The sequence below is a fragment of the Lotus japonicus genome, chromosome 2, assembly GCF_012489685.1.
Source record: "Lotus japonicus ecotype B-129 chromosome 2, LjGifu_v1.2".
Taxonomy (NCBI): domain Eukaryota; kingdom Viridiplantae; phylum Streptophyta; class Magnoliopsida; order Fabales; family Fabaceae; genus Lotus; species Lotus japonicus.
The window spans coordinates 51,100,154-51,172,242 of record NC_080042.1 but is presented as its reverse complement, the minus strand read 5'-3'; the positions used below and the strand labels follow the sequence as shown (position 1 = coordinate 51,172,242).

Sequence of the window (72,089 nt, the reverse complement as noted above, 5' to 3'; positions counted from 1 at the left end):
CTACCAGAAAACAGTCATTTAGCGACGGACCAAATCGGTCGCTAAATGGGCTAAATCGGTCGCTAAAACCGTTAGCGACTGATTTTTGCTGGTTGGTATTTCACTCGTCGCTAAATGTTGCGACCGATATAGCGACGGACTTGTAGCAACCAATGTAGCGACGGAATTTAGCGACTGAATTAGCGACAGAATTTAGCGACTGCATTAGCGACGGAATTTAGCGACTGCATTAGTGACGGAATTTAGCGACTGCATTAGCGACGGAATTTAGCGACGGAATATAGCGACGGAATTAGCGACGGTTTCAGCTATAATATAGCGACGGAATTAGCGACATATTTAAAAAGTTAGCGATGAGTTCAGTGACGGTAATAAATATAAAATTAACAAAAATAATCAGTTTTGTGACAGATTTTTTTAGTGTTAAAAATATGAATATAACCATAATCATCATTGAATCATCACAAAACACACAATCTTAACATATCCACCTAAATTCATCACTGAATCATCACAAAAAGTATACCATGAACTACTTAAACTAGTCTAGTAGATTACTATTACATTAAACATAGTCTATTACATTAAATATAGAAACAAAGCTTGACAAAGTTTTCATGGAAAAGCACCAAGATCCTCCTCATTCTCTGACTCATCAGTTTCTAACTCCTCTTGATTTGGGGTTGGCATTGGTGGTTGTTGCATCCTTTCTTCCATCATTTGTTTTACCATTCTTTGAGTCTCCTCCATAATAGTGTTTCTCAATTGATCAAATTCTGATCTTCTTACCCATTCAGATGATGAAGAACATGAGCCATGATATTGTTTATTGATAACAGTGGACTCCAATCCCAACCCATATGAAGTATTTGACTTAAGAGCATCAACATGTGACCATTTGCGGGAGAAATTTAAAAACCATGTAAAAGAGTTTGCAACTCATTCATACTCTCATCCACCAAAAAACCTGTAAACACAAGCATTGTTTAGAGGAAAGAGAACTTATCCCATCATTGAAGACTATATGCATGGTTCCCTATTTTTCCTTTTAACCAAACTCACTAAGTTAGTGCTTATTAAAATATTTACTTTATGTATTAGAACCAATGAGAATCTGAGATATTACAAACTTACAAAAAAGCAAGAAAATGAAATAACATGAATGTTCAATCCAAGTCCCCAACTAACTGCAAGTTTTATTTGACAAGCAAAGATGATATAACACATTATCACCTTCCCAAAAACCAGATTAGTTTTTTTTATAAGCCCCAAAAACCAGATTAGTGAAAAAGAAAGAAAACTAGGTCGATGGCACACTACAATCAGAACAGGAAGAGAACTGGGGCGATGGCACACTACACCCAAAGCAAGAAAAAGAAAGAAAAACTCTAGAAAATCCATTTGCATATAGTATTATCATAGAATCAGGAGAAGCAAGTTCATTCATATATGTTGTACATCATACATTCACTCTTACACTTGGCTAAAGAAAATTCAAGACAAATACTTGAAGAGAAAAAATGCTTTCATTTCCTCTCTAGCTCTTTATTGTTAGTTTTATGCTGCTATTATGAATTAACTTCAATTTCTATTTTTCTATAGCAGCTATCAGTCCTGGACTTTTAGAAGCCATCTTGCACATAAACCAGAACAAGCTACCAAACAGTCTAACATGGATGTTCCATGTAAATGTTTGTAGTTTGTAGTTTAATACTAAATATGATCGATTAATATATGAATTATACTTGTCAATTGTCATATATATGTAAAAATAAACATAACTATTGTACCTTTATATCACTTGCCCTCTCTCTATCTTTCCTTCTTATATTACTTGCCGACAACAGATTCTATTTCTTTCCTCCATTCACCTTTGGGAAGTTACTTGGAGTCAATTTCAGCAGTGAATTAATGAATATCCAGCACCTAGACATCCATCCAAAATTGTAAAGTTAAGAAACCAATATTAGCTTCCGGAAAAACTTCCCCATTTTCAGAAAAACTTTCACACTTGACTACATCAATTTAAGCAAGTAGCAAACCTTTGTCAATAGTTGAGAAAAAGGAAACAGTGAGAATTTATTGTTATATAATCATACACATCATAATGTTTATAAGAAACTAATTGAAGCATGTACTTGTTGGGTGTGACATCAACATCACGTTCCATCTTTTTTCAGGGTCAATGCTTTCTTTAATGAACATATTCAATCTAGAAGCAAACACATCAACCTAACCATAACACCAATTGTGTAACTGCTAGAAAGCCAACACCCTTACCTTATATGAAAGACAATCCCATGGTCATTATGCCTCTGCTTCCAAAGGGAAGTGTCCCCGTACTGCATTAACCCAATAGGAATCAAACCCAATACTGTCAGTTTGAAGCTAAAAAACCAAAAACAAAACAAAAAATAGATTAGTTAATCTAGCACCAAACTGTCTATTTGAAGTTAAATCTAAAAGAAATTATGGTAAAATCCAATAAAACTTATGGCCTTACAAACTTTGGAACACCCATAAAAACGTGACCAAACCATCCTGTAACAACACCAGCAATGGAACAAAACCAGAATTCCTCCTCCACATACCATTCATAAAAAGAGAAAATTGCAGTTTTCAGAAAAAATCAGAGGCTTCCATAGCAATTAAAAGAAAAAACATAGCACAGAAGATGGAAAATTGCAGGAAAAATATCGGTTACAAACCAAACCTTGATAATGACAGCGGAAGGTGCGGCGCGCCGTGGGATGCAGTCGCGCTGGAGCGGACGGGCTCGGTGAAGAAGAAGCAGAACCCACACGAGCTTGAGTGATGGAAGCGATGGTGAAGACGAAGCAGCAGAAGGAAGGTGTGGTTTGATTGATTGAAGCACGGTGAGGTGAAAACGAAGCAGAGCAGAAGGAAGGTGTGGTTTGATGATGGAAGCACGGTGGAGAGGAACCCTAACAATGGAGGTATGAGCGATGAAGAGGAACCCTAACGATGGAGGTGCGCGCCGTCGAGAAGAGAGTGAGCGAGAGAGAGTAGAGAAGTAGAGGGTATGATTTGGTAGATTGACACTTAGTTTTGATAACATTAGGGTTACGTTTTATTAATTAATATATATATTAAACGCAAACAAAACTTAGGAAGTTAAATAGCTCAACTGGCAAGTCAGTAACTATGATTGCTGTGGATCCTGGGTTCGAATCCAAGGTATAACATTTTTTCAAAAGGATACTTTGTGAATTATATTTATTATACTTTTTAGCGACGGAAAATCCGGTCGCTAATTCGACCGTCGCTAAATCAGTCGCTACTAGCGACCGATATATCGGTCGCTAAATTAGCCGTCGCTAAATCAGTCGCTAAATAATCAGTTGCTAATACCGTCGCTACTTTATTTATTATTTTTGCTATACTTTTTAGCGACGGTAAAGTCGGTCGCTAATACAACTGTCGCTAAATCGGTCGCTAATAGCGACGGATAGTTCGGTCGCTAACACAATCTGTCGCTAGTTCAGTCGCAACATCGCTTTATTATTTTTATTCTACAAATTTAGCGACAGAAATGCCGGTCTCTAAATATTCCGTCGCTAATTCAGTCGCTAATAAGTCAAACTTGAATTTTGACCAAAATATCATGGATTCCGTCGCAAACTCGGTCGCTATTTGTGACTGAAATATTTCGGTCGCTAAATCCGTCGCTAAACAGCGATTTTCTGGTAGTGCGTTTCTTCAGCATCCATCATCTTTGTTCCTGCTCCATTTTCTTGTCTCCTCTGTTGTTGCCATGCATGTCCTCCATTAATCTACTGATAATGGATGTATGTTTTTTAAACTTTGACCAGAAATTAATAATCCTCAATTAGCAAAAAGAACCTTAATATGAAACCATGAAACGAACAACATGTAAGACTTAATTTGAAATTTCTTGCGTGCTGGAATTGAAAGGAAGAGGGAAGAAGAGAGAAGTTATAATGTTGCAGAGGTTTTTTTTTATAAAAAAAAATTGCAGAGATAAAAAAGAAGCAACTTTTAATTTGAAATTAATGAGAAAGATTAATGAGGAGAGAGAAATTATTAATTTTAAAATTTAAATAAAATTGAATTACATGAATAGCCCTGAAGTTAGTTATTTTTAAGAATAAATTTGTGGAGTTTTTTGTCCAACAAAAAATGTGTTGGATGTTAACTTACTCTTTCTAAAAAACAAGTGGGAGTAAGTTAACAAACTCAATATATATATATATATATATATATATATATATATATATATATATATATATATATATATCAAAACATATGAGAAACATGAACAGATGAAGATGATATGTATATATATATATAATACAATAATATATTATTAACACTTTGTTTCTTGATCACTTAAATTTGCTCAAAGTGATCTAAATTCATATTCTATTATATTTTAGAGTCTCTCATAATTTTTAGGATAATGATTCATTTTCTTAATATTTTTCCTATAACTCTATGAGTTAATATCCTACACTACCAAAATCAATTTTTACTTAAACTCCTATTTCAATATATATCTTTCTACTCCTATGATATCAGTGAGATTTAAAAGAACGAAATAAACACTAAATTGAAGACTGGGCATGTAAAGAATATGAATTAAATCAAAGAAAACAATACCACTTACCGTAACAGTGGCGGTGGAAACACAGAGGGTGGGGAGTGTCATGTGCGTAAGAGAAATCATGTTTCTTCAAGCTTCCACGTCCCTTTTGCTGCATGCTTAACACCTTACTGGTTGCTTCTTCCACCACCAGCTTTTTTTTAACCATGATCAAGCAAGCCTATCTTCCTAGCATTCCAGCTCCTGCTTGCCTTGTGTTGGACGTGTCACTTGCTTATTGCATGTAATAAATAGTTTGTTTTCAAGGCCACACATCCTGCTATTTGCATGCAACACACGTCCTGCTATTGGTTGGTTGCTTCGCCTATAAGCATTGGAAATATGCCTATATATATTGCAGCCAAGACAAGGCTTCCAATGCATCACACATAGAAGTAATATACACGAGAGACTACCAAAGAAACATTTGCCTACACAATCGTTTTGAGTGAGTTAGTTTTTAGTAAAAATTCTTGAGGTTTTGGTTTGAGTGTGAGAAGAATATTCTTGAGTTTTGGGAGCGGAAGCTAGGATCTTGAAGCTTAGCATTTACGAAAGCAATTAATTTTTTAAGGTAAGGGCACTTCGGTCTTGGCCTAGATATTATTTGTGATTGTGTATGCCTTGCTATGGAATGTTATAATGAAGATGATAGTAGGATTATCAATGATTGTATATGCTAAAGATGATATATGATTGTTGATGCTAGTTGTTGTTATTATGAACATGCCTATGTGATTAGCATGCTAGCTTTATTTATTGATATGCATGCAAATTATATTTCTATATGAGATAATATTCATGGGATGAACATGAAAGGCTTAGGGCCTGGAGATGATAACTGTCTTGCATAGCATGAGTCTGTGACCAAGTGACCGAGATCGGGCTTGAGGGCCATGACTGGTAACCTGGATTGGACTAGTCTACGACGAAGTTCAGGGGATGTGTAACACCCCGATTTCGGTGGCGTCACTTTAGTAACCAAAATAAACTTAATGCGGAAAAACGTGAATATTTTTTTTTCGATAATAATAACTAAGACAAGACGGAATTAAATAAAACCCAACAATAGCAAAAACAGAACTATTATACAATATATAAACAGCCCCCGCTGTAAGTAACAACCTCGTCACGAGTGACCTCCAGTGACGGAAAGAAAAGTGTAGCGCCCGAAGGCAAAGTGTACAAACCAAATCTAAAGGTAAGTGTCCGCAACACTATCCCTCAAAACTGAGAATAAGCTGGCCCATCGGCCTGAAACAAGACCTCCTAAGTCCAACCAACTCTCTGTGATTCTCGTAAAGAACCACACAAAAAGCTACAGGTGGGAAACTACCCTGTCTCCAAGAAAACAAATGATGTTCAGAGCTAAGACTCTACTCCTACACTAATCCCATCTCGAGGAGCTCACACCAGCACTAAAACCTACATGCAAGCATGATCGTCGTCCGAATCTGAATCCAGAACGACCTAGTCTATGTACACCATCCGTCCTCCTCTCGCTACCGCGACGCGCTCCTGTTCCAGCATCCCAACCTAGTTTCCCCCGAAGGGTGAACCATCACGAACTAGCCCGCCAAAGACATCTGACAATGGGCGTTTGTCTGCCAAAACACACACAGAAGACGCGAGGGTCAACTCCAACGAATTATGTAAATACTAGCACCAATAGGTACAAATAATAGATAGCCACTTAGGCTTATAACTAGAGATATCATTCCTAGGGTTGCATGTTCCACAAAATCGTAACGACAATAATAACAATTAGCATGTTCCAAGTAAGTTTATCAAATAGCAACCACACTCATCAACTAAGTCAGTATGCATGTTGCGTGATATGTATGCAGGTTAACCCAGTCAACCAATATGCAATCCGGAACGGATGGGCATCATCGGATCAGCCCTTCACCAGCCACGGTGGTGCCATTTCGGCCCGTGATGCCTCTTACTCCAACAGGGGTAGTCAGATCAGCAGTAAACCCGTAGGTCTGCCATTTCGGTCTGCTACAAGAGACGTCTACAAACGCTCTTTCACGGCATTCCGGGTCTTATGACCATTTTGGAAACCGACGAGGTCCAGAGTACGTCCTGTGTTAATACCTCATTAATGTTGCATGTATGCAAAATGATTAGTCAAACAACGTCTCCGTCCTCACTCGACACGTCGCCACGTGTTCTAGGGAAGTTAAAGTCTCTAAAAGCTTACCCTAAGGTAAAGTCGATTCTGCGACCAAAAGACAACACTTCACGACAACACATAGCTGCTCCAACAGCACAAGAGTATCACATACTCGGGAACTATCAATTCCCCGGACTTATCCCCAGGATAGCCCAACAACATAGCTGCTCCAACAGCACAACAACCAACGCTGCTCCAACAGCACGACATCAAACGCTGCTCCAACAGCACAACAACGACATACTCAACACTTGGATCCGACGACACTCCTCGTTTTCCAGAATTAAGATTTCACTTCCAATGCCTTCCTTCGAGGTTATTATCATTACTTAAAGATTTAGAGGTTATTTAAGGTCTTATGAATTTTCTTTATAAAATAGATTCCATTTTGTCTTATCGCAACTCTTATACATTTGCAGGATCTCCCAATCCCAAGTCGCTTCCAGAGGATGTCTCGATCCACTAAACAAAATTAAGGCCCGAACCTCGTTCGTCCTATCAAACTTTCTCAAAACTCTCAAAATAAAATCGGCATGACCTGCCCGCTATTCTCACCATTCAGAATCTCAGATTTCCAATGTAAAGCATATTTAAATCATCACAATCAACAACATGTCATATATCAAGAAATCTCAACATTAACACTTAGCACTTAGCATATAAAGCATGCACCACACATCCTAGATTACCCACATAGCACATAGCATGTAAGTCAATCTTCAAAAACATTCAGTAGATGAATCATCTACATTGTCAGCCGAAGCCTCAGAAAACATTTTCAATCACACACAATCTCAGTGCATAAACAGTAAACAATGTCGAAACATCGACCCTAAGCATTAACTAGAGATTCAGTGAGAAGCCCTCACCTGAAAGTTCTCCAGAATGATCAACTAGTGCTTCCTCGCACTCAAAGTGTTGGTCCTCAGAGAAATCCTCAAAAGCACCTTTACAACAAAATCACAGAATACTATAAGAATCTATCGAAAACTAAGCTATCGATACTTACTAAGGTTACTCGAAGTAATCTATACTCTAAGGTACGATAATCTAGCGCGAAAGACAAGTTTTCGGAAAAAAGGAAATTTCTTCCTCCCCCTTAATAGGGCTCGGCCACTTTGGCTAATTATGGGGCTCGATTTTTCTTCGATCAAACTTGGTTCCTATGCTTTCATAAGCCGTAACTAAGGGTATTCTGAACTCGGAAAAATTATCGGATCAAAAACTGTCGCAGGGGTATTTTGGTCATGATTTTTAACTTAGGATTTTCAAAACTGAAATCCCAAAAATAAAATTTTGCAGGGACGTCACCAACGACGTTTATGACAACTAATCTTACTAGCACTAAGCTAAGGCGATAGTTTTCAGCCTAAAGGTTGAAGCTTTACTCCAAAAACTCCAAAATGGGTATTTTAGGCTAAAATTGATTCCGACGGAATTCCGGCGACATAACGGAAAATCTAATCCGGCAGAAGTGATCTTGTGCACATATAGAAGAGGTTTAGAATCAGAAATGAAAGATTCAGGATAGTTTTGCAAAAACCCATAAACTATCCACTCAGAAAACCCTACAGAAAAGCTATGGAAAAAGCGATCAGAGGTACGGATTAGCGACTATACCTCGAAACCTTGAAGTAGCAACTGATTGATCGACGATCAAGCAAGTAATGAAGAAAAGCTCTTCTTCCTCTTCCTTCTATGGAGCTCGCGGCCTTGGAGAGAAAATGGAGGAGTTCTTGTAATTTTTCTCACCTTTCTTGCTATATATAGAAAATGGTAATTCGCGGGAAAATGAAAGTTTCGCGAATCTGATTTTTCCGGCATCATTCTCCATGAATTCTAAGATAGGTTTTGGCAAAGGAATTCCTAAGCTAAGAAGATGTCTCCTAGTATTTTTGGCAACTAATGCAAAGTCGGTGCAAAGTCGGTGTAAAACTATTTTACCCGATAAGTTGCTTTTTGCATCGAATGTCGGAATGGAAAACTTTCTTCTGAAGAAAGATTGAAATCATCAAGAGAAATAGGTGTACGCGTGTAGAATATTCATCTGAAGCTCTAAATAGATAAAGTCTTCATTGTCGAGAAATTCTAGGGTTTTGAAATACCAGGGATTCGGTTTCGGCAAACTTCCGATGATTGGAATCGGACGTTCGTAGATCCTAGAGTTTCGCCTCGAAACGACTGTGATATATGGAAAAAGAGAAGTTCTAACATTTCTCTGAAGATTTTTGGAATTAACTTCCGTCGTGCCTAAAAGTGAAAATTAGCTATATACTTGGGTTTCTGACCTAGTTTTAAGCGTAAAACCTTCGTGCTATAACTTTTATCGATCATACTGCAATCCTTGAACTTTTCCTGAACTTTCTCCTTCATAAATATATTTCATTTAATAAACTTTCGTTCAGGTTTCCCTTCACATTACATCAACCCTAATCGTGAATAGGAAGTTTATTCACTTAGCATAAGCTTAAAAACTTGGGCCTTACAGGATGGACCTGAACGAGGACAAACGTGAAACGACAGTGCGTTAGCGAGGGCTAACCCCGATCGTGGAGCTGTGGGACAGCGGTGCGTTGGCTGAGAGTCGACCCCGATCGTGGAGTCGTATTTGTCCTGCCTTTCCATGAGGGATCGGCTGAATGGATATCCAAAACGTTTGTATGCATACGAGCATGGACTAACTATAACTTGGAGCTATGAGTTAGTTCCCCATACTTGTGAATCTAGAGCTGAATACAGTTCCCTTACTTGTGAATGTTAGTTTAGTGAAGAACTTGTGATTGCTAGGGTAGTATACCCTACTTATGATATGTGTGTTAGAAGTTGACCCTTGCTTGTTTGTTGTTTGTTGTTTGTTATTTGGGGCGCTTAATGCCTAGACAACGAGCATGCGTGTGATCAGTCAAGATGCGGCCCTATACCTGCTTGACGTGGACGACGACAAGGCTTGGGACATCGACGCGTGACTGATGGTTCACCTATGGAATCAGCGAGAGCAAAAGATGTGAGATGATGTGATGCGAGCGTGGGATGAGGCCTTGGGGACACGTGGATTATGAGTCGGGTATTGGGTGTGATAATTGAGTCTGTTCTTGGGAGTGAGCCAAGACCTAACCTAGAGACCTTCTTGTGGTGCTGGATCAGGGGCGGTTGAACACTAGTTTAATAATTATGTTTTAATTCGAAAGAACCATTGTACACTTCCGAAACTTTTATTAATAAAATGAAATTATTCAGTCCCTTTGCTCATGTTACTACTTCTTTTTGTTAAGCTATGTTCCAAAAAGGTTTTTATTACGGCTAAAACTCACTCACATTTTTGAAAAGGTTACTAAAGTGACCCTCGAGAAATCATGGCGTTACATTTTGAGATACTGTGCGACGCCGTCGGCCTCGAGTTGAGGGTTTCCCACTTCTTCTACTTCTACGCCGTGGAGCCAAAGTCCCTGAAGGCTCAGGGCTGGGTCTCTCTAAAATCCCGCACAGGTCGACAGCGCCTTCGCCCATACAAAAGCAATGTCAAGATGTTGCCCCGGACGTCGGTACTTTCCTGTGGTTGTGCATCACACATACCCTGAAGTTTTCACTCTACGGGATGGGACTGCCCAGTTTCCCTTTTACTGGACTAAAGCCCCCCGCGTCGTTCCGCCGCCCTCGGACACGTCGCTGAGCGATGAAGACAAAATCATCCTCAGCTTCTTTGCCAAGCTTCCCATTCTCGAGTGCTCGCAACTGCTGGAGGCCGCTCGCGAAAACACCCTTGGTCCACTCCTAGGTTGAATCCCCGCCTACCCCCTCTTTACATCGCACCGTCATGTTTTTTCTACTGTATCTCTTGCTAACACTTGTTGTGCATATCTCCTTTTGTTCTTAGAGGAAATGAAGTTCACCAAGGCTGAACTGAAAAATGCCCTTGCCGCCAAGGTGATTAAATTTCCTCTCGTTTTCAACACCGATGGGGGGAAGAGAAAACGCGCCGCCGCTTCGGACGCTGACGACGGGGCCGTCGCCCCCTCACCAAAAAAGAAAACCAAGGAATCCAAAGAGACTTTATCTGGTGGGCCAGCGCCGGGCACTGCTGGCGAGACTGTGAGCCAGCGTCGAGCACCGCCGGCGAGACTGTCCTCCTTCCACCGAAGAAGAAACCCCGAAAATCCAAAAAAGTTGAATCTGGCGAACCAGCATTGGATGGAGAAGACAGGACCGTCGCCCCCTTGGCGAAAAAGAAAACAAAAAAATCCAAAAAGCCCAAATCTGGCGAGACCATCGTTTCCCGCCAAGACCCCGGTTGCTGGGAGCTCCTCGAGTCCTGAAGGCGGGGCGAATGCACCTTCTGCCCCTGAGGAGACCAACGCCAGCCAACCTGCACCCGAGGGCACCACTACCGTCGCCCCTCAACCAGTCCCTATATCTGAACATTCGACTCAACAAGTTGGGGTGAGCTCATCTCGGGCCTCCCCCGCTCGTTCAATGAGCTGTCATGATGAGGATCAGGTTCCTGTCATTCTGCCGTCACCCCCGCCTTCCCCTTGTCACTCTTTCCCCGCCCCCGAACACTTGGACGCCGAGGAAAAAGAAGGTCCCACGGTGGATCGCCAACTTACCCTTGTCGACTTTATGTTGACCGATCCTTTCTTTGGGAATTCGAAGAAGGCAGAAGATCCTGATCTTGATGGCGTGGCTCAAGAAGCCGTCTTGAGCCTTCTTCGCGCTGGCTGCCTGTTCGCTAAGTTCTCCAAAGATTTGACTACCGCCGCTGAGGTTGAAGAGCTTTGCCAAAAAGCGGAGGGAAACCGCACTGCCACGCTCGAAGCGTATGGCGAGCGTGACAGACTGTTAGCCCAGGTGGCGGACAAGGTGATCAAGCTGAACAAATTGGGAATCGAAATGTGTGAACGCGAGTCTGACTTGTCCACCTGCGAGGGGAGAGTTGAAGAATTGGAAGATGAACTTGACGATATACAGAAGGAGTTGGACGCTCGGGCCCAAGCGATCGATCCGGGTAGGGAAGCTTGCATCGCCAAGGATAAAGAGCTTGCGTTCCTGCGCGGCGAACTAGTGTCGTCGAGCGAGGCCCTCGACACAACGAGAGCCCAGATAGAGGCTAAAAACAAAGCTATCGCGGAGGTGGAGGCCCAGGTATCCTCCGATGTCAAAGCCCTTGAAACGAGGCTGAAGATTGAAGCTATTGCTAAAGCCGTGGAAGATCGTGGTCGTGGCTTCTTTCTTGCGAAGGCCCAAGTCTTGCACCTCTACAAATAGTTGGACCTTAGCGAGATGGGGGCCTTCAAGAGAGTCACTCGCGGGGGTCAGGTTGGCCCAAATGACCCCCTAGGCTTTAACGCGAAGTACTTCCTGGCTGCTGAAAATGAAAGAGAAAAAGAAGATATCAATTCAGTCTGACTACTTGTATTTATTTTCCCTTATCGCTTGTTGTAATTATGACCGCCCGGCGAGGCTGGCTGCTAACGAAAATTTGTTGCGACTCATTTTGTCTTCTTTTTCTTATCGTCTTGCCATGTTCAATTCTGCATTTGTTTTCAATTTAAGTCTGGATTACGTTCAACGACTTTGAGGGTGTGCCGGTTTAACTAGGACTTTTGCCCAGTTTTGAATCGAGGCTTTGTTCACACGCTTTTCCCGTAAGATCAGGTGTGGCCTTGCCAGTTTTGCTTGGCAAGGGCTTATGGTGGCTTGGGTCCCAATGGCCATGTGGGTTGCCCAAGGCTTAGCCTAGTTAGAAATGCTCGCCTATATTTCGGGGAGGCTTTTGGGATAAGAATCTTATCCGCACACGTCGTCGACGGGTAGCAACGGTTGCGCCGGACTTTCCAGAGCGATCCCCAGACATCAAGGTCGTGTTGGGATCGCCACCATCAGGGAATTTTTCCCACCGAGCAACTGTTACAATTCAGTTGTGAGTTAGGAGTATTGCTGAGAATATCATTTTATATTTGATCGTAAAAAGAGTTTTTACATTTATTGAGGGATGCCTCATTAACAAACTCTCGCGATGGAGAAAAAGAGTACATCTTTATTTTTTGTCCTAATTTTTTGCTCCTTCCCGCCATGCCATTGCTCCTGCTCTGCGCTTGCTCTGCCTTTCCTGTAGTCGTCCCTTCTGATTAGAGTACCACACCAAGCACCTCGTCTTTCAGCCCCGACGTGCTCGCCACCCATTCTTCACTTCTGCGAGGCCGATCGCCCCGCTCGGCCACTCTGTGGTAGAATGGGCCCTTGCCTAGCTTGTTCCCTCGCTTGACGTACCGGGCCTCCTTTGAAGGTTTGAAATTTGCGGTCCCCACTGGTTTCCAACACTCCACCTTCTCTTTTCCTTTGTTCTTGCGGCGACGCGCTTGGCATCGTTCCTCTTCAGTCTTCGGCTCGCCTTGGGATTGATCAACTTTTCCCAATTTTCTTTACTCGCCACGGCTTCGCTGTAGCTTCAACTGAACCGCACACTGTAGCACTGCCCACTTCTCTCCACCTCCTTCCTGACGCATGCCCAAAAGGGGTGGCCTTTTGAACCTGGGAAACCTCCAGAATACTGCGTCCTTTTCACTCCAATTGAAGAGGTCAAAATTGGCTTCTACCAACTTCTCCAAGCGCCTTTCCTGATCAACTGTGAGCTTGGGCTCAATCGCCAGTACTCCCCTACTGAATTTATACATTTCCAGGTTCCCAATCAAGTTTGCCCATCGCTCCTCAGCATGAGAATCAGTAAATTGCCCATCTTTCCTTGACCTGCCATCTAGCCTTTCCTGATTTGTTCCTTCTTGGTCCCCCACACCTTTCACTGATCCACCGTCCCTGTCTTCTCGCGCCGCTCTGACCCTGGCCCTGGACGCTCCGTTGATCCTGATCGCCTTCCAAAATCTCAATCTCGTGACCTCTATGACTGGCGCCAGCTCCCTTCTTCCGATATAAGCTCCTGCAGTTGTTGTAACATTCCTTCGCCCGCCGTTGATCTACCGCGATCTTTCCTACCTTCCCGCAGGTCAGCGGGTATTTCACCGCCAGGTGGGCTGTTGATATCACTACGCAGAGGAGGTTCAGCGTGTTCCGATCAATGAAGACATTGTACGACGCCACTACCTGCAAAACCAAATACCTTACGCGCAAGAGCTTTGCGTCCTCATCAACGCCAAAAAATGTGTCCAAATCCAAGTAGCCGCGCACCCAGACCTGTTCCCCCGAAAAGCCTACCAAAGTCCCGGAATATGGCATCAGGTCTTGATCTGTTAACCCCAATTTATCAAATGCGTCTCCATAGATGATATCCGCAGAACTACTCCGATCTAAAAGCACTCTTCACACATTGTAATTGTTGATCCTTACCATTACCACCACGGGATCGTCCTTAAGTATCTTAATTCCTTCAAAGTCCGCCGATGATATCACTATGTCCAGGTGTTGAAAGCCAAATGGAATTGAAATCTCTTGTACTGAACTCACCGCCCTAACATGCCTGTGTCTCGCGGCTTGTGTGTTGCTGCCTCCACCGAAGCCCCTTGCAATTGTATTGATCGTCCCAACCGGCAGTTCGAGATACTTGTTGAAGGTTTCTTCGGCTCCTTTCTTCCTTGTCGCCAATGTCTCATTCTTGTCCGCTGTTGGTGTCTGGCGACGGTCATCCCGCCTGCGATCATCCTGCTGGCTGTTGCCCTTGTAGTGATTCCCCTGTTGGCGCTCGCCCTGCCAGCGATCGCTGCGATCATTCATTTGCGAGCGTCCCGCCCTGATCAGCCTCTCAATCTCACTTTTCAACGTAAAGCAGTCACCGATGTCGTGGCCCGCCGAGCGATGATACTCACACCACTTGGTTTTGTCTACTGCCACCCGCAATGGATTAACTTCCCTCTCACCCTCTTCGACGGTGAAGAGAGAATGAACATATCTCGATTCATACAATTGTGTTTCGCACTCAAGGGTGTGAAACACAATTTAGTTTCACACTCAAGAGTGTGAATGGACCAACGGTTGAAATTTTTATTTTCAATTTTAAATATTTTATTTTTTAAAATTTTCATTTCAGACTTAAGAGTGTGAAACACAATTAAATTTCACACTCAAGAGTGTGGAATTGATGCCTAGTTGCTTTGATGTCCAAGAAACTAGATCTTGACCTTTTGTAAATCACTTGTAATGCATATTCAAGAGTGTGAGACACAATTTAATTTCACACTCAAGGGTGTGAAACTGTTCCGGTTCTGTGTCTAGGAAACTTGAGCTTGACCTTCTGTAAAACACTTGTGATTCACACTCAAGAGTGTGAAACACGATTTAATTTCACACTCAAGAGTGTGAATGAACCAACTGTTGAGAATTTTATTTTCAATTTTTAATATTTTATTTTTAAAATTTTCATTTCACACTCAAGAATGTGAAATACAAAACGAAAGGAAGAAGATGAAGAGAGAATGGACATACCTCAGCTCACACTTACAAAATGTGAAATGTTTTCACACATATTAAGTGTGAAACGTAGCAGCGAAAAAAATCATAAGATGAGTGTGAAGGTGAAGGGTGATGCGACAAACAAAGATGATGATGGTGATAAGCTAGGAAAAGAGATATGTTTGAAATAAAATTAAATTGTAAGGGTAGTTGAGTCATTTTAGTGCAAAAAGGAGGGTGTGAGATTAATAGAGGAGCTGTTAAAACTCTTGCAACTTTGGTCCCCGACGTTTACCAATGCCACGATTTTGGTCCCCCACCTAGTTTAATTACATGGATGGTCCCCGACGTTGTAGGTCGTGTGCAACGTTAGTCCTACCGTTTATTTCTTAATGGAGGAGGTTTACGTGGACGTCCAGTTAGAGAGAGAAATGAGGTATGAGGAGAGAGGGAAGCACGTGAGTATCACGTGACCCTTATCTGAACCCATTATACCCAAACCCCTGACCTCCCTGGAACGAAGAAGGTAACGCGATTTAGATCCCTAGGGTTTCAGATTTAGGTATAATGAGTTCATATAAGGTTCACGTGAGTTCACGTGATACTCATGTGCTTCCCTCTCTTCTCAGATCTCTTTTTTCTCTCCAACTAGACGTCCACGTAAGCCTCCTCCATTAAGAAATAAACGGTAGGACTAACGTTGCACACGACCTACAACGCCGGGGACCATCCATGTAATTAAATTAGGTGGGGGACCAAAATCGTGGCATTGGTAAACATCGGGGACCAAAGTTGTAATTAAGCCTATTTTAATTTGGAGAAGATAGCGTGTCTTAGAAGGGTTTTATAAAACAAAATTTCCATTTCAAACAAAGAAAAATAATAATAACAAATAAGGAGCGTTAGCGGAAAGGTTTTGAAATATCGCGTCGTGTTCTAACGGCTAGGAGATATTCATCATCTGGCCATTCTGCTTTTCCTTTTTCTTCTTCACTTCACTTCTCTCTCTTGATTCTTCTTCGCCTTCGTCGTTCTCTCGTATTTCGAATTTCCAGATCGAAACTGAAGGCTTCACCTCAATGGCTTCGACCCAATTCGATCATCGGAAGGTTCGTGTCGTCGCCAAAATTCGGGGTTTTTCGAGTCCTGATGCGAATTCCGGAGCAGTGGATTGGGTATCCGTGAACCGGGAATCGTCGGAGGATGTCACCATCTCCTTCGGAAAACAGTCTTCTAGGTACGGTCCGTTTCTTTGAGGTTCTTAATTTTGGGTTTTGTGTAAACGGAATTTGAATTTTCACGAGCCATAGCTCAATTGTAATGCTAATTCATCTCAGTAGCGAAGAATTAAGTTATATACTGTTGTTGTAGTGGAAATTTCATATGAATGCAGCCCTAGTTCTTAGGAAGGAAAAATCTGTTATCAAAACCTAATGGAGGATTAAATTAGGGATTTAGGGTGTTCTGTACATCTTGAAATTTCACATTTTTGGGGGTTTGGAAAGGTTGGATTTTATTTACTCCTTTGTTTTAATAAATCATCATGGATAATTCTGCTGTAGGTCTATATTTGATGATAACTTGTTGCTAGGTAGTAAGCTAGCTACTAAGCCATGGATTTTTTTGCCCGGATTCTTGTTATACATATTGTTTTAGCGGGGTGATGGTTATTAGTCTACTTAATTTTCATTGTGCAGTCGATATTCGGTGGATTATTGCTATAAGGAACATGAAGATAATGAAATGATATATACAAGGGAGGTGAAGCCTCTTGTTTCAGCAGTTTTTGAAGGTCATAGCAGTACTGTTATTGCTCATGGAGCTAGAGGGAGTGGAAAGACCCACCTAATTCAGGTTTGACTCAACTAAATGCTTGAAATTCTGTTGGGAGGGAAGAGATAGTTTGTGAACTATGTTGATTGTTTTGTATGAAATCATGTTTTTATGCTGATTATTATCCTTTTATTTTTGAAGGGCTCTACTGAAACTCCGGGTCTGGCTGTGTTGGCTATGGTTGAGTTTCTTTCAATCGCTGAGAAAAATGGGAAATCTATAGCTGTTTCTTTCTATGAGGTTGATCATCAGGATCATGCTATTGATTTAATAAACCCAGAACAACCACCAATTTCGATATTTGAAGGTCGTGGAAGAATTCAGTTTAAAGGACTTACTCAGGTAAAAAACTATTTGTCATTCTCAGTTTATGAAACTAAAAAACATGAAATTTTCATAGATAGAGGGATGGACACTAGACAAGTAATATGGGACTTTGTGATGCACTTTTGTTTGCAGAATCCTGTAAAATCAATTGCAGAGTTTCAGAATTTGTATTGCACTGTATGCTCTGCACTGAAGGCTGCCCCCAAGAAAGGGTATGAGTATGCTCGTAGAAGCCACATGGGATTAATTGTGTATGTCTTTTCCCAGAATGAAAGCATAGAAGGTCTTGTGAGCAAAATGAATTTTGTGGATATGGCAGGTCAAGTAAAAGATGTCCAGTTATATTTTTTTTGTTTTGGCTGGCTCGTCGTGAAATATTTTAAATTTAGACTAACGGTTTCATACTTTTGTTACCAGGTTATGAAGATGCTAGAAAGAAAAGTAGTGACATCTCTGGGTTGGCTGAGACTAACAATATTAACAAGTCAATTTATGCTGTTATGAATGTTTGTCATGCTTTGAGCACAAATGAAAGTCGTGTTCCCTATCGAGAAAGCAAACTGACACGCATGTTGCAGGATTGTTTGAGGGGGACGGGCAAAATTCTGTTGGTTTCCTGCTTGGTAAATGACTGCTTTAAGTTCAAATATTCCTTTCACATTCTTTGCATTAGTAATTTAATTTTGACTTGGTTCTTTTCTAAAATTTTAGAGCCCATCATTCTGCCAAGACTCTATTTACATGATAAGCTTAGCATCACGGTCATGTCAATGGATCCAACAGACACCCTTAGGTTCCACAATGAAAACTGAAACTTCAACAAAGCAAGTGGTGACTACTCATAAGAACCAGACACCCTTAGGTTCCACAATGAAAACTGGAACTTCAGCAAAGGAAGTGGTGACTACTCATAAGAACCCGACACCCTTAGGTTCCACAATGAAAACTGGAACTTCAGCAAAGGAAGTGGTGACTACTCATAAGAACCCGACACCCTTAGGTTCCACAATGAAAACTGGAACTTCAGCAAAGGAAGTGGTGACTACTCATAAAAACCAGACACCCTTAGGTCCCACAATGAAAACTGGAGCTTCAGCAAAGCAAGTGGTGACTTCTCAAAAGAACCAAACACCCTTAGGTTCCACAATGAAAACTGGAACTTCAGCAAAGCAAGTGGTGACTTCTCGTAAGAACCAGATGCTCAAAAGTGTTTCTGCAACAAAAACTGGAAGTTCCGCAAAACAAATGGTGACTTCTCATAAGAACCAGCTAGCCAAAAGTGTTTCTGCAACAGCAAAGAAAATTTCCAGATCTCAAATAAATGAAAAGAAAGCTACTGTTGGTTTGAAGTCTGCAGTGAAAGGAAGGTTTGTAGTGAACATACTTTATTAAGTTAAATTGTATATTGCTTCATACTGTTATCTATTTAAATGACATTGATTTTTATTTTTATTTTTTTTTATTAAAGGAAATTGTTTGATGAAATCAGTCATTCTTCTACTAAAGTTGAGAAGGTATAGATCTTTTTCCTTCTACCTTGTACTATATTTTCTTCTGTCTGTTTAAAAAAGAACATGTAAGGAACAACTCTCTTTGTTTAGTCCAAGGGAGGGTTGGCAAGAAAAAATATGTAGCTAAGAGGATAAGTACTAGTCTGGCCTAACTTGTGCTAAAAGTTGGAAGCCATGTGTCAGGTTGATAAACAAATCAGAACTATATCTCCCTCAATAATGTATATCTGTTCTATTAGGGAATTTTTTCCTCTGAGGAATTAAATATTGAATAAATACTAGATCAGCTTTACCAAGTATTTACTCATTTTAATACAGGAAAATGTAAAGAATTTCAAGAATTTGTTTCTTATTGATTAATTTAGCGCAATGGAGGTAGATAACAAAGGTGTCTAACTATTCCTTGCCTGAGGTTTCATTAATGGACAAGTTTTCTTCTTTTGCAGGAAGTTTCCACTGCCCATGTTACCAAAGCACCAGAGCTTTTATTGGTAATATGCATCTTTTATTAGTTTCTTATGCTGTTATTGAAAGACAAATTGGAAGGCTCAATGCATCAATTGGTACATCTAATGCAGGAGAATTCATTATTAGAAGCTGGAGATCCAGTCGAACTCAGCTCTGTTGTGGAGTTTGACAAATGTGTTATGCAGGATAACTCATTTTCAGATGATAGTAATAATGTAATGACCGGATCTTTTAGAATTTGTATTTATTCAGGAGACCTTCTCTCAACCATAAATATTTACAAAGTTGAAACCTGACATCTTTGAACTAATAACTGTACTCTATGCAGGATAACTCATGTTTGAACGCAAGCAGTGAAGTGGAATCTGATTCCCCAGTGGAAAATGAAATGGTAATTTTATTAATGTTGTCAAAAGTTCTGTTTTCTTCCTTTTCTGTTCTCAGTTTGGCTTTTGTAAAACATAACACCTCTTTGCCAACAAAATGTTAGCATGGTTCATATAGGAATATAACTGTTTCATTTGGCTTTAAGGAGCTGTTTTAGCGAAGCTGTATTACGCCTCATCTGTTGCTGTTTTACTGTATTGTGTTTTTTTTTCTGCATTTTTAGGAGCTATTGCAGTTGTAAGCTTGCTGTTTTTGTTTTTTCCCTTAGTCTTTCTGAATTCTGTTGCTCTTTCTTGTTTTGTTGCTCTTTTGGTTTGTAAGTGACTCTAGTTATGGGCTTGCCCGTACTGTGTTCTCTTTCCTTTTGGTTTTCCAAAAAAAAAATATAGAAAACACTCAATATTTTTCATGTATGTTTCTGTAGGATCATCAAGAGACACATACCTCTGATGCTGGAACTTACTCTAAAGCATTGTCAATAGTTCAGGAAGGTAAAATTTGAATGAAGTTTTTGATAGATAATTTGTTCGACTAATCATATGATGCATATCAACATATTTGTCTTTTGTTATTACAGGTGATAACATAAACAAGGAGAACAGAAGCCTAGTGGCAAATGGAGACAGTTCACCACCCATTAGTTCTCAACTGCGAGAACTTTCCAACAGTCTCAAAATGCTTTATACGTCAACTCCGTTGTGCACACAGATACTGGAGAAGGAATGTATTTCAGTTGAAGATCAGATGTCTGCTGATATTCAAGAACCAAAAACTCCTGTAATTGAACAGAATATGAGCTTTAATTATAATGTGATGAATTCCAAAAGTCCTTGGGAAACATTCAGCATGCGTGGTTCTGGAATGAAGGTTTGATCCTATTACCAAAAAAAAATTATTATGTGTAGTTCGGGTTTTTTAACAAACAATTTCTTTTAATTGCAGAACTCTCTTGTCCAGGAATACCTTAGGTTTTTGAACACAGCTGAGAAGTAAGTAATGCATGTTTTTTATTTTTTTGGTACATTGACGCGATGCATGTTTAATTTGAATAAAAAGTGCATACCCAAATAAAAACTTGTTGCACAGTAAATTAAAAGTATATCATCATTATGATCAAAATTCATTAAATGTTCATATGATAAACAATAACTGAAATTGTGCTTCAACCATTGAATGACTCGGCATTTCGTACCTTCTTTGAGAATGCTCACTTGTTCACTTTCTGAAATTTTTTATTTTCTGACTTCATAGGGAAGACTTGAAAAAACTGAAGGGAATTGGAGAGAAGAGAGCAACCTTCATACTTGAGCTGCGAGAAGACTCTCCAGAACCATTTAAGAGTGTATGAACTACGTTCTAATCAAATTTTGTACTGTTTTTTTCCTCTACCATAATTAGTTACTGATTCTATGTGTTTATATATTTGACACAATAACAGCTTGATGATTTAAAGGATATTGGACTTTCAGCTAAGCAGGTACTATTCTCTTCAATTCTAGCATTGTCCTGTTCTTTTTTTAGTTTTCATGTTTGATCATCCATGTTTAACATAGCATTGTCATATTTTTTTGTCATAATTACTATACAGATTAAGGGAATAATGAAGAAGGAAGTTGGAGAGCTTTTCAACTAGTTCTGAAGGCATTGGTGAATGGCTTTATATTCACTAAGTTTTATGTAGGCAACCTGAAGTTGCCCTTTCATTTATGAGACATTGAGTTGGAGGGCATGTTAAAAACATTATTTGGCGTCTTCTAATGAGCGCCATGGTTTAATATATATTGTGAAAAGATGATATCGAAATCAAGTAATATTATTTAAGTCAATTGGAATTCATAAGCTTACTTTCTCTAGTTCTCTTACTCCAAGTTTGTTTTTTTCCTGGTTCAAAAAAAAAGTTTGTTTTTTTCCAAAATAATTGCCGGTGAATTATACTAGATTTATTAAACCAATTTTTACTTTTTTTAAGGAACAATCCAAAAAGCTAAATTCTGTTTTTTTTTTCTCCTATAGCTAATCAAATTTCCGTTAGAAGAAGGGAAAATCATGTCTATGGGAATTGTGTTTTTCTTTCATGTGGTTCTTGTGTTAGAATTATTTATTAATTCTTGTTGGGTGAGTTAATACCGAAGACTACCAAGAAATTTAAACACAAACGGGATGGGTTGGGCTAACCCGCCAAAAAAAGTGCGCTCTAAATCCTGTCCCGCCCATGGGCCACTATATAAGAGAAATAAAAAACAAATTTTTGGTAAAAAAATCTGAAATATTGCAAGCAATGCAATATCCATTTGCAGACTAAGAAAGTAAACATACACTACATGAATGTAACAACTACATGAATGTAACACTATACAAATGATTATACCCAATCTTTTACTAAACTAAACTAAAGAAACATGCAAACCCACTCTTGTCCCTTTCAAATAAAACACGTTAGTATCACAATTATTTAGCAGCCCAAACCACTCCCAGCAATTTTTTATGAAAAAAAGAGATAGAACCCGCGGCCTAACCCACCCTCAGCCCGTTAAATTGCGGGAAAGAATGGGGCGGGTTTTACGGGGGCTACATTTTCCAGCCCACCCAAAACTGCAGTAGAGCGGGCTAGGCCCATATTGCCACCCCTATTTAAACGGTACAATTTTACCTTAAACTTTAAGGGTGTTTGTTAAAAGGTTGAGAAACACATTCTCAGAAATAATATTCTTGGGAATATACCAAGCTTGGAGGAGAGGCGCTGAGGGGAGTAATTATTCATATTCTATTGTAAGTGATTGCCATAGGCTTATTTCGCATTTTGATTCAGTTGTATTTTCTTTTGTTAGACATTCGAGGAATTTCGTGGCTGTTTTTTTGGCTCGGAATGCCTCCAGCTTTGACGATTATGTGTGGGTGGAGGAGGTTCTGTTAGCCGCGACTTACTTTAAAGATTATGATGTTTTGGCTTCTTTACCCATTTGATTAATATATGGTGGGTATTTACAAAAAAGAAAAATCCTGGGAATGTCATTTTTTTATAAGACTTATAAATGTGTTTGGTTAGTATTTAAAAACAGACCATCTATTTTCAACCGAAACAAATAGACCATAATTTTCAGAGTGACATCTCATATAAAAAATTTCCCTCTCCCCATTCCTCAACAACTAGTTCTTTTTATTTTATTTTTAGAATGGATCAAAATGAATGGACTTTGAAGAACACAAGAAATTCATAGATGGAGGCTTGAAGAACTGTTTAGGAGCAAACCATACTTCACCAAAATCTCATTAGCAAACGCCTATCTCAAACTTAGAGTTTGGGACTAAGCTAATTACAGTCAACAAAATCAACAAAATTGAAGGCAGCTTGGAGATACTACTCAAGCCTTATGGCTTACCTCGGTAACAGGCATGACTCTGCAAAAGTCCCTTAGCTCGTGGTCACACCTTAGTCATGGGTGTTAACTCTACTAAAAACTCCCTCAGTCCAGGATTGATGGATTGAAAAGGTGTTTTACCTATTTATAGGGACTTTTTTTTTTGTACATCGGAAAATTATTTATAGGGACTTCGAACATATTTAAGTTTTTTTTTTATATTTTGTAATGATATAAATATATAATATGAATTTAAATTTAAATTTAAATTCAGAAAAGAAAAGTTTTTATATTTTATTTTATTTTATTTAGATCATCGAAAAATAGTAGTACCATTTAAACCACCACCTCTCTTCCTTGTCAACCACAAAACTCCAAACTTTCCAAAACATTACTCCAAACCACAATCCAACAGAGAGGAAGAATAAGAATAAGAGAAAACTCAAGGTTTGTTGTCATGAGAAAGGAACTGTGGAAGAGAACAACAAGAGGAAGAGCAGATTGACGATGAGGAAGAAGTGAGGAACGCGTTGCCGCCCCCTACCATTTCCCACACTCCATCTTTTTCAACTCATCATGATTTTGTGACTCTTGGACATCGCAAACAATAGAGGGAGAACAAAATCAAAGACCTCGGGGATAACAATTTGAATTTGGACTTCATGTTAGGGGTTAGGGTCTAAACTTGTTCTAAAGCAAACTGAAATTGAATTTGAGTAAGTTTTTTGAATTGAAATCACGTGCATTTAGCTCGTTGTTCTACATTTGGTGCTAGTTTTGGAATCTTCTAACCTCTTTTTGGAATGGGCTAAACCCCAATAACCTAGAGGGACTCGCCTAGGGACGGTCAAGATCGGGCAAGGTGAAGCTCGCTAGGGGCGAGTGAAAAGACTTTGGGAATCAAGGAGGGGCCCTCTAGGGCAAACGCGGGAGCGGTTGACATGTGTAAGGGGGTTGGGCCGAGAGTAAAACAACCCATCTATCCCCATTAGCTGTAGGGTCTCATGATTAGGGGTTAGGGTTATAATGCATCACACAGAAGATTCTTAAGTATGAAGGGAAAGATATGAAGACATTGCAGCTTAGCGACTGCACTCAGAGGCTTACGACCACAGTTCATAATACATTATCGTCTGCTTCAACATGTAGAGAAGATTTTCTTAAGCCCGCTAGGGGCTAGTGAAAAGACTTTGGGAATCAAGGACCCCCCCCCCCCTAGGGCGAACACCAGGGGCGGTTGACATGTGTAAGGGGTTGGGCCGTGAGTATAACAACACATCTATCCCCATTATCTGTAGGGTCTCATGATTAGGGGTTAGGGTTATAATGCATCACACAGAAGATTGATAAGTATAAAGGGAAAGATATGAAGACATTGCAGCTTAGCGATTGCACTCATAAGCTTACGACTCACACTTCAGAATACATTATCGTCCGCTTCAACATGTAGAGAAGATTTCCTGAAGAGTCAAATCCCTAACTAAATCTCTCATGTAATAGAACATAAAATATATACTTAGAGAAAAATATCGTCAACAATACTTTATAGTTCACAAGCTTAATTGTTTATACAATCACTCTTAGAAGAAGAAAACTAAGTAGAAGTGGACAATCTTGAGAAAGATCGTTTAAGGAGTCATGGATAATACTTTGTATGAGGAGTCCCAATAATACTTAGTAAGGAGAAGTCCTACTAATACTTATAATTCCTGGAGAGGCAGTGGCAAAAGAATATTCTGTAATCCCTGGAGAGGCAGTGGCCAAAGAATACTCGACAATGCGTGAAGAGGCATGGACAATAATACTTGTAAGGATAAGTCATTGATACTTGGATAGTGAAATATTGGTATAGTCAAGGACTGGACGTAGCCCTATCGTTTTAGGGGTGAACCAGGATAAAAATCTTGGTGTTCTTTGTCTCCTCCTTAGCCCTCACTTTTCCGGTGCACCAAATGAACCCATCTAAGATGACAAATCTTTTAATCGTTTGGAAATCCAAGTTTTTTGACGACACAATTCAAACCCCCTTTTCTTATGCTACTCCTGATTCAACTTCACACATACACTAAATTTTTGTGTCAATAAAGCCGACGCTACTTACTTGACCAGAAGGTCTAAACTAATGTATTGTTTTAGAGTCGCTCGTATAGTCCGACACTAATTTACAAACTTTAGCATCGACTTATACGTCCGAAGCTATTTTCTAGATATTTAAACTATTTGTCATGGTTTATAACCCTAGAAAAATGTTGTATGAATACTAAAATGTTTGCATTTAAAATCTCTTTTAAAGGTATTGTTGACCAATGTTTCTACAGTGTTTTTCATGAGTATTTTAGGATGGTTTAGGAGGTTATTTTTGTAATTTTAATTCCTTAATCTAACTTCATGAACTTTTACATTTAGTTTATATTATGATTTTCTAGATTTTATTAAATATTTTTTATGTGTTTTTCATAATTTTGGTTTGTAGGTTTCACTATAGCAACATCACTGCTTATTGTGTCAGTGTTTTTCTCATTGCATAAACAATTTCTTGACAATCCGACCATTCATATTGAATACATTAAAATTTCAACCCGATCCAACGATAAACGATCTGCAAGAGACATTTTACGAGGGAAACCTAACTCTGTCACAGCCGGTGTGAACACACTGTTGTAGGGTGCGACCGCACCCCGGGTTGTAGACAGCTCGTTTAAAAGACAGCAAACACAAAGTTAGGGCATTCCTTTCACTTTCTTCTTCTATTTTCTGTCTTCCTATGCTAAGGAACACCTTTGGAGCTCTTGGAAAGTGGAGTTGAGGCTATGGAGCTTAGTTAGGGCTTGAAATATCTTCCCAAACCATGACCATGTCTTCCTTGGTTTCCACTTCTCCTTCTTCCTTCACTGTATATATGTGTAGCTAAACTCATGCGCTAGGTAGTGATTTTTTTTTTTGCTTACCAAAAAAAAGGTAGTGATTTTTTTTTGTATTCAATGATTATATAATGATTATTATTCAAGTTATACATAACGTCACTAAATCATTTCCTTAACAAGTGTTTCCTCGTTATTCATCGTTCTCTCTTGTTCCATTTTTGTTTGTTTTCTTTTCCCTATTGATAAAATACAATAACAATATCACTTCAACATTTGAAGCGTCCTTCAGTTACAAAACTAGAGAAATCTTTGTGAATACGATAAAATTCGATAGTATACTACGATTGAGTACTTAAAGGGAATTTAGAGTATTTATGGTGTAGAAAAAATATCTTTCATCGCACACATATCCATAGCATGTGGTCTTAGAGTTCAACATTTAATTGAACATCGTAATATAAATGTTGTTTATTCGAGTTTTATTTTATGTTGTCATCAATGTTTTAACAAAACCTATATACTAACTTTAAATTTCCTCCAATGATAAATATAATTTAGGTTAGTCTAATTTTTATAAAAGCTAGGGTTTTTCTTAATTATATCATCTTGTTCTTATTTGATTGAGTCATAATTTAACTTCTCTCGATTGATATGTTACCATCCAATAATCTGAATCTAAATATTTAAATGGCCAAAAGCAAACAAAAACTTCTCCAGCTACTGGATATTTATGAACTTCATTAAGAATCACATGAAAGATAAAATTTGATTTGACACTCAAAACATGCTTGCAAGAATTGAAGCAACACTGAAATTTGCACTACAATTAGCAAAAAATATACAACATACTAGTGTTAGCATGAATTATTAAAAATAAACCAGAAAGTACTAGCTATTTGATGCAATATAAAACAAGAATTATATTGAACGAAAGAACCAATAAATTCTAGTATTTTATACTTCAATTAGCATAGAAATCCTACAAGGTGCAAATTAAGGCTGAGCACAAGTCAGGTTTGGTCGAATTCATTCTCAAATATAACTAGCCAAAGGAAGCAAATAAAAAAAATCATGGACTATATCTATCAGTGTGTTATGCTAGATGATTACTCAAACGAGTTGGTGCAGGTGGAACAAGAGGAATTAGGGACACTACTTTCGGTGGATGATCCTCCTCCCAATTTCATCCCTTCTCTCTCTATCTATCTTAATGAACCTCGATGCCCAACTTACTGCAGCTACATCACCTCCCTCAAGAACACTAGAACCACCCTTGGTGACTTCTGCAATGGTTCAAAGCCCTCAATCGCCCTCCACCGAAAACTTATACTCACCTGCCCCACGCCATATCAGATCAAGGTTCATCACCAACAATGAGGTCAAAGTCCCTTTCTTTTTCACAAAATGGTGTCATCATGCACATGAATTCATGGGGTTAGGGTGGCTATACTCGTAGCTAAGACACGAAAGAAGCACAATCTTGCGATAACATGGAAAGGAAGAGACAAAACTAGTGGTGTTACGGGAGTTTCCATGGGTTTTTGCAAGTGGGAAACTATAAGGATTAGGAACAATGAAGGATGTGATTGTGGGTAAAAAGAAGAAGAGACTGAGCCATTTTATAGCTAATGAGAGGGAGTTCTTAACGATGACTGTGGCTATGAGGAGCAAATATAAGTTAAACATTCAAGAGATATGTTTGTACCTCATTGTATCTTACATGGTGAAGCGTGAACAAGAAGAAAGAGCGTGGCGTTCCATTTACTCCAATATTTCTTGAAGTGATGAAAATGAAAACTTCATAAATATAGAATATTCTACAATGTGCTCGTCTAGTGTAGAAGACCGCTCGACCAAACTATAATATGTAAGAACCAATAAGAAGAGGCCACACAGGTAAATATCGTACGAGTTGGATGCATAAATATAATGTGATATGTTGTGTAATATAATACATAGTGTGTAATTTAGTGCTTGTATGAATCATTTAGGTACAACAGATACATACAAAGGGAAATTTTAATTAATATTGTTATGTATGTTTCACGGACAGGGGCAGGTTTCATAAGTTTTATTTACCAAGGAATTTTTTACCAAAGCATGACCCATAAGAACTAACCCGTGCTTAACTCGTCTTTACTTTTTTTCAAACTCGCTGACAATTGATATCCAAACGGTTACTAAAACATTGGATATTTCAGGGTCTAAGTGTGTATTTGAATATATGTTTGATTGATCTAAAAGAACTTTTAAGCTAACGAAACAACTAGGTTTTCTTTACATATTCTGTCACAACACATGTGAATTTTCTTTCACATTGAAAGAAAAAACAAGTTTGCAAACATACTCTTAGAGGGTGTTTGATGACCCATCCTTTTTCTACGTTTTGACGGTTCAACGCTCGCAAAGAGAAAAACAAACCCTTAAATAAAAAATGTTAATGAAACATCTGAGCGTATTGAGTTAATGTCCTCTTTCTTTTAATTGGATGTAAAAACAAACACACTCTTTTATTTGTAATAGGCTGTTGCTCACCCATACAGCATATCATATCAACAATTGATTAATAAGGACGAATGAAGACAACAGTAATGAACACTAGCATAAAACATTTAACACGAATTAGAAGGTATTATTTTCATATTGTTCACAAACCTCACACTCAAATATGTAGCATTACATTCTCATCCTCAAATTTTAAGATCAAGGTGATAGCAAACTCTCAACATACACCCACGGAGTAATGAAACCCTCGTGTTGAAAAAGAGGAGTTTTAAAAGTATCATGTCTTGGATTATAAACAATGACCTTGCCCTGGTAGTCTAGCAGCATTTCATCATCCTCAGAAATATGAATTACGGTAGGTGGAAAAGCTTTAGGATCTTGAATAGAAATACTGAACAATTTAGTCCAAGACTTGAATACCATATTCTATCATAAGCCAAATATCTGAAATTATCCGCTTATGAGCAAGGATGCACAAACAATCTCTTGGTACTATTAAGTTCCTACCAATTAGATCTCCATCTCCATAATCAGGCTGGGAAATTTCTTGATAAAACTCCTTCCCCAAATCCAAAGAAACAATAGTCCATGAATCATTTGCAGTTATTGAAAACATGTTAAGTGTTCCACTCACCAATTTTGCAAATATATCTGTGAAAATAGTATAAGGGAAATCCTCAATCCTTCTCCAGGAATCGGTACCCAAAGTATGGACATTGACCTGACTTTTAACACCACTACCATCACATTTATAGTGAAAAATTGAAATTGTCTTGTCGCAACCATGGTTGCGGTGAAAAATAATATAAAATAATGTAGAGCCGCCACCAATTTATTTAGGGGAATTGGAACCCTCAAAATAAATTCAAACTAGTCTGCGATTAGAGATCTGAATTCGGGAGTCACTTACATGTGAGGAAGGTTTTAACACCTCACGATGCCCGTTTAGAAAAAACGGTACCTCTAATTAATTGTGCAAAATATAATAACGTTTTTTTTTTGTCTTAACCAAGGTATCCCCACAGCCGACATCCATGAGACTAATCCCTCGCCCCACGGTCAGCTCACTAAAAAATATAATAACTTTAAACCTACTTATTAAAAAAAGAAGATTAAATATTATTTTTATATGATTCTAATTAAATAAATAAAAAAAGATTATTTATTGATTAAGCCCGACAAGCTTTGAAGCTTGCACCTACGTATCCCCCATTGTGCAGTGGAGTCTTCAAGGCCACATAGTTCTTATAATATTTTTAGATTGGTTTGTGTTTTTTATTTTGAAAAGATTTGATATATTAATTAACATGTTTTATTTGTAGAAAAGAGATAATTTTAAGTTGGTGGGTGTATTTTATTTACAAGAACAGCCAACCATTAAGAATTCACGTTAGTTTAAATTGATATTTAAAAAGATTTGTGTTTTGATTATATGAATGAGAGGAAAGGAAATAAACCTGCCGTAATTAACATATTTAGATTATATTGTTTTTTAAATTAAAGAATCTAATCCCCTTTTATAAAAAAAGAATCCTGTACTAGGGAAGACGAAGAAAAAAAAGAAACGGAACATCACCTAATCTTTGTGACTCAAAAAGAACTAATTTAGTTTCTAATATATATACAAAATAGTGATGAAGTGAGGGAAGCCTAAGTTGGTGACATTTAAACTTGAAATTTGAAAACAAACCCATTATGTTCACATACTTTACGGACAAAGAAGAAGAAAAACATTACCTTTTCAATTACGTATAGAATCAGAACCAAATTGCAAGCATGAAATGCATAGGTTTACTTTTCAATCACGCTTGATGATCTTGCTACTGGAAATTCACTCTCACACTCACACTTAATATCATGTATTTTAGAGTTGATGTTCAAAGATGGAACTATAACTCAAAAGTGAACACTCAGTTTTTCCCTCACTCTCTGAACATGATATCACTACAAAACTCTCTCTATTTATATCTGCAGGTCTAGGGTTTCTAGCTCACCACTCCTAGAATATTTTTGGGAATCATTCCTCACCATTCTTGGAGAGGAAGAAAAGCCCATCTAGAATAATCTAATTTATTTTTGGTATTTATTATCTATTTTCGTATTTATTTATTTAATTAAAATTATAATTCTGCAATCATTTAATTAATTACTATAAATATAATTTTGAATGCTAATTTTTATATTAAATTAATTTTATTAAAAGTAGGACAAAATTTGGTGCTGACAGCAGCCCCCCTTTGCTTACCTTTCGATGAGAAAGGTCAAGCAAAGTCACAAGCAGCCAATTTTGGCCGGATCACAAGACAAACATTAAACACTCAATAAATAACATGTAATCAATGAGCGAGTAAATGTGAATTACGAGATAAAAACAACAAACACTTGATAACCTGGATAACATCTCTACAGGGAATTCTAACGCTTGAGCTAAGGTGATAAAGCACTTGATGCTCGACAACACGGACAACAAATCCACGTGGAATTCTAATATCTTTGCTAAGGTGATAAAGACAGACACTCGACAACTCTTACGAGGAATTCTAATGTCTGCAATAAGCGTTGGACAACAAATCTACAAGAAATTCTAACGCTTGAGCTAAGGTGATAAAGCACCAGATGCTTGAAAACACGGACAATAAATCAACGTGGAATTCTAACATCTTTGCTAAGGTGATAAAGATAGACACTCGAAAACTCTTACGAGGAATTCTAATGTCTGAAATAAATGATAAAACAACAAACGCTCGACAAACTGGACAACAAATCTACAGGGAATTCTAACGCTTGAGCTAAGGTGATAGAGCAGTAGATTCTCGACAACACGGACAACAATCAACGTGGAGTTCTAACATCTTCTCTAAGGTGATAAAGACAGACACTCGAAAACTCTTACGAGGAATTCTAGTGCCTGAATAAGAGATAATAAGGGTCTCGGTACCCTAAAGGGAGAACTAGGCACGAGTACCTATTGGCTAAGCCCCAAATTAGATAATTGAGGAGAAGTCAAGCATCACAATGCTCGAGAGAAAGAGAGTTATATACCTGGAATGATGAATTTTTTTTTGGGTAAAACTGCAGCTTCATGAATTGTATTCCAAAATCAATCCAAATTTGACATTTTCTTTTAAATACTTTGGAAAAGTAGCATTCTCAGAATTTCAAAAGGTTTTATTTTCACCATTGCAGCACAACACCTAGTGGATAGATAAAAGGATTGTTTTCAAGAAAATGATTTTTAGAGGGTGGTAACAAGCCCCGGGAAATATCTGCCCATTATTCTTATTCTGTTGGGAATAGATCAAGAACAACAAGCCCCCAAGTGATGGTCAGTTCAATGATCTGTTGTGCATGCGAAAAGGTCAGGACCCATAAATCTCCTTGACAATCCTTGCTTCAGACTATTGATCAAAATTTTACTCCTATCACTTCAAAATATTTCAATTGACTCTCCTTTTTCTCTTTTTTCCTTTTTTCTCTCTTTTTTTATTTTTTTTCAAGGAGAAAAGATGCACAAGTGTAAATGTGTTGTCCTAAAATTAAAGTTTAAGAAACAAAAGCAATCAATCATTGATCAGAATGGACTTTATTCGGCTTGTAACATGGCCAGTGGGTAGAAGGGTAGTGAAAGAAAAAGATATTAAAGGCTCAAGAAGTGTTTAAGGGTTAATTGAGACAAAGGATTCTCTAACGCTAGTTTTTGGATATAGAATATTCATTTATAAATCTCACTTTTCTCATTCTTTGCTTTTCCTTTTCCTTTTTTACCTTTCTTCTTTTTTCTTTTTTCTTTCTTCTTTTCCCCTTTTCTTTATTTTTCCTTTGCTATCAAAAACTGATTTGAAACTAGGTCAGCCCCCAATGTGAGGACAACAACAAACTTGAGAGAAATGGTGCACTAGCCCCCACTGTAGGGACGATCCTTGTCCAGGTTTAAATGAAGGGAATTTTACTTTTAGGCTCAAGGTGGGTGGCAAGGGTCAAATATCACTATTTTTCATTTTTGGATAGAGAAACATGGCCAAACCTCATTTCAAAAAATGATTGCTTATTTTTTTGAAAAGAACTTTAGGTCGACACTTTTAAACTTGGCATATTCAATCCTCTTCACTATTTCCATTTTTCACTTTTTCTTTGGAGTAAATTGCAAAATAATATGAGCAAAAAGACGATAATTTTATTACTGATGCAAAAGAAGTACGCAAGTACATTCAAAATGAAAGTAACTAAAACACGATCAAAACAAAAAAACTAGATGTTGTCAACCACTTTCAATGCTTCATCAGCAGGTCATTTTCAACACTCGATCCTGCTGGCGGTGCATGCTTCTCTTCAAAATTCAGATAACCAGCATCCCTCAACCTTTGCACCCGATTTTTGAAGGTCCAACATTTCTCGATTGTATGCCCAGGCGCTCCCATGTGGTACTTGCAATTTTCAGCTGGATTATACCACTTCGGAGGAGGGTTGAAGACTTGCTGTGGTACCTTAGGAGCTATCATATTTCCCTTCAATAAAGTCTCATAAATTTCTGAGTAGGTACCTGGAACTGGATCTATCTTTGGTCTTTCCTTTCTTGGTTCGTAGGGCTGGTTTTGGGTTGTAGGTGCATTTTTTGCGAATGAGATGGCGTATGATGAAGGTTGATAATTTGGCTGATGGGAGGGATAATGATGAGTGCCAACCATGTGAACCTCTGTCTCTTTTTTTCTGAAACATTGACTTTTTCTGCTCGTCCAATTGGGCATTTGCTCCGTTCAACTTCCCTTCACTAATAGCATCTTCCACCTGTTCCCCAACAATGACAATATCAGCGAATCGATTTGTGACACAACCTACCAATCTCTCAAAATATGGACCGTCCAGAGTCTGCACAAAGACTCTAGCAATCTCCTTTTCACTCAAGGGAGGATAAACTTGAGAAGCCTTCTCCCTCCACCTCTGGGCATACTCTCTGAATGACTCCTTCTCTGCCTTCTTCATTCTTTGTAGCTCAAATCTGTCTGGAGTGATATCAGTCACATATTGGTATTGCTTCACAAATAGCTCAGCCAAACCACGCCAGGTCTTTGTTTGGTTTTTGTCAAGATGCAAAAACCAATTCAAGGCTCCGCCAGTCAAACTATGTTGGAAACAATGTATCATCAACTTCTCATTTTGGTAGTAAGTAGCCATGCTACGCGCATACATAGTGAGATGAATCACGGGGTCTGATCTCCCTTCAAACTTTTCAAAGTCTGGAACTTTGAATTTTGGTGGGATCTCCATGTCAGGAAATAGATAGAAGCTTTGCATGTCTAAACTTTCATAGGATTCCATACCTTGCATAGCCCTCACTTTCTGTTCCAATATCTCCATCATTTTAGCTTCTTCTTCACTAACCTTTACAGCATAACTATTAGCCTCCTTTGCTTGAGGATCTTTTGAACTCACAATCTCAACTTCAGGTTCCTCCTTCTCAATTTCTTCTTCACTTGGAATTTCTGCATCTTTTCCTGGGGGTTTCAAGGCCTTAAGCAAATTCAGAATCTGACTCACATTCCTTTCCAAATATTCGATCCTCTGTTCCATGGTCTTGCTCGCATTTGGGTCAGGAGTGGTTGTCATTGAGGTTGGTTGAGAAACAGTCTGCTCCTGGGAACGAGAACGTGTTTGGATTGGGCTGCGGATGAATTGATGTTGTGGAGCAATGGTGAGATTTCTGTAAGCAGAACAAATAGAGAATGCTATCTCAACTTATTTTATTTTATTTTAAAAAAAATTGTGAATAAAGAAAATATTTGTTTTTTTTAAGAATGAATAATAAATGAAACTATTTACAAAAAACAAGAGAAAATTGACTCCTAAAAGTATGGAAAGTAGATCAGCCCCAACTAAAAAATTGACATTCTAAACAATACAAGTTGGATCCTTTTAGAGATAGAGAAACTTTAATTCAAATGATCGGTCAGGGTAAAATTATAAGCGTAATGCTCAGGAACAGATCTAGAACTCAACTAAATAAAAGGCACCCAGATTGAACCTGACATCCTGAGATTAGCCACAGGGAACCAAAGGTCACATGTGGTAAGACAGTAGAAATTGGGTTGGGTATCCAGTGACTGTCAGGGAGACACAACTCACATGCCAACACCGGAGTCCCTACTTATCTTAGGGTTTTTCCAAGTGTAATGGGTAAAACTACAGAGTGTAATGCTTAGGGATGGATCTAGAACTCACAAATGAAAAGGTTTCTAGATTGAACCTGTCATCATGAGCTTAGCCACAGGGAGCCAAAGGTCACATGTGGTAAGTCCAAGATGATAGTAGAAATCAGGGTGAGACATCCAATGACTGTCAGGGAGACATAGCTCACATGCCATCACTGGAGTCCCCACTCATCTAGGGTTTTTCAAAGGCTCAAGTATAGAGCCCAAAACGTGTGTGAGGTAAGTGAAAGTATACAATTATATAAACTACTCCGTCTGCAAGAAACAAGCACAAATATAGATCCACACAATATTGTTGCTGGTCTTCTACCCTAGAGTTCATAAAATATTTACAAAAGAGAAAATAACAAGTACAATGAAAAAAAAAACAGATAAATAAATCAAAAATAAATAAATAAAAGAGGTAAATAAATCATTAAATTTTGCCCAATCAATCATCAGGCATGACTCTCAAATTCCTCAGTGAAGTCGCCAACTGTCGCAACCGGGGTTGCGGCGAAAAATAATATAAAATAATGTAGAGCCGCCACCAATTTATTTAGGGAAATTGGAACCCTCAAAATAAATTCAAACTAGTCTGCGATTAGAGATCTGAATTTGGGAGTCACTTACATGTGGGGAAGGTTTTAGCACCCAACGATGTCCGTTTAGAAAAACGGTACCTCTAATTAATTGTGCAAAATCTAATAACTTTAAACCTACTTATTAAAAAAAGAAGATTTAATATTATTTTTATATGATTCAAATTAAATAAATAAAAAAAGATTATTTATTGATTAGGCCCGACAAGCTTTGAAGTTTGCGCCTACGTATCCCTCATTGTGCAGTGGAGTCTTCAAGGCCACGTAGTTCTTATAATATTTTTAGATTGGTTTGTGTTTTTTATTTTGAAAAGATTTGATATATTAATTAACATGTTTTATTTGTAGAAAAGAGATAATTTTAAGTTGGTGGGTGTATTTTATTTACAAAAACAGCCAACCATTAAGAATTCACGTTAGTTTAAATTGATATTTAAAAAGATTTGTGTTTTGATTATATGAATGAGAGGAAAGGAAATAAACCTGCCGTAATTAACATATTTAGATTATATTGTTTTTTAAATTAAATAATCTAATCCCCTTTTATAAAAAAAAGAATCCTGGGGAAGACGAAGAAAAAAAAAGAAACGGAACATCACCTAATCTTTGTGACTCAAAAAGAACTAATTTAGTTTCTAATATATATACAAAATAGTGATGAAGTGAGGGAAGCCAAAGTTGGTAACATTTAAACTTGGAATTTGAAAAAAAACCCATTATGTTCACATACTTTACGGACAGAGAAGAAGAAAAACATTACATTTTCAATTACGTATAGAATCAGAACCAAATTGCAAGCATGAAATGCATAGGTTTGCTTTTCAATCACGCTTGATGATCTTGCTACTGGAAATTCACTCTCACACTCACACTTAATATCTTGTATTTTAGAGTTGCTGTTCAAAGATGGAACTATAACTCAAAAGTGAACACTCAGTTTTTCCCTCACTCTCTGAATATGATCTCACTACAAAAACTCTCTCTATTTATAGTTGCAGGTCTAGGATTTCTAGCTTACCACTCCTAGAATATTCTTGGGAATCATTCCTCACCATTCTTGGAGAGGAAGAAAAGTCCATCTAGAATAATCTAATTTATTTTTAGTATTTAGTATTTATTTTCGTATTTATTTATTTCATTAAAATTATAATTCTGCAATCATTTAATTAATTACTATAAATATAATTTTGAATGCTAATTTTTATATTAAATTAATTTTATTAAAAGTATGATAAAATTGGGTGCTGACACGTCTTGTAACTCTCACTCAAATGATCGTAACCAATCCCATGCCATATCATTTTGTTCTTACCACCAGGTAGTAGAACTTCCAAAGGCAGCAATATCTTAAATTTACGAATCGATGGGTTCCATACAATAAAGGAATAACCAATGATTGAATAGAGAAGTCTGTGACAAGATCCAATAATCAAAGGATAATATTGATCAGTTATAGGATACCTGAGTCATTTGGTGGCAGGGGTTACTTCATTGAAAAAAGAGGGGAGAATGTAATCCAGGAGATAGATCTCGCGTTCGGGGCTTCTGTAGTTTAAAATGAGGTGGCAATGAGTGAAGTCCTTATTTGAGTAGCGCATGTTCTTTTTAGCGAACTTGCGATCTGAAATTAATGAATTCCAGGACTTGCAGATACACCGGAGTTGTGACAGGAGCTTCACAAGAAGCTTGCATAAAATGTCTTCCTCGATTTCCACGGGAAGGATTGGTAGTGGCACTGGGTTGTCTAGAGAATTAGAAGTGATGAGTGAGGGTGCTGACGCTAGAGTTTCAGATCGCTGCATCTTGGTAACAGAAACAAAGTTGTTTCTCCCACTACTCTCACCAGCTGGCACCACCATTTGTGTTTGGGGCTGAAGCTAGATGAGGAGTTGAAGATGTCCTGTCGCCTTTTATACAAAATTTAATGCATTTTAGAATAATTTTATATTGTTTTTAAAATTTACATTTTGACAAATTTATTTATATATTTAAATATATATATATATATATATATATGTGTATAAACATAATTTTTTATATTATTATATAAACTTTTAATATTTGGTTTTTACTATATCTCATTATATTTGATTTTTCGGTCAAATCATATTTAATTTTCAGTCAAATCATATTCATTTTCATAATTTTTTATTTCGTAAAATATTATTCATAATATTTAGATATGAATTCAAAATATTATTGTTAAATTTTATTATGACAGTTACAAAAAAAAAATAATAGTAAATTTAAATTCATAATTATTTCACTTAATACAAGAAATTATTTTTATATTATTTATATATCAGGCACACAAAATATATAGAAAATAATTTTTATGCATTGTTAGAGTTTTTTCATGCCATATCATCCTAAATAATTAAATGATTTATGATCTTACTTAAATTGAAAATTTTCATTTTAATGTGACACGTAATAGTTGGATATCATTGTGATAAAGTTTTACATTGACAGCGTAGCTACATTAAATTTAATATATATAAAAATAAATTTTTTTATATTATTATATATACGTTTAATATTACTTTATACTATATCTCATTATATTTTATTTTTAGTCAAATCATATTTAATTTTCAGTCAAATCTTATTAAGTTTATTCAATTTTTTCTTTCATAAATGTGAATATTATATCATGATATTTAGATTTGAATTCAAAATATTATTGTCAATTTTTTAGTAACAAGTTCACAAAAATATAGTAAATCTAAATTCATAATTACTTCACAAAATATAAGCAATTGTTTTTTATTATTAATATATCGAGCATACCAAATATATAGAAATTAATTTTCATGCATTCTAAGATTTTTTTTCATGCCATATCATCCTAAATAATTACATGATTTTTTATTTTACTTAAACTGAAAATTTACATTTTAATGTGAGAGATATCAATTGGATATTAGTGAAATAAAGTCTTACATTGACAACGTCGCTAAATTAAATTCAATAATTAACGTTCTCGTAGGATAGCTCAAGTGGTAAGAGTTGAGAGACATATGAGTTGGGTAGGGGGAGGTTCAGGGATCGAATCTTAGCGGGTGCAATTTATTTTGGCTTAATTACAACTTTGGTCCCCGACGTTTACCAATGCCACGATTTTGGTCCCCCACCTAATTTAATTACATGGATGGTCCCCAACGTTGTAGGCTGTGTGCAACGTTAGTCCTACCATTTATTTCTTAATGGAGGATGCTTACGTGGACGTCTAGTTGGAGAGAAAAAGGAGATCTGAGGAGAGAGGGGAGCACGTGAGTATCACGTGAATCTTATATGAACCCATTATACCCAAATCTGAAACCCTAGGGATCTAAATCGCGTTACCTTCTTCGTTCCAGGGAGGTCAGGGGTTTGGGTATAATGGGTTCAGATAAGGGTCACGTGATACTCACGTCAGTGGCGGAACTAGAAATTTTAGGAAGCCTAGGCAAATTTTATGATTAAGTCCCTAAACTTTGTCTTTCCTTATAAATTTGTCTTTTCTCTATTTTTTTTTTTGGTCAAAAAAACCTACCTAGTCCAAAGAAATTTTCATTTTTTTTTCTTTGAGCCAGGGCATTGGACCTACCAAGCCCTGTGGTAGGTCCGCCCATGACTCACGTGCTTCCCTCTCTCCTCATACATCCTTTCTCTCTCCAACTGGACGTCCACGTAAGCCTCCTCCATTAAGAAATAAACGGTAGAACTAACGTTGCACACGACCTACAACGTCAGGGACCATCCATGTAATTAAATTAGGTGGGGGACCAAAATCGTGGCATTGGTAAACGTCGGGGAGCAAAGTTGCAATTAAGCCATTTATTTTTCTGATGTCCCAGAAAAACAATACTGCTCACATTTATAAAAATATTACTACTAATACTTTTTTGTGGAGATACTATCTATGGATGATAATTTGAGAGTAACATTTAAAATTAAAGTTAAGAATGATTAGTTATGAATACATGGAATTTTCTCTATTTTAGTACTATTAAGTAATTGAAAATAATGTTAATTCTTAATTAAAATTCTTAAAAGAATATTTTCAAAGTAATTTACTTACAATATATATTACTAATGACAATATGTGCTCTTCCTTCTCTCTAGAACTAGAGGGTGGCGACAAGCTAGGCGAGGACAAGCAGAAGACGACTCGAGGCAAGGAACCCTGGAGATATGATCTACGGGCAGAATCCTCCAAGGCTATTCCCGCGAGACAGGGGGTACAAGGGGAGGAAGGTTCGTTGAGGCCGAGAGGAAAAAAGGAGGTCATGGGACAAAAGTGGGTGATAGGGAACTCCAATGAAAGACAAAACAATTTTCGAAGAGGAAATTCGTTGAGAGGAGCGGCTCACAACACCCTGTTCATAGATGACTTGATGACAACACATCATAAAATGTAATCAAGGAGACCTTCTTAAAGATAGGCAAAACAGAGGGAGTTTTTGTGCAGAGGATAAAGAAAAGCTATAGGCGGAGCAAGTTTGGATTTGTGAGGTTTGTGGAGAAAAAAGATGCTATGGCTGCCGTTCAATCTCTCAATGGAACTAGGATTGGAAACAAAATCATCCATGTGTCTATGGATAGATACCCACTCTTTGCTATTGAAGACGGAGGAAATAGGAATTCAAAAAGCAGAGGAGTGAAAACCTTTGGCTACGCCAAACGGGTTTGGGAGCATAAGAGAAATTTCAAACCTGGGGTACTCAACAGAAAGGAAACTCACCTTGCTTCGGAAGGTCTCTTTCAACTGAAGAAAGAAGATAGAGAGAGGGTCAAAAGAACTGCAGTTGCAACTTTAAGAGGGCTTCAAAGCATACAAGCGGTGGAAGATTTCCTACGAGGCCAGGGATGGATATGTCTCAAGGTGGCTTCAATGGGTGCAAGGGAAGTAATTATCGAGTTTAGCTTAGAGGACGAGATGTTCCAGTTCATTAGCAATGAAGGGGAACTGGGCAACATCTTCACTGTCATCAAACCTGCTTCGATCTTCGACAAACCCAAGAGGTACCTTACATGGGTAAGGATCTGGCAGGTTCCATTAGGCTTGTGGAACATGGATTTTTTTACTCTAATGGATAGGTACCTAGGGGACTTCATCAGAATTGATGAAATGATAGAGAATCGTCTAAGCTTTGACTCTGCTAGAATAATTGTAAGTTCTTATACTCCCATTATTGAGAGAAGAGAGGTGAGCATTCGAGTTGAGGACCAAATCATCAAGGTGATGATGGAAGGCTAAGCTTTGGGTGCAACGGAGGATCAAATGACCAGGTATTCTTGAGACTAGAGGAATCAAACTCAAATCCTCAAGATTCGTCAGTGGATTCAAATGGGACGGTGGTGACGGAGTCAGAGGTGGAGATGGAGGAAGGGCGACCAGAGGAGGAGGCGGCGGAACCAGCTTCTGTGGCAAACCCTTATCAGGTGATAGAGGTCAACTTTAACAAAAGCGGGGAGCTCAGAGTAGGCTCAGAGAAGGGTGAAAATAACAAGATCACTTTGAGGAAGTTTTTTGAAAAGACATTCAGGAGGAATGATGCCCATTGGTCCAGCTGGGCAAATGCCAACTAGCAATCCGTTTGGGGAACAACATCAAACTGAATTTGAGTTTTACTGATCTTGACAGACTTTGGAACAATATGTTCACAGAGATTAAGGTATCAATTGGGGGAACACGTGATGTAGGCTGGTGGGCAGAGATCAAAGTCAAAATGACTCTACATTGTCAAGGGAGGCTAATTTGAGATGGGAATTTATTGGAGCCCACCATTTGGTTTGCATAGACCCGATTGTGTTTCCCACAAAAAACTTCATTGGGCCTCTTCCTGTTGGGCTAACAAACCCCTTACTCCAGCCCGGCTTAGCACCCTCTCTCTCTTCAACGCCTTCATCTGTGTGTGCAACAGAGAGCTTAATTACAACTCCTAAAAAGAAAAGAGGGAGACCTAGAAAAGTGCGAAACACAATCACTAAGTCACATACTCCACTGGAAGGGACGATAGCTTCGTCACCTTCAAAGAAATGAGGGAGAAAACCTAAAGCCCAGGCCTCAGGGGCACTGATTGTTGAAGGAGCGGAAACTAACCAGGTTGAGAGGGGCTCCTCTAGTAGATACCGAACAAGGAGTTCTAAGGTCTTGCTTCTAGGTAAAGTGCTTCAGCTGGAATATGATGGACCTGATGAGAAAGCCATTTCAGCTCTGGAAAGCGACTTAGGAGCTTTTATTCCAATTATTGAACGCGGGAATGGAGAGGAATTGGCTCTCTTGGAATGTCAGAGGCCCGAGAAGTGCGGAGAAGCGGCAAGAAGTCAAGGAGCTAGTGAGGAAGGCACAATCAAAACTGATTCTATTCTAAGAAACGAAATTGGATTCACAGAAAGAGAAGCTAGCTCTTAATTTTGCCCAATCTCTAAGCTTGGAGTGTGTTGTGGTTCCCGCTCGAGGTGCTGCTGGAGGGAAACGACGCGAGTTGGATTGCAGCAGTGAAGGAGCGGCACGCAAGAGAGAGAGAGAGAGAGAGAGAGAGAGAGAGAGAGAGAGAGCACGACTGAGGCTGCGTTGGAGCGGAAAGATTGTTGAGCAAAGGAGGGTAGGATCGGTTTAGGAGGGAGAAGGATAGTAGATCGTTTTAGGTCGTGATAACATAAAGGAATTTAACCTTTGAATATTATTGATACTTCTATCAGTAAAAATACAATACAAATCGAACTAGTGAATAAATGCTAAACCTAATTACATGTGTAATTATAGAAAAATCAATACAGAATATTCCCTATTCTTTAAAAAAATTAAGGGAAGAAAACGAGGGTTTACATAACCATTTAAACGACCACCTCTCTTCCTTGTCAACCACAACACCCAAAATTTTCCAACACATAACTCCAAACCACAATCCAAAAGAGAGGAAGAAGATGAAGAAGAGAAAACTCAAGGTTTGTGTTGTTCCTTTGTTTGGTTGTCTGCATTTTAGCTAAGTATGTGTGTGCCAACTTGTCAGACCCGATGTTGTAACAACTTGCCTATCACATCTGGCCTAGTATCTGCTTTTAGTTGGCTGTTTGGTTTTCTGTGAAGCTTCGTATACAAGCTAGGTTTTGCTGGAAGCTTCTGTGCGCCGTCAAGGAATATTTTGTGATGTGTAATCAAACCCGGTTCAAGGGGGTTTGATTTGGATTTATTTATGGAAGTTGGAATCTGCTTATTTATTGATTGACCGAGGATCCTCTGCAGATTTGTTACTTGGTTATTTCTTTTAACAACTTCCTGACTTTTGTATGGACCATGTGATCTTTCAAGCTCAATGAATACAAGGCCTGGAAGACTATGTATGAAGACCCAAGACCTAGGCTCTAGGTGTCGAATGTATCTGAATTAGGGTTGTCATCGAGTTCTGTTTTGTACTCTTAGCAGCTTTATGCTTTTTGTTGTGAGCTAAGAGTTGAGTGTTCACTGTTTGATCTTGAGATTTGTCTTTGTAACTCATACTTGAGTTCAATCACTGTGACAGTGATTGTGAAAGAGAGTGAGAGAGAGTTCTCATACTTAGGGGGAGACCTAAGTAATATTCCACGGGTAGAGATAGGTAAAAAGGGTAGTTGAACTGGGGCAGTTTGTGTGAGACCTTTTTGTACAATTTCTCTATAATAGTGGATTATCTCTCTTGGGTGAAAATCCTCCAGACGTAGGCGATTTTGCACAGAACTGGGTTAACAGCTTTCTGTATCTTTTTACTGGTTTTTCAGTTGTTTATCTTGTTGCATCATTTGCTGAATTAGTCATATTGTTATACAAGATGTCTTAGACATCTGGTAGAACATCCGTGCTATCATGATAAAGGAATCGAGGAAGAGGAACACAAGAGGAAGAGTTGATCGACATCGCGGAAGAAGTGAGGAATGTGATTTTTCCGCCTACCATCACCCGCCCTCCATCTTCTCTAACTCATCATGATTTTGTGACCCGCGGACACCGCAAAAAATAGAGGGAGAACAAAATCAAAGTCCTGGGGATAACAATTTGAATTTTGGACTCATGATTAGGGGTTTCAACTTTTTCTGAAGAAAACTAATGTAAGACCCACATTTTTAGAATTAGTATAATTAATTAAATTCCGACCTACGCCTAGGATGTTGTGTAAGTGTGAGAGGAACCTAAACGAGAGTTTGTTTGATTGATAGGTGTAATGAAGGAGAAAGTTCATAACATCAAGAGGAGGAGCCGTTATAACTAGAATAACCACTAAGTGCAGGTGCTACTCCTTGCTTGTGAAGCAATTGGTCAATGGACCGGCTAGACACGTATCTGGGTAAGGACGAATCATGGTTTGCTAGCAATTGCATACGTGCATAACTTGAAAGATTGGACTCCACATCGGTTGAGGGAATGAACCTCATATTATGTATTATTTGATTAAGGGGATTGTCCTTAATCCTACTCTTTACTACTTGATTAAGAGGTCCTACCTTAGTCATATTGTTTGACATTTTTTATTGATTAAGATGTTGGACCTTAATCATATTATTTGTTATTTTATTAAGAGGTTGGACCTTAATTATACTATTGGTTATTTGATTAAGAGGTTAGACCTTAATCATATTATTTGCTTTTGGATCAAAGAGGATGGACCTTAATCCTGTTATTTGCTTTTGGATTAAAGAGGATGAACCTTAATCCTAATATTTGCTATTGGGTTAAAGAGGATGGACCTTAATCCTATTATTGGTTATCGAATAAGGGGCTAGTCCTTGATCCAGTTATCTGTTTGCTTGATTAAAGAGTATAGACCTTAATCGCGTTAGTTGATTGACCCATGGGCCGTACAATTACGATAGTGACACGTGGTGCTGCCCTGGCAAGGAAATGAAGATACACCTATGTGCAGACGACGAGTGATGAATTGATGACTTGAGGTTCAGATGCTAATGATGAATATATGCTTTGTTTAATTATTTTTCACACACTAATAACTATGCTAAATTTTGCTATGACTTATATTACATTACTCTAGGAGGTTGACCATTTCTTGCCTTGTTTGTTTTGTTTGTGCTTGGGCGGTCGGCAAACTGCCAGGCTATAACAGGTGTTGCTGTGGGTAGCTGTCGTGCTGCTGGGAGGAGGAGACTATGTTGTTGGATGAGAAGACGACTTTGGTGGAGCGATCAAAGACTACCATAGTTGTATTAGATGTAAGGCCAGAGCCTTGGTTAGAGAAGTTTACCGACATTGGTTGAAGCTCGTAAGGATGATTGCATTACTTACTTTGGTATTGGGTATGTTCTTATGCATTGCTCTTCTGCGATTCTCCAGTGCGAGGATTGTAGGAAGTATATTGTACTTAGAGTGTTAGCGCTTTCTAAACTCTGTTGTCGAATAAAACATTACTTTATTGTAGTTCGCATGGTTCGAATATCCGTCATCACTCACGGGTTCTTGCCTTGACAAGGCCAGATGTATAGGTTTGGACAAGAGTATGCATATCAGGTTTTGGAAATGTTTTGAAAAGAAAAAAAATATACCCATAATTGTAAATCCTTTTGAAAAATTATTTCATTTTCTTTAGCAGGTCACTATTTGTGACCCCTGAAAGTCGGGGTGTTACAACTGACACTAGATTTGATCATGTTTTGTGTTTTTTGAATTGAAATCATGTGCATTTCGCTTGTTGTTCTTCACTGGGTGCTGGTTCTAGAATCTTTTAACCTCTTTTAATGTTCCTATTTTTTGTTGTTGTTGTAGATCTTCTTCCTGGTTGTTCTATACCTGAATGTGTTACTTTTGGAGCATCTCAGTTTTGTTGGATTCTGTTCAATATTGTAAGCTTTGTGGCTTGAAGATTTGTGTCATTATGTCTTGGGATTAATTGGTATGACTTTAATCCCTCGCCGGAGTAAATGTGGGTGATCGTAATGGTTGGTTTTAGTCCCTCCGACCAGTTCGTCAACGCTGGAGCTCCAATTTGCCCATGTGAAATGACTACATCAATGAATGAGCCCAGTTAAATTTTTTTATTTTTCATTTAAATTTTAAAACACATAAACTATATGTTAATTACCTTTAAAAAAACTATATCTTAATTAAATTCCTTCATTAAATCCATTCATCTAAATTCTGAAAACCAAATTGTTGTTACATGTTGTCTTGCATTTTGTCAAAACAACCAATTGTCGAAGCAGATGCCGTGACATCTGTTTCTGCGAAGCTAGGGCATCAGTCATCAGCTTAAGTTTTAGTTGTGGGCCCTTTAAGATCTCTTGGAGATTTGTTCTTATGGTCCAAGTAGCTATTCCAAAAGGGTTTTAATTGTGGATTGTTATTTGTTGAAACAATCTTTGTTAAAAGATTAGTTTCTATCTTTTCTTGTGCAATACGTAACAAGATCTATCATGATTGCGTTTTGAATTGTTGTTGCTGCAATCTGATACTTCAGCTCATGCTAACCCTATAGCCCATGCTGCCGCTGCTGAAGTGTATAAAAGGATGAAGACCTAAAGCTTGAAGACCACCGAAGCTATTGAGAGAGATCAAGTGTTTTAGGATTGTTCATTGTGCTTTGTCCTTTGTTAGTTGTGAATCCTCTTTGCTCATTGATTCTACAAAGCAAAGAAGGGTTCTGTGTTGTTTGATTGCTTTCAAACTCTTATTGTTGATTGTGTTCACCAATCATTGTGGCAATGATTGAGAGAAAGTGAGAGGGGCTCTCATACTTAGGCTGAGATACTAAGTATAAATACACTAGGTAGATTAGGAAGTGAACTATGAACTGTGGTGTTCATGAGTGTCTGTAATTCCTGAATCTTGAGATAATGGAATTCCTTTCTTTGGGGTGCAAACCCTCTAGACGTAGGTGAAAGTTTTTTCACTGAACTGGGTTAACAATTCTTGTGTATTGTTGTTTATGTTTTGAGTTTCTGCTTTCACTGTTAAGCGATTGTCGAACCTTTTGTCCCAGCATCGTGCAGGACATTCATCCTATATGGAACCTGAATTACAATTGACATCAGAGCAGGCACCATGTTATGGTTGGGTGAGCTCCAGGGAGTTTGATTCAGTTCTCATTAGGGATGGCAATGGGTAGGGTACTATAGTACCCATCCCCATACCCGTGTTTTCAAAAATTACCCATACCCGTACCCATACCCGCGTGGGTAGCAACTTGAATGCCCGTCCCCGTACCCTCTGGGCACCTATATACCCGTACCCGAGCCCATTACCCGCAATTTAGCTAACCAAAATATAAATTTTCACCACTTTTGTTAATAGAAAACAAAAATACAACTTTAAAAATAAGCGAGAAAGATATAACTTAAATTTATAATTTTAGATTTATAATAAACTCCTAAATTGCAGGTTATTAAATTACTAATTTTAAAAACAAGTTGGAGTAAATTAGCAATAATTATCAATATCTTAATTACCTAATAATAATAATAATATATGTGTGCGGGCATGGGGCGGGTTGGGTACTATAGTGCCCATACCCGCACCCATACCCACTACTTTTTGCGGGTAATTACTCATACCCAACCCCATACCCATTTTGCGGGTTTTTACCCTACCCATAGTGGGTATTTTTTGCGGGTACCCTATGGGTCCTAGACCCATTTCCATCCCTAGTTCTCATGGATAACAAGGAGGGAGGATCAGTCAATAGGCCACCCATTCTGGATGGTACTAACTATGACTACTGGAAGGTTCGCATGACAGCCTTTCTCAAGTCAATTGACAACAAGACTTGGAAAGCTATTGTCAAGGGTTGGAAGCACCCCACTAAGTCACAGGTTGAAGGCACCTCTACCATTTCTGTGGAGAAACCTGAGGAAGAATGGACCAATATTGAAGATGAAGCTGCTCTTGGAAACTCAAAAGCTCTAAATGATATCTTTAATGGAGTTGACAAGAATATGTTTAGGCTCATCAATACGTGCACTGTGGCTAAGGCTGCTTGGGAAATTCTGAAGACTGCACATGAAGGAACTACTAGAGTGAGGATGTCAAGACTTCAGATGCTTACTACTCAATTTGAAAACTTGATGATGACTGAAGAAGAGACTATCTCAGAATTTCACATGCGTGTCCGTGACTTGTCTAATGCTTCACTTGCTTTGAGAGAACCTATGTCAGATGAGAAGCTTGTAAGGAAGATCTTGAGATCTCTTCCCCAGAAATTTGCTATGAAAGTCACTGCAATTGAGGAGGCTCAAGACATTGAGAACATGAAGGTTGATGAACTTATTGGTTCTTTGCAGACGTTTGAGTTGAAACTAAGTGGAAAGTCTGAAAAGAAGAATAAGAGTATTGCTTTTGTCTCTAACACTAATGAAGGTGAAGATGAACACTATGAGGGTGAAAACCTTTATGAGGCTCTGGCTCTGCTTGCTAGAAAATTTAATAGAGCATTAAGAAAGATTGACAAAAGAACCGGGCCTAATGTCCAGGACATGAAGTTCGACAACAAACCCAAGTTTTCTAATTCACAGAGGAGGACCAAAGAAGAGCAAAGTTCTGGTCAGAATAAAGGAGTGCAGTGTCATGAATGTGAAGGATATGGATACATCAGGACTGAATGTGCTACCTATCTGAAGAAGCAAAAGAAAGGTTTGATGGTAACTTGGTCAGATGAAGACACTGAAGATGAGGAGGAGATATCTGCAAACAAAGTCAATGCCTTCTCTGGAACTACTTATGATCCTGAGACAAGTGATGAGGACATCTCGGATGAGGAACTGCCTGAGACTTACAAGCTACTGCATAATAAGTAGGAAGAAGCATTTAAACTTGTGAGAGAAAAGCAAAGTGAGTTAGAACAACTTGCTTCTCAGAATGAAAGGCTGAAAGAGCACAACATAAAGCTGAAAGAAGACCTGGATGAATGACAAAGTAAGTTTAATAATGTTGACACTATGAAGAATGCTAACCTGATGTTGATTAATCCAGGACTTCAAGAGGAAGTGACAACTCTGACAAGAAAGCTTGAAGCGACTCACAAATCACTTAGGATGCTGAATAGTGGTTCTGAGATGCTTGATGAAATTCTGAAAGAAACTAGCAAGCAAGGAGGAAGTTTGAAGGGAATTGGCTTTGACTACAGGACAAGAAACAAAGAAGATCGGAAAGGACCAAAGAAATTTGTTGCTGCTACAAAACAATCTGAATTCAAGAAGCCCAGGAATTATCAGTTGCCAGATCCATTGCCTCGACATGTGCCTCAGCATGTGAACCCCCAGCTTAAGATTGGAAAAAATGCACCTTGGAAGTGTCACTACTGTGGTAGGAATGTTCATATAAAGCCCTATTGTTTCAAGTTATATGGCTATCCTCAGACTCGCAATAATATCAAGCCTTCAAAGCCTACTCAGGTGAGGAAGCAATGGAAGCCCAAGAGTGAAGTCAGATGCCGGTAGCCTACACATCATTCAGAGCATAATCAAAGGAAGATTGGTATTTTGATAGTGGTTGCTCAAAGCACATGACAGGAAATAAGAGCTTCTTACAAGACATCAGAAGTCACTCTAGCAACTATGTCACCTTTGGAGATGGAGCTAAAAGGAAGATCAAGGGAGTAGTAAAGCTTGTGAGCACAGAATCTCCTAACCTGAATAATGTGTTACTAGTTAATGGACTAACTGCAAATCTGATCAGCATAAGCCAACTCTGTGACCAAGGGCTTGATGTAAAATTCAATAAGACAAAATGTGTGGTTATGATCTTTGTTTCTGCTCGTGTTAGTTTTTAGTATGTTTAAGTTGAAGACAAGTTCAAGACAATGGCTATGTTAATTTCAAGCTGCTTCTGATTTTCATTTGGTTAGCTTATGTGCAAGTAGCTACAGGTAGTATTTCTGGTATGCTGTTTTTCAAGCTGCTGCTACTGTAGAGTAATCATATTCTATAGTCTAATATTGCTCTATGTAAACTTGTGGTTAGTTTGTGTGTTTTGCTGCTAAGTGTTATTTTCCAACTATGCGAGTTGTTGGTATGGATGCTTCATTTGAGGGGGAGCTCTGCTTAAGGGGAAGACTTGATTGTTTATGTTTACCCTCTCTGATCTGTGAGTTGTTTTAGACAAAATTTGACAAAGGGGGAGATTGTTGTTACATGTTGTCTTGCATTTTGTCAAAACAACTGATTGTCGAAGCAGATGCCGTGGCATCTGATTCTGCGAAGCTAGGGCATCAGTCCTCAGCTTATGTTTTCGTTGTGGGCCCTTGAAGATCGTTTGGAGATTTGTTCAGAGTTACTTGTGGTCCAAGTAGCTATTCCAGAAGGGTTTTAATTGTGGGTTGTTATTTGTTGAAACAATCTTTGTTAAAAGATTGGTTTCTATCTTTTCTTGTGCAATACGTAACAAGATCTATCATGATTGCGTTTTGAATTGTTGTTGCTGCAATCTAATACTTCAGCCCACGCTAACCCTAGAGCCCATGCTGCCGCTGCTGAAGTGTATAAAAGGATGAAGACCTAAAGCTTGAAGACCACCGAAGCTATTGAGAGAGATCAAGTGTTTTAGGATTGTTCATTGTGGTTTGTCCTTTGTTAGTTGTGAATCCTCTTTGCTCATTGATTCTATAAAGCAAAGAAGAGTTCTGTGTTGTTTGATTGCTTTCAAACTCTTATTGTTGATTGTGCTCACCAATCACTGTGGCAGAGATTAAGAGAAAGTGAGAGGTGCTCTCATACTTAGGTTGAGATACTAAGTAGAAATACAACTGGTAGATTAGGAAGTGAACTATGAACTGTGGTGTTCATGAGTGTCTGTAATTCCTGAATCTTGAGATAGTGGATTTCCTTTCTTTGGGTGCAAACCTTCGAGACGTAGGCTAAAGTTTTTTCACCGAACTGGGTTAACAATTCTTGTGTATTGTTGTTTATGTTTTAAGTTTCTGCTTTCACTGTTAAGTGATTGTCGAACCTTTTGTCCCAGCATCGTGCAGGACATTCGTCCTATAGGGAACCTGAATTACAATTGGCATCAGGGCAGACACCCTGTTCTGGTTGGGTGAGCTCCAGGGAGTTTGATTCAGTTCTCATGGATAACAAGGAGGGAGGATCAGTCAATAGGTCACTCATGGGATGTGTAAAAAGCCAAACAAGTGGGAGTGGGTTTCAGAAACCCACAAGCTCCAACCACGAGAGCCATCGGATCCATTTCCATTGTCCCTGCGAGCACGAACATTCACGGTCACCACCCTACCACCGCGGGTCCTCTTCCTTCCATGGAAGTGGAAGCTTCAACACCGAGGAACCATCACCACCACCTTTGTCCCATCACCACCACCACAAAGAAGAAAGAAACAAACCCACTGTCGCGACCTTCTCTCTTCAATTCCGACATCCTCTAGCCTCCTTTCACCGCGAGCCCACCACCATTGGAATCCTTGCAAGGTTCGCAACAAAACCCATGGTCTGGAGCGCCGACCGCCACGACCACCGCCTTCAAGGGTTTCCGGCTAACTCTGACCTCCTATGGGAAAATGGATTATACCACGATAATCCTTACCGCGAGGGGTGCAAAAGTCATCAATCAATTTTTTTTTTGCCACCATCGCCGCCACCACCGTCGTCTTCTCCAGCGAGTTTATTCCTCACCATCGATCTCTCTGCCCTAATATCTCCTTTTGCCGTGTTTTCTACATTTTCCTCTCTCTTTCTCTTGGTGCGTACAGATTGAAGGATGGCGTGAAAGCAAAAATGTGGAGGAGGAAAAATTGGTATGAATCTCTTTTGGCTTGGTGAAGGAAATATGTGAAGATGTGTTGCAAATCAACAATGATATATACATACCTCATTTTTTAAACACTTCATTTCCACCTATTTTTATTTATATCTCTCTCCTCTTACCATCTATCACATCACATCTCATATTGTCTCTCTCTTACATTTTCTTTTCTTCCTATATCTCTCCTTATTACACCTCTTTTCACCTCTAAGAGAGGTGTGAAGGAAACATTGTTCGTTGCAAATTGACAAACTCCTTCTAGGTTTTATGGGCATATTTGGGTTTTTTTATGATGATGTATTGAAGAAGATGCAATTAATAAAGATGATGTTGTTAACTAATTTAATTATGGGTTTCAAATTTTTTTAGTTTTTAAATAATTAATAATCAAAAATAAAAAAATTTCAACTAGGCTCATTAATTTACGTGGTCATGTTACATGGGCAGAGCTCTAGCATTGACCAACCCGACCAGAGGGAATAAAACCAACTACTTCCCTAAATGTTAATTAGGGACAATCATCCACATTTACTCCGGTGAAGGATTAAAACTAAAAGTGGTGTAAAAGTTAGGGACTAAAAACTTAAATAAGTCTATATTTTAAGGTGCACTGAACCACTCCCCTTAACTACAAACTCCTCCTCATCTTCCAACTCGATTTAGATCTTTTGTCCCCGTTTGATGTCCCCTTTCATATCCCATCAATCAAATTGTGTTATGTCAATTGACATGAGTATTATAATGATAACGTGAATGATTGACATGATGACATAATTTAATTTGTGAGACAATGAATATGACACTAAACGGGGACATATGATTTTAATCTCTTCCAACTTCACGCTCTCACACCACTCATTGAGTGAAGTGAATAGGTTCCGTGAGAAAGTCAGGTTAGAAGACTCTCTCTTACCAATAACCCATGTACTGGTTGTGGCTGATGTACTCGCGATCAATACATCACTGTTTTCTCCTTCATCAGAGTTGCCTTGAACAATTTTTTCACTAACATTCAATCTGGACAATCCCTCCGAACATCCTCTTTTTCATTGCAAAAAAAGGGGGCATTAGCTTTAAGGCCTCCCCTATTGTTTTGATACCATAATTTTAGCACCAAAATGACTAAAATACTCTTAAAATTTAATTTCATTTCAAACATGTCCTTCTCTTACCTTTCAACTGGTCTCCACCACCATCCTCTTTGTATATCTTACCATTCTTCATTCTCACACTTATCTTATGGTTTTCATCGTTGGTACGTTTCACACTTTGTAAGTGTGAACCAAGGTACGCTCATTCTCTCTTCATCCTCTTCCTTGTGTTTAAGTGTTTCACACGTAGTGAGTGTGAAAATTTCATTCTATGAATGTTGTTCATATTTCACACTTTAGAGTGCAAAATTGGTTCGTATTTCACACTTTAGAGTGCGAAATTGTTGTTCTGTTCACACTCTAAAGTGCGAATTTCATACCTTTATGTGTGAATTTTTCTTTTTTGATTCTTACTCTTTTCCATTTCAGGACAGTTGAATTCTACAGAAAAAAAAAGTTTATTGAAGAGATGGTTGACAACAGAGTTAAGCCAAGTCACATGCTTGTTGCTTTGAAGGATAAGAACCCTGGTAGTAGAATAACAATTCAACAAGTTTACAATGCATGTGGACGGTACAAGAGGACAAAGAAGGGCCCCTTAATAGAGATGCAACATTTGATGCATTTTTTGGAACATGACAAATACGTGCATTGGCACCGGAAGGATGCATCAAATACAACATTTGTTGGAACGTGAAAAACAAATGCCTGTAGTTTTCCACATAAAGGGACAATTAAAGGACGACCATCCAATCCCACGAAATGCTCAGCAATGGAGATATTATCGTGACTGAGATGGGGCGAATGACTCAATATAAAAAAGAATTAGAAAAACAAAATCGCACTAAAGAACCAGACATTGTAGATTTGACTGAGGATTAATTTTTAATTTAGCTTATTGATCATTTGTAAAGGATTAATGCTTATTTAGCTAATTAGTAATGTGTTAAAAATTAGGGTTAATCATCAAATTGATCCCTGTCTTTGTAAGGTTGTTTGTGTTTGGTCCCTCATCAGAAAATATTATGATTATCATCCTACGATTACAGTATCGGAAAATATTATGATTATCGTCTCTACTATTGCAGCATGTTGTGTTCACAATTGTTGTGTTCACACTCTTGAGTGTGAAATTGAATTGTATTTCACACTCAACAGTTTTATTTTTTAGGAGAGTATTAAGGAAATTTAGAAGAAAGAGATGGCATAGCCGCATAGAAGATTAATTGGGATGGCATTAAAACTATTGCCAAAAAAACATCTAATTCTTTTTTACTTCAATTTGGAACTATATTTGTTATTACCATCACCAGTATCCTTGATTAGCGGTTACATTGTACTCCTTAATGCATAGTATTTTATTTTTTGAATAACAGGAACGAGATGTAGTATCCGTACAAAAACAGCTCCTAATGAGGAAAATCTTCTGTCACCAACTAGGTCATAGCTCAAGGGCTAAATTTCACTGTACATAAACTTCGTTGCCTATGCGAGCTTAATGCATAGTAACTCAACAATTTATCTTTATAACCAATAGCCATGCAACCTTTATTTAATTACTAATACATTTCAAAAAAAAATTACGAATAACTTTATTTCTTACGCGGATATATGACTATATGAGCCAGTTCTAAGGGCACAAGCTACTTGCATATATGTATTTTTGGATCAAATGTAGGTTCCTAACGGATTTCCAAAACCTTCCCTGGGAGGAATGGAATATATAGTGCACCAAGATATCTTATTGACCATAAAAGCTGAAATAGTAGAACAAATCAAGTGGAAAGACAAAATAACTCGGGGATCTCTGAATTATTTCAATTAATAGAACCAATGTAAGCAAAATTTAGGCAACTATGCCAAATGGAGGAGGAAGAAAAGATGAAAAAATTTCTTGCCTAGTAAAGACAGTGACCAACGTGCCCAACAAAAAATTACCTCTATGGTAAGTACACAAATTTCTTATAATTTTTTTTTTAATAATTCCACAGGGAAGAATAACCTGACTAGTCAAAATTCCATATAACATCTTAGAATGTAAAATGCGGAAAATAAAAATAATTGCCGGAAAAACCTACCTTCAATATTTTGACTAAAGACTATCTTATCAAAACTGAACCTCAGCTGATAATCAGCAATAAATCAAACTGCTAAAAAAATTCTTTCAAAATTAGGTAGCACTTCTCTGTTTGGGAATATACTTTGTCTTGTTTCCGTTTTCAGACTTCTTTCTGTGCTTGGATCTAGAAACTCTGGAGGTTGCAGGCAACCTGTTGTCTGCATTCGCAATAATGTTGCATCTTTCATCAGAAGAGTTACATGCTGCTATGTTCGAATGCTGAATCTCCTGGCACCTAGGCGATTTTGAGTCAGGGGAAACAACTAATTTCACATGATTTGATAAGAGAGCTTCTTTCCATCCTGCAAGAAAATGGTTTTAGTTAGGCAAAGATAAACCAAAGAGCAAGCCTAGCATTTGGTCACAACAAGCCAGTAAAATAGAAGAACCATGACAAATTAATAAAATAACAAAAGCTTACTTTGAGCAAGAAAGGCTTTTGCTTCATGGATGGATGACTGCAAGCTTCCCCGATTCACTCTACCCTCTGGATGGGAGTTATTGTTTTCAAAACTTGTAGGACCTGACAAGTTTCGACAGTCTCCATTTCCGTGAACCACATCAACTCCTGTCCCACCATTTTGAACTGGCAATGTATCTTTAGTTTCAAGCTGAATAACCGGTCTCCAATGTCTAACTTTTAATTGATTGTTTCCAGTCACGACCAAATCAGGTTCCATTGGTTTATCCTGAGAACTATTCTGCTCAGCCACATTCTTAACCATGCAGTCCTCTTGAGATTCCACCACATTACCCTCTGATTTTCTACAATTACCAAGATTAACTGATATAGATCCTATCAAAACTACATGGTTCTTAACAAGGTCTGGTTCTTTCTCTGCTTTGGTTTTTAAAACCACCCTGTCAATTTCAGATTTAGGCTTTTGACTCCATGCCTTACTACAATTAACTGTAGCTGCTGCCTTTTGATCACGTCCGATTCCTTTTTGTGTATTGACTTCATTTTTTGAAATTGGAGTGTGCAGGTTTTTATGCAAACCATTGGCTACAGCCCACTGTAGTTTAGGTGGCTCCTGCCATCTGGCAACTGCTGAGCGCCGATGGTTATGCCCACGTGCTGACTGTCTCTCAATATTCTGATCAGAGCCAAAATCATGCCGTGACTGAGTTATCTCATCTATTCCTTCATTAGTGTCAGAGCATTGGAAAGGTACATGTAAAGGAGTGTTGTTATCTGCAAATGTATCTAGATCATGACCTTCAGAATTGTATCTATCCAAAGATGCTTCTGCTCGTGATAAATCCTTTACTGCACTGTCAATATTCTTTTTGATTTCTTCCACATCCTTGTGTCTTCGCTCCCTAGCCTTCTGTTCTTTTTGTCTACGCTTCTTCTGGCGTTTCCTCTCCAATATCTCAGCCTGCCTATAAACATTAAAAGTGGATAATTAGATAAAGAGTCCAATTATTCATACATGACCATTTTTCAAGAAAGCACATTTTCAGCTGTATCTCTTGTAAGTTTTGCTAATCAAAATTGCAAAGATTAACCTGAAGTAATTCAGCACATGGTTTATTATTAATAGTTCATCAGAGATTACAGAAATCCTAATAAAATTCAAATGAAACTAAAAGATAACAAAATGATCCATTTTAGAGGCATTTGTGAGGATGATCAAATGTCAATTTGTGCACATTCTAGAAGTACTCATAAAATTAGTAGCAGAGAAACTCAGCTAAGTTATTGCATTACGTATGAGATTTTGTGAAGATGAACTGGCCAAATGTACAAAAACAATAAATGAGTTTTGTGCAGGTTGATGATGTCAGTAGCTTTCTTAAAATCCTTATTCATGTTGACCAATCAAGGGCCAATCAACCTAAGTAGCATATGTAGCTTTGGGTTTCTAAGCAGTACAGATTTGGAGTTTAAATGAAAACTCATTTCAAAAAGCAAAACAACCAAAAAAGGGTTTTCTCAGCCGTTATTCTTAATTTCATTCAGTTCAGATCACTTCACTATAAAAGATGAGAAATCATAAAAGAGTGGTTCCCCCAATATCAGACTTTTAGTATATTTCTCAAAGTCAACCTGGTACCTTTTCTGAGCAGCTTCTTCCTCCTCCACCAATTGCTTCTGGCACCTCAGCGCTTCAGCATCCCTGTCAGATAGCCATGCTTCCACCTAAGGGACAGAAAACTCTATTTCACCATGACTCTACTGAAAGAATTGATTTGGGAAACCATGCTCTTTATGTTTATCATAATTCAATCAGGGTTTGATGTATTCCCCCTTCTATTTTCTTTATGCCTTTTTTACTGAAAATTCAATATTCTCCCTTTATAAAAGTACTGTTAACTAACAGTTTTTTTCCTATTTTAAATTAAAAAATTAAAATATGGATAACTAACCATACATGGGCAGGTGCCATAGTTTAAAGTGAAGAAGTATGTACTCCTGGAGGACCCTAGATTTTTCCATATTTTAGAGACCTGGAACTCTCCCTATATGACCCTAATTGCAATCAAAATATTCTACCTATCCCGCGCCCTCCTATGTGTAGCATCTCCTCACTAACTCTCAAACCAACTCCCTTAACTAACTAACTAATCAAGAGGACTATGTATATCAGAATATTATGATAAGGTTTTGACATATTTCAAGATTGTCCTGCTATTTTAAAAATATAATAACTTCAACACTGAGATTCAAACAAATTCTAAACCTAAGGTAACCCATAAGATAACATCAGTGCTAAACCCAAACCTAATCCCCCAACAAGAAGAAACACATGAAAATCTATAGAAAATAGAGGGGGGGGGGGGGGGATTTTGTGAACAAATTTTGAAGATATGGAAAACAATTACCAATTTCTGTTCTAGCAAGAAACTTGTCCAAGCAACTACGTTTTCCGGTTCAAGACCAATTTTTCCAGCCCCTCCATCAAGAAGATGTTTTTGCATTGACACTGCTGTCCCCCATAAACATGTTTTTTCACTAGCATCGTCAAGGATACTGAACAACTCCAAGGAAGATATAGGAAAACTGGAAGGTTTAGATTGAACAATATCCTGCAAAAAAGTTAGATGTATTGCATTAACATACCAAAAGTTATTTAACAAGAAAACCTAACTGACAAGTCAAACCATAATGCTTCTTACCAAAAGGGCAGCACCAGCCCTAAGATAATACTGAGGAAGTAAAGAAAACCCTTGTTTTTGAACAAGAGTCATCAAAGATTCTAAAATCGAAGACCCTGGAACCTCCTAGAAAGCATTGTCAATGTGAAAAAAAAAAGATATTTAGATTAATTTATGAAAAATAGGAAAAGCAAGAAACCATAAGAGCTGAAAAGAAGAGATATAATCAAAGTTGTGTTGGCTCTGATTCTGCATTGATCAAAAGGTGTGGAAGAAAAGATATCAGGACAGTACTAAAGATACAGAGAGATGTGACTTAAAATAGCATATTTATGGCAGAAATTCAGACTTCACGGCCTTGAACTATGATAGTTCACCTAGCCGTTGTCTTAATTAGAGTGAACATGGGAAAAAGACCGGAGATGTCAGGTTTAATTTCCCATTCCCCTGATCTCATTTCTTTCAATTCCTAGCCTAATATATTTCATATGTGAACATTATACATACAGGGCGATTAACATCAAAATAACTTCATGTTCAAATAACTTAGTCATGTAAGGAGCGACAAGTCTTTACCTTCAGCATCACATTTTCGAATGATACAACTTCCTTTGCCTCTTCTACAGAGAGCTATACAGACGATGAAAACAATGAAGGCAAACGTGTCAAAACAGCTAATGTTATTCACATATATAAAATTCACAATGGTGCAATATTACCTTATCCCAATAAGCTCCTAAAAGATCCCTAACTTTTGTAGAATCCTGAAATGTGTAAATAGCGTCAGAAAAGATTTGAGGATGATGAGGAAATGAAATAAGCAGGCTCCTACCAAGGTTTATCATGAAGAAAATATGTAAGGGTAAATGCTTGAACTAACAGCAATAATATGACAGATATCATTATATTTATAAGATCTGAAGAAAACCTTATCAAGCTTTCTCCACCGATGATGTACACTTATGTGTCTTCTATAGTTAACGGGGGAGCAGAACTCTTGAGAACACTTGTCACACTTCTGCAACTGACATCTCAGAGAAGAGAGCAAAGGCCACCCTGTAAGCTCTGTCAAATGAATGAGAGTGTATCAGAATAAGTAGCTTTAGAGTTATATGAAGTTATGCACCTCAAAGAAGCCCAAATTTTACTTATGATACATTAAAAATATACTTAGAACAGACCAGCATAAAGGCAAAAGTAGTATAAACTCTAAATATTTTAAACCTCTGCTATATTTCCTCTTAATTTTTCTGTTTCTGGCAGGATATATACATAACACAGTTAATACATGTTTTAATTCAATTAATATTCAATACATACAAATTGATATCATCTAAGTGCTTATGAAAAATGAAGCTCGAAAGTTATAAATATCCGAACCTGAATATGAATTGCTACCACCTTGCTGATCTAAAGCATGAAGTACTTGAATCCACTGTACAGGGTTGACACCAGCCCTTGGAAAATAAATTACAGGTTCTGTGCCCGCTACCTGTCTGATTGCATTATCTGTTCTGATCATGGCATCGGTATCTATTCTCTCTTCTGTTTTCATGACATCTGGAGCGCCAGAGCCGTTGTGCTTTGCAACAAGCATCTATTCACAGTTCACACAAAAGCTTACTTAGCAATTTTACTAGATAAATTATAAAGTAACAAATGTAAATGGGTCACAAAGAAATATAAAAATTGGCTCATTCGAAAGGGGAAAAAAATGAATTTCTAGGGAACAAGTTGTCTAGTTCAAATCCAATGAACAAATAAGATCACCTCAGTTCACTCATCAACATTCAACAAGCTCATCATTCACCCAGTTCAAATCACACACTGATCAAGTACTATTCACATATGTATTATTGTTAATTACATTTAATTCAAATTTATTTTTCAAAATACCATGTGCTATGTAAACATTAATCATTGAAATTGAATACAAACGCAATTGAATCATAGAAATTCAGCCATAGTAAATACAATCTTTCACAATTCAACATAAAAATGTAACAAACAAATAAAAAAAAATTGAAGATATCTCAATTCTCAAATATTCAATCTCCTTTTCATCCTAGACTATCAAAACACTGATTATTTTCAAAGTTTGATTGGGGGAAAATGAAAAGAGAGAAAATTATTGAGAAGAAAGTGATGTGTGTGAGAGTGAGAGTGACAGAGTTGGGGGAAAGTTGAGTAAAGAGTGACAGTGAAACACGCACGCACGTACCAGATAGAATGAGAATAAGGAGTGTTTGGCGGGAAGGAAAATCGGCGAGAAAAGACGAGAAAGCGAGATCAGTGACAGTGAGTGAAAGAGGTTAGAAGAAAGAAGAGAGACAATGAAATATGAAAAATGAAAGAAAGAGTGTATTGATAATTTCATATATTTATTTATATTTATTTAGAAGAGAAAATTTTAACAAGAGTTATAAAAAAAAAACAAATTAAAAAGGGGGAAAATTTGATGTATTTGGATTATTGGGTGTGTGTGAGTTGTAAAAAATAAGTATCCATTAATTACATAATATTAATTACAACTTAATCCATTAATTAATATTAATATTAATATTAATTACAATTACCTTTCAAATAAATACAATTTAATTCACTAATTAAAACCTTATTTATTTAAATTAATGAGTTCTTGAGCGTTTTTCTCATATCGTTTTTAATGCTTTCAATTTCATTATAAAATACCAAAATTTAACATTTTTATAATGATTTTTTGTTTAAATTCTATTTGCTTTTAATGCTTAAAAATATAAAGACATCATTTGGAATAGCTTATTTGAGCTTATCTAATAGCATAAGTGTTGGTGCAACTGTTTGGAAGAGCTTATGCAAACAACTTATAGTCTAGCATAAGCTATTTTGAGCTAATTTTCATAATCTACTCATGATTGCTAATAAAAAAGAGCTTATGCTTGCTTGTATATAGCTTATTTTTAATTTATTTAAAAAAAATAGATTAAGAATAAGCGATTATGTCATAAGCGTTTATGGTCGCTTATGATCATAAGCGGTTAATTAAGTTGTTTTCCCAAACAAGGCCAAAATTCATCTGCTGGATTTTACTTATGTATAAATTACGTTAAGAAAATTTTGTATGAAGTTTAATATTTACTGAAAACTAGTATTGATCTCGTGTCAAGCACGAATGGAATAAGAGAACTTTGTTAGCATACATCATACATTTTCATATTTTCTCTCGTGTTTTTTATTTTAAATACGCATATCACATATTTAAGTTTTTTTTAATCCTAGTTACATTATAATTCCCCTTTTTTCTAATTTGGTATGTTTTAAATAAATATGCAAAAACAATTTTATTCTTCCAGATGTATATACGAAAACATAAAATGCAAATGTTTTTAGTTAATTTTGAAATCAATCATTTAAAACTATTTGGTATCAATTTTTTAATGACATATTTGATATCTTTTGAACGTAAGATATTACCTTTAATTTTTTTTAATATAAAAAATAACCATAATCATTAAAAAAATACTTATCCTCATACATCTTATGGTAGAAAAGTCACAATTAATTTTAGTAATTATTCTAATGTCATTAAAAACCATTAAATGTAAAATTAATACAATAGTTATTTCACAATTGACTTTTTTTTAATTATTCTAAAATGATTAATAGCTATTTTTTTTGGTACATATGAAAATAATCATTAATAGCTATTAAATGAAATATTAATACATTAAATATTTTATAAAATATGAAATTATTTAATATTTAAATTACTTAAAGTTAAAAAAAATTAAATATGACATCATCAACCTATTAATTACGACATGAGGAAAAACGTATGAAGAAAATCATAGATTGAGGGGAGTGACACTTGTCAAAGTTGTCACTTTTTTGTTTCGAAAATAGTATATAGTAAAGAATATGATATGATTGGTGTTATCTAAACATTCCAGATATATTAGAAACATGCATATCAAGAAATACAATTTACTAGAAATTAAACCCGTGCGTTGCACGGGTTTGTTTTTAAGTTATGTGTCTATTATTTGTAAAAATAATTTATGTAATATGAAATATTATTGAATAGTAGATAGTTAAGAATATGATAAATAATATTTCACCAAACATGATATCAAACCTAAATATGACCAAATGCTATATAGTATTAAATTTTTATTAGGCTTTATCATATCAAATCTAATATTATCAGGTATTATACAATCACTAGGATGGAAGTAGGTCAGGCCGCCGACAGGGAGTTATGGCCTAGCCTACATTAGACCCAGGCTTGGTCAGGCCAAATTAATAAATAGACAAGCTTAAGGCTTTTTAAAAATCCTTTTTTGTTTAAAAGGTTAGCTTAGGCCACTCAGAAAACCTTGTCAGCCTAACAAGCCGGTCTATTTAAAAAAATAATATCTGAAAATTATATACATATATTTACTCGTGTATGATGGTGGAGGAAAAGTGGTTCTTGAGTTCAATTTGGAGGGTTCCTGAAGCTGTGGCGAAAATATTACCACCAAAAGTTTGTTTATTTCTTTGGCAGATACAATTGAATCGCGTGGCATCAAAAGCAAATTTGATGGTGCGTGGCATCGAGCTTGAAGACGGCGGGTTTTGTAGCTGCTGTGCGGAGATTATTGAAGATGTCTCACACTTGTTTTTGCACTGCAATCAGATCTGACCTTTATGGGGCATAATAATGGCACGTAAGGGTTTACTTTGGTGTGTACCAGGTTCGATTACTGCTCTGCTTGCTGAATGGGCACATTTGAATATAAAAACAGATGTGAATATTTGGCCTTTGGTTCCTTATGTGCTCATTTGGTGTACATGGTTGGATAGAAATGAGTTAATTTTTAATAATAAGCCATTTTGTAAGGATAATGTTTGGGATATGCATATGGTAAGGTTGTTCTAGTGGGTAAAAGCAGTGTTATTAAACTCGGCTCGAACCGGCCGGTTCTATCGGTTGAGTCGGGAATCGGATCCTAAGCCGGTTCGAGCCGAGCATCAAATCGACCATGCAATCCACCTACTGCGAACCGGAAAAAACCGGTCGGTTCAGTTAAAAAACCGGCGACTCGGTCCTTGCGATTGGACCGGTTCACTATTTAAAAAAAACTGAAAACTACAGAACTGTGTCGTTTCTTAGCCGTGTAGGGTTTCTTACTTTCTAACCCATTCTTCCTAGTTCCTACGGCCATCGATTGCGGGTTCTTCAGTTTCGTTCCAAGCCTTCGCCGCCGCCGCTCCACCACATGTAGCCGTGTAGGCCCGTCGCCGCTCCACCACGCTTCGCTCTTCTTCTTCTTCCTGGTGAGTTTCTTCTCCTTTCTTGGTGATTTGTTGCGTTCCTGCGTGTGCTATGAGACCCTTTCCTGTTTCTATTTTGAGCTTAGCTTTGGGTTGTATTAGTTTATCTCTTCTCTTGTATTGTATCTTTCTCAATTTTGGAAGACCTTGTTCTGCGTTTGCTTGTTTTTCTTCATTTATGTGAAGTTTGCCATGTTTTTCACACTGTATGTTGAAAAAAACGTGTAATTTCCTTGCTATCTTGCTGCCACATAGTGTATAATGGAACCTTGTCTTAATTTTCTCTAAATCACACTGTATGTTTTTATTGTAGATGAGTTCTAATGAACATGAAGCAACTGAACCTGAAGAAGTACCACCACCACCGGTACAGAAACCTAGTAGACAGAAAACAGATGTGGCTTGGGCGCATTGTATCCTAGCTACTGAGAAAGAAAAACCTATTTTGATTTGCATGTACTGTAATAAAGTTATCAAAGGTGGTGGAATTAATAGGATGAAGTCACATTTGGCGCGAGAATCAGGGCAAATAACCAGATGCCCCACAGTGCCTAACGAAGTTCGAGTGAAACTGAAAGAAAACATTGATGAATGCCAAGGCAAGAAAAGAAAAGCTGAACAAGAGTATAAGGAAAGTAATTCAATTGATGAGCACTCTATGACACCCGATGAAGAGGTTACGATGCCACGACCACCACCTTCTAAATCTCAAAAGGGGAAGGACACTAGTCGCATATCTTCTTTTTTTGTGCCTAGAACAACTCCATGAGCTCAACCTACTCTGAAGAGTGTGTTGCAAAGTAAAGAAATTGTTGAGAAGTGTGACCTTGCCATTTCAAGATCGATGATTGATGCTTCTGTGCCATTCAATGCAGTTAATTCTGCATACTTTCAACCTATGATTAATTCTGTTTGTGTCATGGGTTCAGGGTATAAAGCTCCAAACTTTTATAGAGTTCGTGGTTTCTTATTGAATAAATGGGTTGATGACACAAAGAAACTTGTTGAGAGTTATCGTGAAGTGTGGAAGCAAACTGGTTGCACTCTTATGGCAGACGGGTGGACTGATTGGTGTAGGAGGTCCCTTATTAATTTCTTGGTCTATTGTCCTAAAGGCACTGTTTTTCTCAAATCAAATGATGCTTCTCAGTATTCAAAAACAGCTGAAATGCTTTTTAAGCTCTTTAAGGAAGTTATTTTATATATTGGCCCTGAAAATGTTGTTCAAGTTGTGACAGATAATGCTGCAAACTATGTTGCTGTTGGCAGGTTATTAGAGGCTGAGTTTCCCAAGTTATATTGGTCTCCTTGTGCTGCACACTGTGTTAATTTGATGTTCCAAGACATTGGGAAGCTAGAGGAAGTAGCAGAGACTGTGTCCCAAGCTTCTAATATTACCAAGGACATTTATAATCACTGCTTTGCATTGAGTTTGATGAGAAAGCATACAGATAATAGGGAAATTCTTCGTCCAGCCCCAACTCGCTTTGCTACTAATTTTATTGCATTTCAGAGTATTTTGGCTCAAATGGAAGTGTTAAGAGCCATGGTGGTAGATAAGGCATGGACAACCTCAACCTATGCTAGAGATACCGAGGCAAAGAAATTTGTGGAGCAAGTCTTAGATTCTGGGTTTTGGAAGAAATGTGCTGATATTGTGAATCTAACTGAGCCACTTGCTAGATTGTTGCGTCTTGTTGACAGTGAAGATAAACCTGCCATGGGTTTTCCTTACCAAGCTTTTTACAAAACTAGAGAGGAGATGGTGAAGAGGTTCCAAAGAAATAAGAAGAAAGTGGAGCCTTACTTGAAAATCATAGATAGTCGTTGGGATTCTCAGCTTCGTAAGAATCTTCATGCTACAGGTTATTGGTTATATCCAGGCTGTCGGTTAAATCGTGATGAACTTGATAAGCATGAGTCCACAATATCTGGCCTTTTAGATGTCATTGATAGGTATTCTTCTGGAGATATTAAGTTGAATGATAGGTTGACAAGTGAGAAGAGATTATTCAAAGATCCTGAGTTAGATTTTGGAAGAAAAAGTGCTATTCGTGAAAGAAGTAAAGTTATGCCAGGTAAAATTAGTCATTTATACTTGATAATTTGCATTCTTTGATTCTTGATTTAGATTCTAGACTTATATTTCAACATATGTTTTCATATACTTCATTACATATGATATTTTAGATCAATGGTGGGAATCTTATGGATGTGGCACACCAAGTTTGCAAAAGATGGCTATCCGTATTTAAGTCAAACTTGTAGTGCTTCGGGCTGTGAAAGAAATTGGAGTATATTTGAGCACATTCATTCTAAAAAAAGAAATAGATTAGAGCATCACAAGCTGAATGATCTTGCCTATGTTCGCTACAACTTGAAGTTACAACAAAGGTATCATAATGATATTCTTATTTGATTGTTCGCTTCTACAATTAAATAAATGTGCTTGAATTTTATTGTAATTTGATATATGGGCAAATTAATAAACTTAGGAACCGGTTGAGGCATCAAAGTTATGATCCCATCAATTTTGAAGTAATTGAAGATCATTGTAATTAGGTTATGGAGGACTCACCACCATTCTTAACTGTTGAGGAGGTGGATGCATTGCGTAATGATCTTGCCAACATGACCATCCAACCTATTCCTAATGATATTGGTATGCATCTTTAATTTATTATTATTCGTTATTTGTATTTGGAACCACTTGATGTTTTGTTATCTTACTATAAATTTAAAATCTATTTTTGTTGTAGATATAAATCTGAGCTTGTTTGATGATGATGATGAGGATGCCCAAGGTGCAAATGGAAATGAAAGTAATGCTGGAGAAACTTTCAGTTTATTTGATGATGAAGTGATGCCTTCCTTGGATGAAGTTTTGCCTCCCTTTCCTACTTGGACATGAAGAAACTTGACATTGTTATTGCTATATATAGCATTGTAACAATGTAACGCCCCGATTTCTCGAGTGTCACACAGTAACCAAACGTCATAAATTTCATAAAGAATTTTCATCTGTTCAATTAATAATCTTGAATTAATGACAAACGTTCGTTTTACGAAACTCTTGAAACTTAACCTTTTCAAAAACACGCGGAAGTAAACATCGTCGCAAAACTTTTGAATTAAACAAACCATCTGAAATAAGTGTGAAACATACGTCTGAACTAAAGAAAATTACATCAGAACTTTCGAATATTTCAAACTAAAGAAAATAAAATGTTCAATACCCCCAAACTCGAAAACTCTCAACCCCAAACAGAAAATTGATATCCCTCACCCCAAAACCCTATTCTTCGTTCTCTTCCTCTTCTTCTTCTCCGTCCTCTTCCTCAGAAGTAAAGTCACCATCCGGTATCGGCTCATCCGTGAACTTCGCCAGCATGTGGTTCCTCACCCCTCGGTAGATCCCACCCGCTTCCCCGCGGCACTGAATTCTTGCCTCAATGGCAAAGGTTATGGCTCTCAGCTCGTCATCGGATGGATCCTCCCAGTTCCAAGGCTCTCCTCGCACGGGTGGAAGGTATTCTTCTTCCGGCACAGTCTCCGACATCTTTTCGGGTTCCTCTGAAGGTTCCTTCTTCTCTACTGACATGTCTCCAGACAGATCCGACTCTGGCTCAGATACTAAGTTGGAAGATTGTTCTGACTCCAAGTCCGATGGTGTTTGGAAGCGATAGGGTGCATATGGTAGCTGCACCATTCCAGTCAGCAGTTGAGATTCAATCCATTCTCCCTTTTTGTGGGTGCATCGAAGAGTAGCATTGTCGACGTAGATCCAGCGGACCTGGTGCGCGTCGGTCACCCAAGCCTCATCCTTGTGCTCGTCACAGAGTGTCAGTTCCCAAGAATGCACCACATTCTTTGTTAAAGTCATCTGCCCCCCCCCCCCAGAACAAACAAATAACGGATAATAGAGGGTCAGTTCCCATGCATAAGTCACACATAAACACAGTTAATGATAATCATACAATGAAATATCAGTCTCGTATTCTCATATCTAGAGTTAGCAATCCTAAAGTTAAGTTAGACTAACATCCTCACCATTCACGCAACCACCTCAACACCTTGGATCCAATCTCGATCATCCGCAGATGAAAAACACAAGGCGACCACACAGTCGACCCAAGTCACATTGAGACCACACAATCAATCAACAAGTTCTCAAGGAGACCGCACAATCAATCCTTGTCTGATGACTAAATCATGGTTGTCACGTGGAGACCACACAGTCAATCCACAAAACTCCCTCGCGTGCAAGTCACTGTTTGTCCCCGAGGGTTAGCTCAAGTGGTAAGAGCTAGGGGACATGAGGGTTGGGGAGGGGAAGGTCCAGGGTTCGAATCCTGGAAGGGATATTTGAAGGGATTTTCTAACTTACTAACAACTAACCACTAACATTTGCCTATCAAAAAAAAAATGTATAAAAATCCAGCAACTATCATCAACTCATAATCATAGACAAGAAGAAAATCACACACGCCTAACCCTAAGCAAAATAGGGTTTCAGCCACCATATATTGAGCATCATCAAAACTTGTTATCATGTTTTACCATACAACTGATGAAAAATCCAGGAAGCTTTTCATCATGTTCATCATCACATTACTCATTCTAAAACACATGTTAAAGACTATCGACATAGATCCAAGGATATTCATCAAGTTTGGCATGATTTCGCCTAAAAATTTTCATAGATCATGACATCAAACCTCTAGAGAAGGTAAAAACAGAAACTTGGCCCTAAAACATGTTCAAGAGAAGCTCCACTCATCATACAAAGTTTTTACATGTTAGAGAGACAACCTATCATCAATCATACAAGGTTTTGCACTCATAGGACAAGATTCATGTAGCACATAGCCTAGACTCTACCCAAGACCGAAAAAGCCCTCACCTTTGTCTAGAAATCAAGAAGAGGGATAGATGGTTGAAGAAGATGATCACGGTCTCCTCTCCTTGCTCTGCTTCTCACTAACACCTTCTTCTCCCTTGCTCCTCTCTTTCTCGCACGTCTCCCTCTCTCTTACTCTCTTAAGAAACCCTTTTTCTTTTCTTTGATAAAAACTTATGTGAATGAGGATGTGTTTTTGCCTTTCTATTTCAGCTCTCTAGACTTGAGGAAGAAAAAAAAATCTCCCCCTTTTTCTCCTATATATGGTCGGCGGCAACGCACACACACAACTAGGGTTTTCGCAAAACTTTTCCTAATTAAATCCCTTTTAAAACTATCATTTAAATCCTTAATCTTCTAGAATATATAAATCTGAATCCAAAAGGTTTTCAATCAGATATGAGAAGATCCTTGAAGGTTTTAAAACTCAAATATTGATCCCTCATTAATTGAAAGTCAAGGAATCAAAATCCCTAAAATCTCTCAGTCATAAAACCTAGTCAGAAAAAGAAAATACTTGTAAAAGACTCATTTTTCCTCCTCCTCATGCCTTGGCCTTCCACCACCTTCACCATGCTCAGATTTTCTCAAAAACAATATTTAAAATAATAATTTAAATAATAATTAATGCTTTAAATACACAATTCCCCTCCTAAATGCATCAAAACTTCAAATTCAAATTCAAAAACTTTATCAATGGTTTTGCCTCCAACAATTCGTACACCACTCTCATAATATCTCAAAATTATTTTTCAGAATTAATTATTTACTAAACCATAGGTTAAAAATAATTAAATACATTTCATTTAAATAAAAACCCATTTTATTTAAATTAAACCTTCAAAAATAAACATCGGAATATTCCCTCATGGCATATTCTTAATATCATGCTCAGCACCTCCCCCATAAGGTGTGGACCACGAAATCGTCCTTGTTGACTCGATTCACCAACTCATCGCCGCTTTCGGGCCGATTTTGACCTAAAAGTCGTCTTCGCCGAACCCTAGCAATATTACAGTCAAAATGACCGTAATGACGAGTACATCGTCATCTAGATATTATTAAGGTCTAATAATGTCCCTAATAAAATAATTGTCCTTTATAAAGACATAATATCACATATAACACAAACAATTCCCAGAATATTATTTAATATTATTATTTATATAATATGCCCTAAAAGGGGTCTTACAATACCACCCTCATTAAAATAGTTTCGTCCTCGAAACTACTATAGAAGGAAACACTACGCCTCCACTGCGCACTCTGATACTTTCCACGAATTTTCAGTCCTCTCGACGCATAGGTTATCGTCGTTCGTCTCATCTTTCTGGTCTTCACGTGACATCTCTAGTGGTCTGGTTCCACATCATTTCCACAAAGGGAATCCGTCTTTCCTTAACGTTTTTTTATAGTCCAACACCAATTATCATTCCGATCACCATTTTCCAATATTAAGTTGATCAGGCTTAATATCTAGAAGATGGCAATTAGAAAAATAACGGGTAAGGTCGTTCGAGTTACTTTCATTACATTGTCTATAACTTAGACACTCGTCGTAGAACCTTACGGAACTCTCCCGTAAGAACACGACCCGAACTGCCTCATTGCAGTCACACGAAAACAACCAAAAGTTTAACTCAAACAGGTGTTATGCTCATGTCGGTACACGCTGGTCGGCGTCTCGTCCAGGTGATCCAGATGCAACATAAACAGCTCATACACGGGAAAACAAACTTTCCAGACACCGAGCTCAAAGGTTCCATCCACCAATTCACTCGTTCGGTGGTTCCATCCACCACCTAGTCCACTCGACGGTTCCATCCACCATCTGGTTTGTCTGATCTATGGTTCCATCCACCATATATGATCGTTGGTTCTGTCCACCAATCCCGTCTTTCTTGATGGTTCCATCCACCATCTCGGTCTGACCAATGGTTCCATCCACCATTCCTGCTTAACCGATGGTTCCATCCACCATCTCATCGACCTTGATGGTTCCATCCACCATCTCGATCGACGCACTCTGTTCACTGGCTCCATCCACCATCCTTTCTTAGCCGATGGTTCCATCCACCATCTTCGCTAAGTGAGGATAATCGAGAGTGTAACACAATCACATAAAACACCACAAAAACGTAGGGAAGACATTGACTCGGTCAGTTTTCTCCCCCGCCTCTATGACTCAATAATGAGCCTTCAGCACACCAAATCACATCACACACATAAATCACAAACCATTCACAAAAAATAATACTAAATATTATTTATTTTACCAAGTCTGACATAGTACCACCCTCCTTCAAATAGTTTCCTCCTTGAAACTACCACGAAAAGGCACACTATGCTTCTGTTGCGTACTCTGATACTTCTCGCAATCCGACATGCTATTCCTATGCTGACTCCTCAATTGTCTCAATGTATAGGCGGCTGCCTTCTTTTGTTGCATCATCACACAACCAAGTCCAAGGTGAGAAGCATCACAGTGAATTTCATAAGGTTCATCTACCCTTAGCAACGCTAACGCTGGCGCGGTCGTCAAGCAATTCTCCGACTCTTGGAAACTAGCCTCGTATTTCTCTGTCCAAGCGAACAGTTGGTTCTTTCGGGTCAGTCGTGTCAAAGGTCACGCCAACCTTGTTTAACTGGCGGTAGTAATCACAAAGTCTCGATGTGGTCAGACGTGTCCCAATTTGAGTGTTCATTCCAACCTCAATCTTTGGTAAGCGACAACCCTTAATTAAAGCATACTTTTGCATCTTCCTTGCAGATGTCGGCATAACGATCCAATTTTCCTCACTTAAAGCAAGTTACGTCCTTCCATCGAGCTTGGTTCCCTTAGCCACCATGGGATTCATCATTCTAGGTTGCTTCTACCTTTGGTGCCTTGCAATCCCTCACTAGGCGTCCTAGCTTGTTGTAGTTCCAGCAATTGGCCCACAGTGAACTTCGTCAGAGCCGCTTGCATATGGCCTAAGCCAACTATGTGTTAGATGGATCATGTCGTGGAGGTATCTTTCAACCTTCACGAGTTCCTCATCAAAGTTTACAGTCCAAAAACATCAAATATGGCTTCAGAGTCTAAGGACTCCAAGGGTTGAGCATCACAACAATGATGCTCTAGACATTCTCATAAGTCAAGCAAACATCTTAGCAAACAATTTCTACCCAACTCTCTAAAACACAACTCTTAGGGACCACTAACCCAAAGCTCTGGTTTTCTCAACCAAAGCTCTGTAACCACAATGTAACGCCCCGATTTCTTGAGTGTCACACAGTAACCAAATGTCATAAATTTCATAAAGAATTTTCGTCGGTTCTATTATTAATCTTCAATTAATGACAAACGTTCGTATTACAAAACTCTTAAACTTAACATTTTCAAAAACACGCAGAAGTAAACATCATCGCAAAACTTTTGAATTAAACAAACCATCTGAAATAAGTGTGAAACGTACATCTGAACTAAAGAAAATTACATCAGAACTTTTGAATATTTCAAACTAAAGGAAATAAAATGTTCAATACCCCCAAACTCGAAAACTCTCAACCCCAAACAGAAAATAGATATCCCTCACCCGAAAACCCTATTCTTCGTTCTCTTCCTCTTCTTCTTCTTCTTCGTCCTCTTCCTCAGAAATAAAGTCATCATCTGGTATCGGATCATCCGTGAACTTCTCCTGCATGTGGTTCCTCAGCCCTCGGTAGATCCCACCCGCTTCCGCGCGGCACTGAAGTTTTGCCTCAATGGCAAAGGTTATGGCTCTCAGCTCGTCATCGGATGGATCCTCCAAGTTCTAAGGCTCTCCTTGCACATGTGGAAGGTCTTCTTCATCCGGCATAGTCTCCGACATCTTTTCGGGTTCCTCTAAAGGTTCCTTCTTCTATACTGACATGTCTCCAGACAGATCCGACTCCGGCTCAGATACTAAGTTGGAAGATTGTTCTGACTCCAAGTCCGATGGTGTTTGGAAGCGATAGGGTGCATATGGTAGCTGCACCCTTCCAGTCAGTAGTTGAGATTCAATCCATTCTCCTTTTTTGTCGGTGCATCGAAGAGTAGCATTGTCGACGTAGATCCGGCGGACCTGGTGCGCGTCGGTCACCCAAGCCTCATCTTGGTGCTCGTCATAGAGTGTCAGTTCCCAAGAATGCACCGAATTCTTTGTCAAAGTCATCTGCGCCCCCTCCCCTCCAGAACAAACAAATAACGGATAATAGAGGGTCAGTTCCCATGCATAAGTCATAGATAAACACAGTTCATGATAATCATACAATGAAATATCAGTCTCGTATTCTCATATCTAGAGTTAGCAACCCTAATGTTCAGTTAGACTAATGTCCTCACCATTCACACAACGACCTTAACACCTTGGATCCAATCTCGATCATCCGCAGATGAACAACACAAGGGGACCACACAGTCAATCCACAAGTTCTCAAGGAGACCGCACAGTCAATCCTTATCCCATGACTAAATCATGGTTATCACGTGGAAACCACATAGTCAATCCACAAAACTCCCTCGCGTGCAAGTCACCGTTTGTCTCTAACGGCACCATCGTTCTCATGGTCCATAGCCTATACCCTAGCACTATAACCATATCATTCACTACTTGCAAG

General features: G+C 38.0%; 3 protein-coding genes and 1 long non-coding RNA gene across 5 annotated transcripts; 2 read left to right on the top strand and 2 right to left on the bottom strand.

Moving 5' to 3' along the window:
* Positions 1-438: 438 nt before the first annotated feature.
* Positions 439-3,035, bottom strand: LOC130738241 (uncharacterized). Of its 2 annotated transcripts, none has more exons than XR_009019286.1 (4): positions 2,714-3,035; positions 2,281-2,342; positions 1,791-1,926; positions 439-967 (listed from the first exon to the last, which is right to left on the bottom strand). It is a non-coding gene; the product is annotated as an uncharacterized LOC130738241 (long non-coding RNA). The 2 variants fall into 2 exon arrangements; XR_009019285.1 differs by lacking the exon at positions 2,714-3,035 and adding an exon at positions 2,504-2,692 and having other exon boundaries at positions 2,281-2,388.
* Positions 3,036-16,104: 13,069 nt separating this feature from the next.
* On the top strand, positions 16,105-21,552 carry LOC130738240 (kinesin-like protein KIN-10C). The gene is made up of 16 exons (XM_057590179.1): positions 16,105-16,437; positions 16,898-17,054; positions 17,175-17,375; positions 17,493-17,679; positions 17,778-17,983; positions 18,072-18,727; positions 18,829-18,874; positions 19,318-19,362; positions 19,450-19,554; positions 19,668-19,730; positions 20,151-20,217; positions 20,304-20,593; positions 20,669-20,715; positions 20,978-21,068; positions 21,165-21,203; positions 21,315-21,552. The coding sequence occupies exons 1-16, from the start codon at positions 16,280-16,282 to the stop codon at positions 21,357-21,359; spliced, it is 2,403 nt and encodes an 800-aa protein (XP_057446162.1). The 5' UTR covers positions 16,105-16,279; the 3' UTR covers positions 21,360-21,552.
* Positions 21,553-53,896: 32,344 nt separating this feature from the next.
* On the bottom strand, positions 53,897-59,696 carry LOC130738239 (uncharacterized). Its single transcript, XM_057590177.1, has 10 exons — positions 59,493-59,696; positions 58,652-58,868; positions 58,200-58,336; positions 57,991-58,035; positions 57,848-57,901; positions 57,293-57,397; positions 56,999-57,202; positions 56,230-56,315; positions 54,591-55,555; positions 53,897-54,471 (listed from the first exon to the last, which is right to left on the bottom strand). Exons 1-10 carry the CDS (start codon positions 59,646-59,648, stop codon positions 54,221-54,223), a joined length of 2,220 nt encoding a protein of 739 aa, XP_057446160.1. The 5' UTR covers positions 59,649-59,696; the 3' UTR covers positions 53,897-54,220.
* Positions 59,697-63,410: 3,714 nt separating this feature from the next.
* On the top strand, positions 63,411-64,821 carry LOC130736582 (uncharacterized). Its single transcript, XM_057588396.1, has 2 exons — positions 63,411-64,644; positions 64,757-64,821. The coding sequence occupies exons 1-2, from the start codon at positions 63,411-63,413 to the stop codon at positions 64,819-64,821; spliced, it is 1,299 nt and encodes a 432-aa protein (XP_057444379.1).
* The last annotated feature ends 7,268 nt before the right edge of the window (positions 64,822-72,089 follow it).

Coding starts and splice junctions, on each gene's coding strand:
- LOC130738239 (XM_057590177.1), bottom strand. CDS start 59,648: ATGAAATTATCAATACACTCTTTCTTTCATTTTTCATATTTCATTGTC. Junction 58,036..58,199: donor GGTGGAGAAAGCTTGATAAG/GTTTTCTTCAGA, acceptor TACACATTTCAG/GATTCTACAAAAGTTAGGGA. Junction 57,398..57,847: donor TCGAAAATGTGATGCTGAAG/GTAAAGACTTGT, acceptor AATGCTTTCTAG/GAGGTTCCAGGGTCTTCGAT.
- LOC130736582 (XM_057588396.1), top strand. CDS start 63,411: ATGATTGATGCTTCTGTGCCATTCAATGCAGTTAATTCTGCATACTTT. Junction 64,645..64,756: donor AAGAAGTAAAGTTATGCCAG/GTAAAATTAGTC, acceptor ATGATATTTTAG/ATCAATGGTGGGAATCTTAT.
- LOC130738240 (XM_057590179.1), top strand. CDS start 16,280: ATGGCTTCGACCCAATTCGATCATCGGAAGGTTCGTGTCGTCGCCAAA. Junction 16,438..16,897: donor TTCGGAAAACAGTCTTCTAG/GTACGGTCCGTT, acceptor TTCATTGTGCAG/TCGATATTCGGTGGATTATT. Junction 19,555..19,667: donor TTTCAGATGATAGTAATAAT/GTAATGACCGGA, acceptor TACTCTATGCAG/GATAACTCATGTTTGAACGC.